Source organism: Sorex fumeus, unplaced genomic scaffold (genome assembly GCF_029834395.1).
Source record: "Sorex fumeus unplaced genomic scaffold, SorFum_2.1 ptg000264l, whole genome shotgun sequence".
In the NCBI taxonomy this organism is placed as follows: domain Eukaryota; kingdom Metazoa; phylum Chordata; class Mammalia; order Eulipotyphla; family Soricidae; genus Sorex; species Sorex fumeus.
Genome location: NW_026606321.1, coordinates 8981097 through 9051379, shown reverse-complemented (window position 1 = coordinate 9051379; position 70283 = coordinate 8981097). Strand labels below are relative to the sequence as shown.

General features: G+C 55.2%; 1 protein-coding gene across 1 annotated transcript; it reads left to right on the top strand.

Moving 5' to 3' along the window:
* The first annotated feature begins 11871 nt into the window (after positions 1-11871).
* Positions 11872-68901, top strand: ADAMTS16 (ADAM metallopeptidase with thrombospondin type 1 motif 16). The gene is made up of 23 exons (XM_056109076.1): positions 11872-11961; positions 12047-12122; positions 15310-15635; positions 36974-37235; positions 39531-39730; positions 42395-42478; positions 44748-44907; positions 45587-45692; positions 46546-46683; positions 47766-47919; positions 51624-51719; positions 54381-54529; positions 55009-55181; positions 57137-57267; positions 57696-57819; positions 58118-58362; positions 60567-60702; positions 61172-61298; positions 64942-65143; positions 65240-65437; positions 66669-66887; positions 67567-67714; positions 68786-68901. The coding sequence occupies exons 1-23, from the start codon at positions 11872-11874 to the stop codon at positions 68899-68901; spliced, it is 3660 nt and encodes a 1219-aa protein (XP_055965051.1).
* The last annotated feature ends 1382 nt before the right edge of the window (positions 68902-70283 follow it).

Here is a 70283-nt window from a genome sequence, read left to right as displayed (position 1 = left end):
GGCATGCTCCTGGGGGAGGGGCGGGGGCGGGGGCAGGGACAGGGAGAAGGGGTGCGTCGGGCTCCACTTGGCACCCAGGGGCCTTCTGTGGACAGAGGAGGGAATGGGGCTCTGCTTGGAGGCTGCCCAACTGCCCCAGATAGGCAGGGAGGGGTGAGAGGCGGGTCTGGGGTTTCTGAGGTGGGGGTGGGGGGGTGTCGTGAGAAGCTTGTATGTGGTCTGGCAGATAGGTCAACCCTCACTGCTCACAGACACACACACACACACAGTTCCTCACCACTGCTCACACACACTCATACACACACTCACACACAGTTGCTCACACACACATGCACACTCACATTCACACACAGTCCCTCATTACTGCTCACACACACACACTCACACAGTCTGTCATTATTGCCCACACACACAGAGAGTTTCTCATCATTGCTCTCTCTCTCACACACACACACTCACACACACTCACACATTCACACACAGAGTCCCTCATTACTGCTCACACACACTCACTCATACTCACACACACACACACAGTCCCTCACTACTGCTCACACTCAGCTCCCCACCACTTCCCCTTCCTTCTCGTTCTCTCCTCCTCTGTCCCTCTCCCTCTTTCTTCTCTCTCCCCCTCTCCCTCCCTCTCTCTGTCTCTATATCTCTGTCTCTCTCTCTGCCTCTCTCCCCCCGTCTCCCCGCCCCCTCCTGTAGCAGAATGCTCCCTCCAATCCCAGGGCTTCCCCTCCTCCTCTTCCTCTCCCCAGCTGCAGTTCCACTCACATGGTGCTTCGCGAGCGACATTCCTGCAGCCTTTCATGGTGCTGCTGGTGCTTGTGCTTGCTCAGAAGACACCGGCACCTGAGGGGGCGGCCTCCCCGTCCCCTGCCTCACCCACGTGGTCTACAGCTGGGGTCTGTGGGACCCATTCACACACCGTCCACATGGAGGCCCCGGGAGCCTGGGCCACACCACCCTCCATGCTGAGCGCCCTGGGGTGGGGTCCATCGCAGAAGCACACAGGCCTCCCACGGGACATAGGGTCTGAGGGACTCTGGGGGGCGGGGGACGCAGTGTGAGGCCCCCAGTTACTCAGTGACGAGGCGGTCACTGGAACACTGGAAATGGCACCAGGGGAGAAATGAGTTACAGGAACAGTGAACATTAACCTAGGGGTGGGGGCCTCCCCGCGTCTGTGCCCAGCACAAACACGCCATCTGGGGGAGCAGGAGGAGCGTGACCCCGAGCCGCCCCCGGGCTGTGCATCCCAGAGACACAGCAGCTCCTCGGGCCTGCAGGGAGACGCTGTGACGGCACACACACACACACACACACACACACACACACACACACACACGGGAGCACTCAGGCCTGCTGGGGAGGAGGGGAGGGGGGCACTCAGGCCTGCCAGTGTTGGGGGGGAGGTGGGCACAACCCAGAGCTTCACACCCCCAGAGAAATAGCTGTTATACGCTGATGCCAGGCAGGGGGTTCTAGACCTTCAAGCCAGTGACAGGGGCAGGAATCAGTAACCTGTTGGATCCCCAGCACCCCTACAGTTCCCCAAGCCCCACCAGAGCCAAGAGTAACCCTTGAGCATCACCAGGTAAGGCCCAACACCCACCCACATCCCCCCAACTCCAAAGAAAGATGAGAGAGAAGCACATAGGCCCACACAGCTTAAGGAGGTCTCAAGGCGGGCGCCAGCATATGTGACGATAGGAGCACCACTGCTGCCTCAGCCAGGCCCTGAGGGTCAAAGGTGACTGTTGGCTTCTTTCTAAACTTTTTCGAAATCCTGCTGCCCCTTTGCTTCTGAGCGATCTCCTGCCCGATTCTGTTTAGCAATGCCAGCACTGTGCTTGGAGTGGCATGCAGCGCCGTAAAGCACCACATCTGTCCCTGGAGGAAAGAGAACGGGGGTTCATGCCGACACACTGCCCCCTCATGACAGAGATGCCGTGCAGGTGGTGGAGGGTGGGAGTTCATCACTGGACTCCAGACAGTCCTGTTGTCTGCCTACAGCCATCTTACAACATAGGTCAGAGGACACAGTTCTTGCCTCCGTGCACAAGATTGCCCACTGGGGCTCCAGCCATTGCAGCCATTTTCCCAGTCGTCAAGAAGCATGCCCTGTCTTTAAGGGGCTTACCTAGGACAAGGACTTATTACTCGAACTAACTTTATCTTACCACTCTCTGCCCCCTGACCTTGCCAAGTTGCAGAGAAAACTGAGAAATTTATTTATTCGGGTCTACAGTTGTTCAAATGAGAATAAAAAGATGGAGGAGAGGAGGGTCCCCGTCTCTGGAAGCCACCAGGAGACCCTAAGGCTAGCTCAGCCTGACTCGTTCTTTTGAGGGCATTTAGAGGCGTCCCCAAATGATCAGAGGATTCCGTAACCAGCAACACAGAGGAGACCCTAGCCCACTGGGAGTGAGCCCTGAGCACAGAACCTGGAGTGACCTTGAGCACAGAGCCAGGAGCCAGCCCTCAGCACAGAGTCGGGCGTCAGCCCTGAGCACAGAGCCAGGAGTGACCCTGAGCACAGAGCCAGGAGTGAGCCCTGGGCACAGAGCCAGGAGTGAACCCTGAGCACAGAACCAGGAGTCAGCCCTGGGCGCAGAGTCGGGAGTGAACCCTGAGCACAGAGCAAGGAGTGATCCCTGAGCACAGAGCCAGAAATGAGCCATGAGAACAGAGCCAGGAGTCAACCCTGAGCACAGGGCTAGGAATGAGCCCTGAGCACAGAGCCAGGAATGAGCCCTGAGCACAGAGCTGGTAGTGACCCTGGGCATTGCCAGGAGTATCTCCAAAATAATTTTTTTAAAACGTTAATACAAATTAAACAAGCAAACATATTCTAGACTGAAGGCCGTGAAGTCATTTAGAATCAAAAGTACCGGGTGTGGGGGTCGTCAGTCACTACCAAAGTCCCATCTTGCTGACCCTCTGATGTGGGACCTCCCATGGTCCTGTGGCCAGGACAAAGTCCAGGGTAAAGGCATCATAAACCCGGGGGACCCCTGTCAGGGCCACGTTAACCCATGTTTGCATGGACTCAAATGCTGGTGCTGTGTGCAAGGCTGACACCCCAAAGTTCTAGATGCCTCCTGTGTGGGAAGTCCCCAGGTGACCCCGAGCAAGAACACGTGGGGCTCCCCTGGGCCCCCAGAGCAGGCAGGACTAGACACAGGTGCCAAAGGGTCTGCCTCATCGAGGACCCTCTCTCGGACGCAAGGCTGTGTGTCCCCCTGCAGTAAGGTCTTGGCTTCTGCCGTGGGTGCGTAGCTAAGGGCTGTAGTGTTGGGGTGACAGGCCAGAAGCCATCGTCAGTAGGGTGGCAAACCACAGAACCTCCATCAATAAAAATCTTTGAAAAATAAAGGGATTGATGTTTTAAATCCCAGGAAAAACAGAAAAATTTCTGGTTCCTGCCATCTCCAAGGGACAGATGCCATCTCCAAGGGATAGATGGAGATGCCATCTCCATCCTGACAGGGATAGAGGCATTCCGTCAGGGTCCTGACAAGGATAGAGGCATTCGGCTCTGGGATGTCGGGTCCTGACAGGGATATAGCATTCCGCTCTGGAGTATTGGATTCTAACAGGGTGCTAGAGGGCATCTGGCCGAAGCTCACTCTGGAGCCGGCTGCAGTGGGCACGAGGGAGGACAGGACCTGTGAAGCTGACAGTGGACAGGCCCATATGCCCGAGTTGAGCTCCGAGGAGAAGCCCCCAGGCACACAGTTCCCATCTGTAATGAGAGGCTGGTGCTCCCACAAACGGGTGCTAGGCAACTAGGGAGCCCTGGGCCAAGCCACAAGGCTGGGTTGCTGCTCTACACCAGACCCTCAAATGTTACTCCAAATGTATTAAAGACTTGGGTACCAGCCACACCAAAACAGTCCAGCAGAGAAAGACGTGGGTGACAGTCTCCAGAACTCAGTGCCAGTGACCTACTTGGACGCTCGCCTCCATCTGAAGGAACTGAGCCGAGAATCAGCGAAGGGAATTCCGTGGGACTTGAAAGCAGCCACAGCATAAAAGGAGCTGCCGGAAGAACCAAAAGATCGTCTGGGCCCAGGGAGGAGACACTGGTGTGCCCTCCCATTGGCAGTGAGCTGACATCTAAAGCATACAAAGAATCGCACCAACAACAAAAACAAACAACCCCTCAAAGATGAGCAAAGGGTTCGAGACACTTCTCCCAAGAACACAGACAGGGACCATGAAGCAAGGCAGAGCATCGCCCAAGCCCAGGAACGCACAGCTCCCCACCTCGCTGGGCTGTCAGCTTCCCCCAGGAGAAGGCCCATGCCAGAACAAGTGCAAAAAAGCACGGTGCGGGGACTCAGAGAAGGAGGATCCAAATGAATGGTTGGAAGATTGAATCACGGAGGCAGTCAACGCCACCTCCCAGTACCAGCAAAGCACAGAGCTCCTGTCCAGGAGGTCAGGTCACTGCCCCGCCCTGACCCTGGGCCCTGCCTGGTATCTGATGTGCATACAGGATGCGTGGGGAGCCCCTGAGACTACACCTGGCCCCTGATCTAACAGAAGGGATACAGCACTTTGGGGGTCCCTCCCCTTCCCCAGGCCACTCACGAACATACACAATGATCACACACCCAAGCTAAGGATCTTCTATAAAACACCTCATCAAAGTTTTGCAAATCATCAAGATAAATTGAATCTTGAAGAGTCAGAGTGTATAAACCACAAACCACTTCATGACTGCATGAGCTGTTGTATGATTATGTCACTACTTCCTGTTGCATGACCATTGCATGATTGCATACCACTATGTGATTTCATGACCACTACATGATTGCATGACCATCGCATGACTGCGTGATCACTATGTGATTTTTGTGACCACTGTGTGACTGTATGACCACTACTTGACTGCATGACCATTGCATAATTTTATGACCACTACGTGATGTCATGACCACTGCTTGATTGTGTGACCACTGCGGGAGTGCATGAACCGCTGCATGTTAACAAGCCCACTACATGATCGGATGAATAACTATGGAAGAGACTTTTACTTCAGTGGAAATCTGAAAGGTGAATTTTACCAACATAAACTCAGGATCTGCTCAAAACAACTTGAATGTGTTGCAGATATGGAAAGTTGATTGAGATCGAGAGACCAAAGAAAACCCACTTCCCACTGCTGCCAACACGTAGACAACGGTCCAACTTCACAGCTTCACAGCTGTCTCAGAAGAGATGTAGCCAGCAGATGGAACTCACAGGTACATCAGTCTCCCGGCTGAAAGTGCTGGGACCCCCTGGGTTGGGGTGAGCCAGGCCTCCACCCTTCTGAAGCCCAGCAGCCACAACCCACCCCACAGCCACTGCCATACAAGCAGCCCCTGTCACACCTCATGACCAATCTCTGGAGAGACTCCAGATGAAACTCCCAGATACACCGTCTTGGGGGCTGAAAACTCTGGGGTCTTCTCAGAGTGAGGCGGGCATCCCCTCCCCACCGCTCCTTACAGCCACAGCCCCATCTCACAAGCTCTGCCATGTAAGTAGCGTCACAACTAATCTCAGAAAAGGTGCCATGCCGATGAAACTCCCAGGTACACCAGTCTTCATCTAAAAACCCTCGGGTACCCTCAGGAAGGGGCAGGCCAAAAATCGTTCCAGATGCTGGAGTTTTTGGAGAACGTGGCTGCATGTGAGGCCAGGTGACACTTCCAAATTCTACAGTACTGACAGCCCAATAGGAGCACGCAAGTTAGATGGGAAAATGGCATAAAAATCATCTAAGCTCAACAAGGGGGGAAAAAAAAACAGAAAGTCAACTAGCAACAAAAAGCTCAGTAAATTTTCAGACAATGACTTTTAAAAACCCACTGTGAGATATAACAATTTTCACAAACTTTCTTTCACTCCACTACTTTTTTGATAATTCCACTTACTATTTTGCTATAACAAGCACTATAAAATGAATTGATTTTGGTGGTTGGAGGGATTGCTCTGGATGGGACATGTGTGCTGAAAGTGGCTGAAGGACCAAACACGGCGGCCTCTCAGCATCTATATTGCAAACCATAATGTATAGGAGAGAGAGAAAGAAGAAAAATACCTGCCATAGAGTCAGGCAGGTGGGGGTGGGTGGCGGGGGGGGGGGGGGAAACTGGGGACATTGTTGGTGGGAACTGTGCACTGGTGGAGGGACGGGTGTTGGACGGGTGTATGACTGAAACCCAATCATGAACTGCTTTGTAACTGTGTATCTTATGGTGATTCCATTTTTAAAAATTAAATAATAATAATAATAATAATTTTTAAAAGAATTTTAAAAACTTGTTTTGTGCCTCTTAAGGGGCAGACTTGAGGGGAAGGGATATTTTGGAGACTCTTGTCACACACGGGTAGGGCGTTTGCCTTGCACACGGCCAACATGGCCGACCCGAGTTCGATTCCTCCGCCCCTCTCAGCGAGCCCGGCAAGCTACCGAGAGTATTCGATATGCCAGACACAGTAACAACAAAGTCTCCAATGGAGACGTTACTGGGCCAGCTCGAGCAAATCGATGATCAACGGGAGGGCCTTTACCTTTACCTTGTCACACACGCATTCGCGGCCGCATGACATCTTATTATCTAGTTCTACTCTGGAGAACCTGGCAGGCTACCAAAAGTATCCTGCCCACACGGCAGAGTCTGGCAAACTCCCCGTGGTGTATTCAAAATGCCAAGAACTAGTAATAATGATGGGTCTCATTCTCCTGACCCAGAAAGAGCCTCGAATGTGGCACTTTCTAAAATCTTAGGGCTAGGACGAAGGAGACGTTACTGGTGCCTGCTCAAGGAAATCGATGAACAACAGGATGACAGTGACACAGTGATACTCATCACACTGGAGGTGGGATTGGTGTTGGAACACTGGAGGCCCCAAACAACTGTATTATGAACAAACGTTGTAAACAATCGTGTTTAAATATAGTTTAAAAAAAAAAAGCCAAAGACATACTTTTTTTTTCCTTGTTTCCTAAACACAAATCAACTCTTCTTTGACTACGTGGTAGATTTGTGAAAACAAATGCAGCCTCACATAAAGTCTGGTTTTGATTCTATACCTGGGAAGTAGGTAAAGTGAAGTAAAGTAAAGGCCCTCCCGTTGATCATCGATTTGCTCGAGCGGGCCCAGTAACGTCTCCATTGAAGACTTTGCTGTTACTGTGTCTGGCATATCGAGTACGTCACGGGTGGCTTGCCAGGCTCTGCCGTGCGGGCGAGATACTCTCGGTAGCTTGCCGGGAAGTATGTCGAGTGTTTCAATTACTGAACACTTGGTTTTGTGATTCAGCTGGGTTGTGAGCACTGTTGTGTTTGGGATAAAAATTCTACACTCTGTGTGTTGAAGCTCTCCGCTGAGTGTGTCCGTTACTGCTGTTGTTTCTAGACCCACCCACCCCCGCCCCTCCACCCCCCACACATCTCAGACAGATGCCGTGGGAGTGAGCCCAGGGATGAGGAGGACAACTGTGCTCCTCCCAGCGGACCGAGGGGGACCTGGCTTTCCTTCACGAGGGAAGGAGAGAGCCTGGGATACCAAGGTGGTTTGAATTCTCAGTGTCGGACCCCCAGCCCCGCCCCCCGCCCCGCCAGCCTCTGTTCCCCAGCGCCGCAGCAGCGAGAGCACTGTCCACAGTGAGTCCGAGGCATATCCGTGATGCCAGGGGGCGTCTCCCACACAACCTCTGGATCAGGAGGGGTTCCCGGGCTGGTGCTGTGCTGGCATGAGCAGCTGGCATTGGGAAAGATGCCTGAAGGAGCTGGGGCAGCAGAGGGGAGGGAGGGGGGCCGAGCAGAGACGAGGGGTGCCCACCACCACCTGGAGAAGACCATGAGCCCCTGTGGGCCTGGGGCTGGGCTGTGGAATCCCGGGTTGGAGCTGAGGTTCCCAGCTCAGGCAGACAGAAGGAGGCAGCTGAGCGGAAACAGCCTCCCCAGGGAGTGAGCTGTGCAGGGCGCAGCCTCCACTGGACCCTGTCCTAGGCTGGCATTTCCTCTGGACTCCATCCTGGGCCAGTGGCACGGCCGCCAGGACTTCTCAGCTTCAAGGAGAGGGTCCATCTGAGCTGTGCAGCTTCACTTGCAACGCCGGCACAGAGGAACCCGGCTCTCCCCAAAGTTCTCGGGCCTCTGGGAAGCTTCTCCTGCTCCCCAAGGCAATGGTGAAGGAGCTGGGCGGTGGGGACGAGTCTGACCTGGGCCAGCTCTGGGCTCGGGCCGGGAGCAAGACAGGGTACGGTGGCCTCTGGCCACGGAGGACTGGGCAGCTATTCCCATGGCCATCAGCCGGGTTGGGGTAGAAGGGAGAGCAAAGGGAAGGCTTTGGTGCTGAGTTTGGCTTTCTGGGCGAATATTGCAGCCACTTCTTTTACATCTGTTGCCGTTTTTAAAGCCATCGGTCTAATATTTCATTGACATCTATTCCATTTTATTGAAATCTTGCCTTTTCCAGAACTTATACGGTGAATTTTACATTCTGTGCAAAGCCATTTATGCCATGGCCTGGTTCCAAGGTCTTGGTAACCAGTGGCTGGCTCCACCCTGGCCCAACTCTCTGGGGTCAGTTCTGGTTTGAGTTTGTTTTATTGGGGGTGGGCAGGCAGTGCTCAGGGAGTGTTCCTGGCATGGTACTGTGAGGTCACTCCTGGCCATAGTACTGGACAAAGAAAGATTCTGGGGTTCACATACACGGAGCATGTGCTCCAACCCTTTGAAGCAACTCCCAGACCCCAAATTCTATTTTCTTCCCTAGTTTCTTGGCAAGGGTCAAGAGCAAACACAACAGGAGAAGGGAGGTGAGTGTTCCCTGGAAAGGGGGTGAGTGCTTCCTGGGAAGGGGTGAATGCTCCCTGAGAAGGGGGTGAGCGCTCCCTGGGAAGGGGGTGAGTGCTTTCTGGGAAGGGGGTAAGTGCTTTCTGGGAAGGGAGGTAAGTGCTCCCTATGAAGGGAGGTGAGTGCTCCCTGGGAAGGGGGTGAGTGCTCCCTGGGAAGGGGTGAATGCTCCCTGAGAAGGGGGTGAGTGCTCCTTGGGAAGGGGGCGAGTGCTTTCTGGGAAGGGAGGTAAGTGCTCCCTATGAAGGGAGGTGAGTGCTCCCTGGGAAGGGGGTAAGAGCATCTATCTTTGATCCCAGCTGGGGTTCATGGAGCTTTGCAAAGGGCACAGGTAAGAGTGTGAAGCCTGGTGCCAGGGGCACCAGCCAGGCTGTGAGGTGGGCTCTGCCTTGGTAGGGGCCCTGGTCCAGCAGACGGGCTGGCGGCATGAGCAGGCAGGGGACCAGACACCTGACCCTGTTGGCAGCTCTGGAATCTGCTCCTGATGTGACAGAACGGCACGCCGCTGCCCGCCCCTCACTGGGCCCTCGATGTCAGTCATGGCAGACGCCAGGCTGGCTGAGATCCCCGGTGGGGTCTGGGGTGACATATTTAGAACAACTCCAGGCACAAAACCGGGTCTCCCTCTTTCCTCCAAACAGCCAGAGCACCCCACTGCCCAGGGTAGCCCCCAGCTCCGGGCAGGGTCCCGGGCACCCCTCCCTGACCAGCCCTCTCCAGGGTGTCCCCAGGGAAGGGGCTCGAAGGACCAAGGCACTTTCTGGGATGCCTTGGTCCGGCTCTCTGCACCTACTGGGGATGACGGGAGTAGGGATCCTGCCGCTCTCCCCAACCCGGCACCTAGCCTCACCTCCAGAGCTGATAGGTGCCCGGTGAAGGCTCAGCCTCCAGCTGCCTCCCAGAGCAGAGTCTAGGCACGAGCCTGCAACTTCCCCCATGGCACGGAGTTGGCGTCACCTCTGGCAGCAACGCCGGGCAGGATGGCTGCCCCTGGGAAAGCTGTGACTGCAGGGGTGTGTCAGGAGACAGCAGGGTAGTGCCCACAGGGAGGGCGAGCTGACCGCATAGCCCAGGCCACTGGCTGTGGGCCACTCAGAAGGTTGGGGAGAGGCCAGGAGCTCAGCCTCGCACCCAGGGCCAGGCCCCTGGCACCAGCCTCCAGCTGAGGTGTCAGCTCGCCCCTAGCCAGCCGCCTGAGGAAATCCCTGGAAGTCTAAGCACCCGGCACCAGCACAGGGAGATCAGATGAGCGTGCTTGACTCTCACTGCCATCAGGGTGAGTCCCCACCCTCCCCATACCATACTCGCCAGCCTCCGTCCCTGTGCCCACCTGGCTGGGCTGCCTTTGCTTCCCAGGGGGCTCTCAGCAGACTGGAGGCCAGAGGCAACTCACACTGTGAGGGTCCCTCTCTCCTCAGAGGAAAGACGCTCCCGTGTCCATCTAAGAAACGCCGCAGACAGCCTCTCTCCACCGGGCACCTACTCTCATGCATCTGGGCCCATGCAGGGCCCAGGGGCATCCAGGCGACCCAGCCTGAGCCAGAGAAGCCTCCTCGCCCAGTCCGCACAGCAGTGAGAGAGAGTGAGAGTCCCCAGCTGTTAAGCGGCAGCACCCACACTCCGGGCAGGGGAGGACCACTCCTGCAGAACCTCAGTGGACAGGAAGCTCTGCCAACCTCCACCTGGGGGGCTCTGAGGAAACCCTGAGCTGCTCCAGGCAGAAACAGAAGCAGAAGGGCAGCAGCCCAGTGCTCCTCCACTCAGAGGCCCAGAGCGCACGTTCTGCAGCTGGGCTGCCCCCGAGAGACCATGGGACAGACCTACGGTTGTCTGATCTGTCCTCTGTACCCAGCCCTGGAGTGGGTGCCCACAGCCTCCGCCAGCCCCAGGGCGACAGCAGCGGGGTGGGGGGGGGGCACAGGGACCCTGGAGTGTGCAGCAGGGGCTTGGTCACTTGCTCTGGGCTACTCCCTCTTGTTCCTCCCCAGCCTCATGGTCTCTGCCAGAGCCTCTGTTTCCAAACCCACCTCTCCACTTCTGTGAAGAAGGAAGCCTCAGTTTCCCCTTGCCAGCTGCCGTGAGCAGCTCCATTTCCAATGTCCCCATCCTACATTTGGAACATTCCTGAAAATTCCTGGCTTCTCTCTGAGATGGGAATCCAACAATTTCCCAGGATCATAGATTCTGCCTCAGATCTTGGCCTATAGGAAACTAAGAGATACTAGAAACTAATCGATATCTGGGCAGATGCTCCAATGGGGACCCCAGAAGTCTCTAAACTCACCAGAGCCCCAGAGTGCTCTGGAAAATCCTCGCTTTCTCTAGAACATTCTTGTCACTTGATAGGTAACATTAAGACCCAGTTTTCTTACATTTCAAAAAAAATGAGTCATATTGAACTTAGTTCTAGAGTTACATTCTGCGAAGTTTATTCCTGCTTTTCAATAAACTTTCCTGTTTCCATCTCTGGGTCAGAGCGTCTTTATAACTCAATAATTCAATATTCTCATTCCTGAAAATATTGAAGGACCTGAAAACCGTAGACGGACACTGAGCCCCCGGGGACTGTGGATGAACAGGGAGATTCTCCGCCACAGTGGACAGGTTCAAAATCTCGCTATCACCGTGGACAGACTCAGAGACAGGCTCTCACTTGGATGGACACATAGACCCTGTCACCTCCTGCATCTCGCAGGTCCCGGGCCCAGACTGCCCAGCACCTGTTCTCGTGGGAAGGACAGGGCAGATGGGTCCAGTCTATCTCCGCGCGAGAGACCGCACCTGCGCCGCGCCCTGTGCGCCCGCCCTAGCAGCCTCTGTCCAGGGGACTCCGACTGAGGACTAGCCCAGGGAGAGCTGGGGGACCCCTTGGCGCAGCCTCTGCCCTCGCGTCGGCCCCTCCTCGCTCCCGCCCCGGCCAGCCCAGGCCTCCCCGCCTCCCTCCGCCCTGGCCGCGGGCGGACGGCGGCTCAGTGCGCCCGGGCCGGGTCCTGGCAGCCCCATGGAGCCGCGCGCGCTGCGCTCGGGGGCACGGGGATGGGGCTCGGGGCCCCGGAGGCTGCTGCTGCCGCTGCTGCTGCTGCTGGCGCAGGTGGGTCCCTCGAGCCGGGCCCGAAACCCCCGCAGCCCCGGCCGTCACAGTCCCGTCTCACCCGCGTCCCGCCGTGTCCCCTCAGGCACCTGCGTGCACTGCGCCCCGGAGCCCCGGCGCCGAGCGTTCTTCCCTGCCGGCCGGCTGGGTGGAAGAGGGAGGTAAGTCCGCTCGTGGGGGCCTGGGGGACCTGGGGGGCGTCGAAGAGCTCGGTCCCGGCCAGAGGACCCCACAGCGCCCCACCCGCCGCCTGCGAGTTGGTGACGCGCCGGAACGCTCCTATCCACCGGGGCGCGCCTGCGGGAGTGCGTCCCGGACCCTGGCCTCTGAGCAGCGCCTCCTGTGAAGCAGCGACGGCTTCTGCCTACTGCGCGTCTCCTTCCACACACTGAAGACCCCAGACTGGGCATCGCCTGGCCTCGGGACCGCGCCGTCCTGTCCCTCCCGCGGGGGCGCACCCCGCTCCCTTGGCGTTCAGACCCGGGTGAGGGGCGGTGAGATGCCCAGGGCTGCGCCAGGAGCCCGGCTGGGTGCCCGCATCCTGTGATTTCACACGCCCCGCAGCTATCCGCTCTCCGGGGTCGGTTGCCCATGCTTGGCACTGGGGACCCTCCCATCCCTGGGGATAAGCCCTTGAGAAGCCGGTGAGGGACACAGGCTGCCCCCGTCTCTGGCGGAGGCAGTGAGTGGAGCCCACGGAGCCCCGCGCAGAGCTCATTTCTAGCGTACGGTGCCATCCTAAGCGAGGATAACGCGCCTCAGAGGAAGAATTCGGTTTTGTTGTTGGGTCTATGTTGGCTGCGCTGAGACTCACACCCAGGCTTCACCCCCGAGCCACATCCCTGGCCAATTCCAGCACCGCTGAAGAAAAATAGAGATAAGACGTTATAACTCACATATACACTTCATCTTGATAAAATGACATTGAAACAAGAATTTAAGACGCGTCCTAAAATAGTAAGCCTCCCCCATTGGCAAATTAAATCAAGAAAGTGGCCGTCTGAGCTCTGACCAGCCACCAGAGGGAGCCAGACGTAAACCTTCCAAAAGGAAGGACAGCACTGTTGGAGAGAGTAGCTAGAGGTCACTCACTATTCTTCCTCCATGTGTTTTGCAATCTGATCACCCATGTTAGATGTGAAAGCCCCATTCAATTTTCCAAGAAGGTAAAGGTAAAGGTAAAGGCCCTCCCGTTGATCGTCGATTTGCTCGAGCGGGCCCAGTAACGTCTCCATTGGAGACTTTGTTGTTACTGTGTCTGGCATATCGAATACTCTCGGTAGCTTGCCGGGCTCTCCGAGAGGGGCGGAGGAATCGAACTCGGGTTGGCCATGTTGGCCGCTTGTAAGGCGAACGCCCTACCCGCTGTGCTATCGCTCCAGCCCTTTCCAAGAAGAGTTTTCAAAAAAAAAAAATCTAGTTCTCTAGAAGAAATCGTATAGCAATTAAGGCACTTGCCCCAGGTTGGAATCTCCAGCACCGTATGTAGGTCCCCCAAGAACCTCCAGGGAATGGGGTCATCCCTGAGCACCTCTGGGTGTGACCCAAGACCCAAAGAAAACTAAATTTTTTTAAACAAAAATCCTAGTTCTCTAAAATCACTGACATTCTGATAAGCCTTAGAGATTGGCAGCATATTCCACGGCACGGGTGGAGATTTCTGTGGGCTGGAGCCATTTGTCCAGGAGGGCCGAGGCTGCTGGTCACCTGTTTATTCTCCCTAGAGGCCATCTCGGCAGCTAAACTCCCTGAGGCTGGACAGCCATGCGGTCACCTATAGCTCAGCCTGCGGCACAAAGGTGTTGCTACGACAACCTTATTGCTCAGATCCTAGGGGTGGGGGTGTCTAGGACCCAGTGTCCTCCTCTCAGCTGACTGTGTGGCAGGACTGTGCTCGCAGGGTCCAGAACAGCCTCCGCCCAGCAGCACCAGGTAGACCCCACAGACTCCCACCAATTCCTGGGACAGGGGCTTCATTTACTCTGGGTATCTGTGTCTCCATCACACGGACAGTCTTTGGAATTACTCCTTGGACCCTAAGCTTTGTTTTACACATCATTCCTATGATTGCAAGTTCATGATTAAATTGCATGGTGCATGCAAATTCTCAACACGTGGTCGGATGGTGCTTTTCATCAGTCACGTCACCGAGTACTGTGCAGTTGTCTGGAATGAAGCATTACGAAGACTCTCATCTATTCCTGGGACATTGGGGATCATGAGATTGTGATAAAAGTGACTTCAGTGCACCATTGTCACTGGGATTGAGTCACGTGGCCTTTCCTTGTGGGAGTTTTGAAGACTTTCCCTGTTGTGGACCAGGGGCCCCGGGCAGGGCAGCAACCTGGCCCAGCTTTGTCCCTTGGATTCTGGAGCGAGCTGGAGAGGTGTGGTGCTTGGTTTCATGGGCACGGTGGGCCTGTGTTCCCTGGGCGCTCCTTTGGATGGATTTGGGTTCCCGCATCCACACAGCATGGACAGTGCAGCCTTCTGTGAGGCAGGTACTGCCCAGGCTCTGGGGAGCACGGCTGGGCCTTTGGGGGACCCTGACACTGCATAGCCCCACCCCAGTGGACGTGGCGTCCGGGTTGGGGACATGGTGGGACTTGGTGCAGAATCAGTTCTGCTTTGCCAGAACTGATTCCAGCCCCAGCCACCTTGCCATACTGCCCCCCTGCTCCAGGCACTGCCCTCCTGAGAAGCACCCCGGGAGGAGCACTGCTCAGATGTCCAAGGTCCCGGGTGTGGTCCTGGCCCCTGAGCCCCCTCAGGTGGTCTCTGAGAGCACATGCCGGCAGGTGGTCCTTCAAAGAGCGATAGTGATCAGGTGTGCCATTTGCAGGATTCTGCACTTAGGACTCAAGGCCCAGTGCTCAGGGCTCAGGGCTTAGAGCTCAGGGCTCAGGACTCACGAATCAGGGCTCAGGACTCAGTGCTCAGGTGCTCCATAAGCCTGGTCCTTAGATCCAGGCCCGTCTGTCCATCTGCCACTTTCCCTGATGCTTACCTGGATGAGATCTCCTCTGACTTCTGACTTCATTCATTTCATCAGGTGGTTTCCGGGAAACCATCTGTTTCTGGGTGCCCATTTCTTTGAGAAAAAGGCTGCCCATGGGAGACACCAGGGCTGAGCAGCCAACACTGGTGTTCTGTGGGTCTGGGGCACCGTTTAACGGAGTCGAGGTCTTTGCCTGATTGACTCTGACCCCCGCCTAGGCCCCCCTAATGGTGTGCCCTGACCGGCCCTGGGCACAGGGACCCCTGCTAGTGGATGACGGTGCAGTCCTGGGGGCGTAAAAGCTGCCCCCACCCCATCCCCGCTGACCCTGCCCCCCGTCTCACCCACAGAGTATGAGTTGGTGAGCCCCTACGAGGTGGACCCCGCAGGGGCCTATGTGTCCCACGAGGTGGCCCACCCTCAGCGGAGGAGGAGGATGCTGGCTCCGTACGGACCGGACGCACTCCACCTGCGACTCTCGGGCTTCCAGCGGGACTTCCACCTGGACCTGAGGGCGGCCAGCGGCCTGGTGGCCCCAGGGCTACGGGTGCAGACGCTGGGCCCCGGGGGCCGACGCTCCGTCCGGGCCTTCCCGCCTGACCAGCTCTGCTTCTACCAGGGCTCCCTGCGGGCCCACAGCAACTCCACTGTGGCCCTGTCCACCTGCACCGGGCTGGTGAGTCCGGCACCCAGGGCGGGTGGCTGGGAATTCTGCCCTGGGTCTGCGCCGCCTCGGGCAGCCACGGGGCCTTGGTGCATGGGAGCTGGGGACAGGGATGAAACAGGGGCGGCACTGTGCAGAGGACAAGGCCATGAGCACCCTTGGTATGAGCAGAAGCACTTCCATCCCAGGGGGCTGTGACCCAGATCACATCTGTGCCGTGCCTCCCGGTTACTAGTGGGATGTCCCACTGTGGACAGGACATCAAAGAACTGTCCCTATTTAGGCAAAACAATGGAAACTGTCCCTTTTGTAGACAGAACCATAGAGAACTGTCCCCTTTGTGGACAGAACCACGGAGAACTGTCCCATATATGAACACCTCCATGGAGAACTATCCCACATATGGACAGATCCACAGAGAACTGTCCCTTCTGTGGACAGAAGCACCCTCCCTGACCAACGTTGTGGTTCCCAAGGTCTGACACTTGGAAGCCTGGTGGTCTCTCTGCCCATCTGGGGCTCGGCGGCTCTGACGGCCTCACAGAGGGAGCCTGGTCACTCCCACCCTAACTGACGCAAACATTAGGTGCGCTGAGAGACAGCTGGGCATCCCATTCATTGTGTGTGCAAGTGAGTCCCTGGCTACCCTGAGAATAACTCAGCTTTCACACTAACCTGGACTGAAATCTTAGTAGCTGTGGTTTGCTTTTAGTTTTCTTTAAAAAAAAAAATGTCTGGGCCACACCCAGCGGTGCTCAGGGCGTTGTCCCACTGTGTGCTCATGACCAACCCTGGTGGTCCTCTCTTACACCATGCTGTGTCCCTGAGGGGCACTCAGCTCTGTACCAGGGGTTTTTCCTGGCTCTGTGCTCAGGAATCACTCTTGACAGTGCTCAGAGGACAATATGTAGTGCTGGAGATTAAACCAGGTGTGACCCCACCCAAAGCAAGCACTGTCTCTCTGACCTTTTAACACATTTTTTAAAAAGGCAAAATTAACCTGTGTGGGTCCCTGGAAAATAGTGCAGGAGCTCTGGGAGGGGGCCCAGAGGGGCTAGGGCTGGGCAACTCCATGAAAGAGATGAAACCAGCACAGATATGGGCTGCTGGGAACTCTGGGTCCCTAATCCTACATGGGAGGAGGGTGGCAGGAGATCCTGGCTTTTGGCTGAATTACTGTCCACCAGCATCTTTACTAGACAACCCAGGGGTGATACCCCAAAGTACAGAGCAGCTCGGGACTCGTTCATGGAATTCTTGATTGCATCAACTGTGAAGGGATGAATAATCAAATAATAAACCCAAGTCTAGGGGCCAGAGAATGGGAGATATAATGCTAGCCTCACATGTGGTGAACCCGGATTCAATCCCTGGCACTGTGTGAGATCCCCCAAGCCCTGCTGGGAGTGATCCCTGAACGCAGAGCCAGGAGCAAGCCTTGAGCAAGGAGCAAGCAAGTGTGGTCCCAACCTCATGGGAAGGGGGGCTTTGTGGGCCGTCCCCCACGCCCCACCGAGGTCGCCAGCTGCCCCCCACGAGCGGCTCTCCGGCACGGCCACGACTCCAGGGCACACAAACCAATCTCTTAACTAGCTAACTTTTAATAGAAATTCTTCCAGGGTCAATAAGTAAAATAGCAGAAATTCAAAACCGCGCGGCCGCGATAGCGGCCGCGCGACATCATTTTATTCTTAAACCAAGTTGTAGAAAGCAAATCATTTCACAACGCTGTTTCAGCATGTCTGATTGTGGGGGGTGGGTCGTAAACTCTAAACAATAATTGTGCATCTTCTATCGAAATAATCTATCTAGTCAAAGTAGATAGAGTATTAACTAGAACTCATCTGCCTCACAAGAATTGGGAGGGGTGGGAGGTGGGGGTCTATTGGGGTTCGGGGTTAAAAATGAGTATTGGTAAAGGGAAATATGTTTGGTATCTACATGACTGAGACCTAAACCCGAAAGCTCTGTAACTTTTCCCACAGTGATCCAATAAATAAATAAATTATAAAAAAAAAAAGTGTGGTCCCAAATAAAAGTAAACAAGAAAGAAAGCCAGTTCTGTCACTGTCACTGTCCTTCCGTTGTTCATCGATTTGCTCGAGCAGGCCCAGAAACGTCTCTACTGTGAGACTTTGTTGTTACTGTGTTTGGCATATCGAATACCTCACAGGTAGCTTGCCAGGCTTTGCTGTGGGGTGAGGTACTCTCAGTAGCTTGCCGGGCTCTCCCAGAGGGGCGGAGGAATCGAACTCAGGTCAGCCATGCTGGCCGCTTGCAAGGCAAACGCCCTACCCGCTGTGCTATCGCTCCAGCCCAAAGCCAGTTCTAATCAACTAAATTAGTGCTGCAGGCTCTAAAGTGACGTCGAAAGCCGTTCTGATATTGCCACTAAGTGCTGTGACTGAGGATATCTCGGATTTTGCTACGGCTATTTAAGATGGTGCTGCTTTATGCTTTTGTGTCACCAGATTGGTGTCATCAGTCTGCTGGGATCATCCCCCAATCCCATCCATGCTCCCACGCATTGGGTGCTCCCAAGGCTCAGTCCAGACCAGGTAGAATGATTGACAGGGAGACTGATGAGTGAAGGAAAAATGACCCCAATGACAACAGCAGAAGAAACAGTGTGACAGGCCCTGGGAATGGAGGGTGGAGGGGGGCACTCTTGGTCTTCTCTGCTTTTACTTCTTGGTTTGAAACATCTACCTTACAAATGAACAGCGGGGGATATTCAGGGTTCCATCATTCTCAGCCACTGAGTCTTGAGTAGAGCTTTCACCCCCAAAGCAGGGGATGCTTCAAGAAAGGCAAGAATTTCCCATGTTTCTGCTTTCCTGGATTAAGTCTCCTGCAAAATAAAGCTAAGTTCATGAGAAATGCTGGTTTCTTGTGCCATCCCATGTAGAAATTCAGTCTCTGACAGGAGTTGGTGGGCTGGTGACCCCATGTCTTCTTGGCTGTAAAGGCCCAGGAGCTCTGTAAGGATGACAGGGCCAGCATAAGTTATGACGTCATGGCTCAAACGGCACCAGATTGCAACATTCTTTCTGGGCTTTATCAAAATCTATTCAATTGATATGTTTCTACTTTTAAGAATCTCATCACAAGTCATAGAGACTTTAAATGGTTTGGACATCTAGTACTTGTGTGTGTTGGGAAGGGTGGGGGGTCCTTTCTAGCAGTCGAATGGTGGCTTCCTTGAAGAGGGGCTGACTCCTCACTCCTCCATGCTGAAGTCTGTCTTTGCCAGGGCTGTTGTTTGCACATTTCACTGGATGTTGGCCAGGCTCACAAATGATTTCCCAGATGATTTCCAAAAGGATTAGACCTTAACAGCATTAACCCGGGTGAGAGAGAGTATGGGGTATTAAGACACCAGCTGGCAAGCCCCCGTCCGGAGTCAGTTCCTGGCCCCAAAGCTCTCCTAAGAGTGACTGATGCAGCCCCGGACGCATCCGCATTGCCAGGGTGGCCGTGTCATCCCAGCACCAGAGGACCCTAGAAAGTCCCACCCAAGGGCCGTGACACAGAACCACAAATCTGGCCTCCAAGAAGCCCCTCCGGAGAGTCATGAAGTGTGGGTGTCTGGTCCCCCCAAACTCAGCTGTCGTCAGTGAATTGGGCTGAGGCCAGACCATTAGAACATAAGCAGTTGAGCTTCAAGACCAGCAACTGCAACCACAGTGCCTGGACCGTGAGACTGGGAAGGTCACTGTGTCACCAGTCCTCCTTGTAACACCATTCTGTTTCTAGTGCAAGGCTGAGTGCTTGTAACACTGTCCTTGTAACATTGTCCTTGTCACATTGTCCTTTAACACTGTCCTTGTAACATTGACTTTGTAACACTATTCTTGTAACACTGTCCTTGTCATGTTGTTCTTGTAACACTGTCTTTGTCACATTGTCCTTGTAACACTGTCCTTGTAACATTTTTCTTGTAACACTGTCCTTGTAACATTGTCCTTGTAACACTATACTTGTAACATTGTCCTTGTAACACTATCCTTCTGTTTCCAGTGTGAGGCCAACTCCTGGCAGGGAGTGCTCTGCAGGCAAAGTCTTCCCACTCAGACTGTACCAGGGCTTCAGTCAGAAGCACCTTGATCCAGGGCTGGGGACACGGGCCCTGGGGCCGGGGGAGGGGGGAGGGCACCCTTGAGGTCAGCTTTTCTTGTCTGCTCTCTTACGCCTCCTGCTGGCCCGGGCGCTCCCGAGCACCACAACATCTGAGCATCCCACTAGCCTGGCCACCAAGAATTGCCAGGAAGGGCCCAGGACCTTCTAAATATGTTCCTGTGTATTGGTTCTTTCCATTATGATCTTTCATTGGTTGGTCTCTATACCAGGCTGTGAGCACACTGAAAGACTTTTGTTTTATTTGAACCCCCAGATCACTATTAACACTAGGGAAACCTTTTTTCTTACAATGAGTAGTTGTATTTCAGATTTATAAACAAAAATACTGTTAATTCTCAACCTACGCTTTGAAGTTGAATAAACATACATTTTATTTTATAATTCATACCATCTAATTTTATGCTATATTTTCTGTGAAGTGAATAGCTTATTTAGGGTTCCTGATGGTTATCTTTTTAATTCCCTTTAGTCAATACTTTTATTTTGGGGGGCGGAGGGAGGTTGGGTGACACCCTGCATTGCTAAGAGCTCAACTTCTGACTCTGTGCTCAGAGATCACTCCTGGTGATCACTCCTGGTGGGGTCAGGAACCATTTGAGGAGCTCAGGGGACCGAATCCAGTTCTACATTATATAAGGCAAATATTCTCTCTACTGTACTATCCCTCCAACTACTAGCCTGGACTTTAAATGAGGTTCCCTTAAACATGTTTTCTATTGCATATAAAAGATTTTATTTTCCTAAAGAATTGTGTGTAAGTTATATGCTTGAATTAGCCCTTTGTCCAGAGACGGAGAGAGATGGAGAGAGACAGGGAGCAGGAAAGAGTGAACAAAACTATAAATGAACTTTAGCTTCTGGCATATAAAATGTTGATTTAGTAAGTTCGTTAAGGCATAAAGTGTGTATCATTTTTCTGAACATCGAATTATTCTCATGTTTTCAATAATTTTGGAATACTTATAAATTATACTCTTTTCTTTTTCGTGTAAGACTTCATTTAAGTTGGATGCTTAATTCTGACCCTGGTTTGAATTGATTAGGCACTCCTTTCACCCAAAACTCTAGAAATTCTCTGGCAACTCAAGCCATTGAGAGTTCTTTCCAAAGCACCCAACAAATCCCAGGAAACTGCAAAGTTGCCAAGGTTTCAGATGACCTTGGAAAATGTCCTTGATCCAGAAAGCTAAAACAAAAGTATAAAGGAAAAATTCACATAGGAGAAAGTCAGAAGAGGGCATAAACATATTAAAACAAAGATTGGAGAAAGCCAACGAGGACATGACTGGTTGAATAAGGAGGTCTTGGGGAAAATCACTGGGAAAGGAAGGTTTTGAGATTAAGGATGGCCAGAGCTGGGGTTATCAGGAAACATAAAACATGGGTGCTAATGACTAAAGCAGAACATACAGGGTAGTCGCATTAAATTCTGTTAACCATGTGAATCCCTAGTTATAACATTTTACATTTGAAATGCCACAGTACACTTCCTATCAATTTGCTATTAGTTGTGAACAAATACTAGATTGTTAGAGAAATTTCATTATAAGACCAGTGGTTTTGTTCTTATTCTCTTATTTATCAGCCAATGGGACTGCTTTGTAAAGGTGGAATGTCTTGATCAAAATTTAAACCGAGTAGAGCTCAAACTAATCAAGAGGGCCTGTGTTCAGACTATGCAGTTATGGAAACGCAATGCTTTTTATATGAAAAGAAGCCAGTGGGAGGCACTGAATGTTGGACCACGTGCCAGAAACGTGAGAAGATCAGGAGATGAGAATCAGATGGCCGTGGGGAGGAGGTACTGGTGGGCCACTCTTGCTGAGACCCTGCTCTTCCTTGGCAAGGGGAGACACGTCCCCTCCCCATCGGGACATGCGCGCGGACAGCTGAACATCCTCTGGAAGACTCTAGCATCATATTCGAATCTAGTTTCTAATGTGGATTTATTATAATGTGGACAAGATTCTAATCTTAATAATTTAATCCACATTCTAATCTAGAATTGTTTTGGTTTGGGGGTCACACCCAGCTGTGCTCAGGGCTTACACCTCGTTCTGTTCTCAGGGACAGTCCTGGCCAGCTCAGGAGACCACATAGGTGCCGGGTTTTGAACCAGGCTCTGTCGTGTGCAAACAAATGCTCTATCCACTGTACTATCACGCCAGGCCCTAATCTAGATTTTCTTCATGATCAAGACCAGACCGAGAATAAGCAAGAGGAAACCTGGGAGGAGCAGAGAGGCGTGTCCCTACGCCCCTCCCTCTGATCCAAATCTGGAAGTCTCTGGAGAATGGGCATGGCTACAATTTGTGTTCCAAAGAAGTACTAATCTCTGGAGTGACCACGCTGGAGCCAGGCCTTGGCCAGGCCCCGGCTTGTCCCTGCTCAGCTCACAGCTGCTGTTTTTATAGGCTAATGCCTTTCTATGGTTTTGCCCGGGATCCCATGTGGCCCACTCTCGCCTACTCAAACAAGCTCCCCATTTCCTCTGCTTTACTTTTTCCAGTCACAGTACAGTAGAGAGTCAGAAACAACACAAACCAACAGGAGAGATTAACAGGTGTTAAAGGACAGAGGAGGAGGAGGAGGAGGAGGAGGAGGAGGAGGAGGAGGAGGAGGAGGAGGAGGAGGAGGAGGAGGAGGAGGAGGAGGAGGAGGAGGAGGAGGAGGAGGTAGGTTCCATGCAGGAAGCTCACATGAGCAGACAGGAAGATAGGAAGTATGCAGGGGCCACACAGGAAGTTCACATGAGCAGACAGCAAGACAGGAAGTATGCAGGGGGCATACAGAAAGCTCACATGGGCAGACAGGAGACACACAGGAAGTACACAAGGAACAGACAGGATGTGAATCAAGAATAGAGTGGAAATCCATGTGAATCAGCCAGCAAGTCCATAGGGAGCTAACAGGAAGCAGGAAGTAAACAGAGAATGTGCCTAAGGATCAGACAGGAAGTGCACAGAGATCAGACAGGAAGTACATGGGAAACAGACAGGAAGTCCATAGGAAACAGACAGGCAGTATACAGGGAGCAGGAAGGAAGGATAAGTTTTGCCTTTCAGCATCTGAGCAGTGCAATCTTGCATGAGAGTAACCCACATTCTCAGCACTGCTAATAATAACGCTCCCCTAACTGCAGCTCCCGCCCCACGTGGGAAACTCTCAGGATTTGAATGAAACTCTTTTATTTCTTTTTTCAAAGTAAAGCTGACCCTTTCCTTTGTAAGCTGACCCTCTTATTAGCACAGCGGTAGGGCGTTCGCCTTACAAGCGGCCAACATGGCCGATTCCTCCGCCCCTCTCGGAGAGCCCGGCAAGCTACCGAGAGTATTCGATATGCCAGACACAGTAACAACAAAGTCTCCAATGGAGACGTTACTGGGCCTGCTCGAGCAAATCGACGATCAACGGGAGGGCCTTTACCTTTACCTTACCTTTATTCATAGTTAACCTTCAGTTCATACACAACCGAATGGACCTGACTGGGGGACTCCCCAGGTGTCATTTCTGCCCGACTTGATGTCAGAGCCTTGAATATAATCTAAAGAGCCTTGAATATAATCTCAGGGCTAGGATGAAAGAGACATTACTGGGGCCTGCTCGAGGCAATCAATGAATAACAGGATGATGAAATGAAAAATGAAATTGATGTCAGAGTCAGCGCCAGCCAATGCCCCATCTCTCTAGCTCAGTCCTTTCACCTCCCTTTGACACAGGAGTGGCCCCAGACTCCGTCAGAGGTTTTTCATGTCAGTCTTTTCAAGCCCACATTTCTTACTCTGGCCCCAACAGTACCCTCTGGCAGCATCTTTCTTGTACCATGGGGAATGGTCACTCTTGCCCAGATGGTAGGCTCAGGTAGTTTCTTTCTTGAATCATAGGAAACGCAAAGACAGTCTTAGTCCTCTTCGTCTTTGGCCGTCATCAAAAATGATGATTCATTTGTTCCTTGAGGCAGGGGGAGGTCTGTGACTGTCTCGTGAAAAGATCGTTCGCATCACTTTCTTCCTCTTTCTACCTACCCACTGTTTCTCTCCAACTCCCAAGCCAGCATCCTGGAGAAGGGCGGTAGAATCTGTGCCGACAGTCCAGCAAGCTTGTGGATGCCAGCCCAAAGTGTAGCATTTTGAGATGTGTTTGTCATCCTTGTCCATGCTTGGTTGCTATGGAGCAAACATACGGTGACTTCTGCATGTTAGAGTAAATGTCCATGATGCAATCAAACGGTTTCAAATAAAAAACACACCCATTAAATAGGGCGAGGATGGATGCACAGATCAGGCGCTTTGGTCAGCAGTCACCACGCATATTGCTGGGCATGCATTGTTACAGGAGAGCTCCTAGTCCTAAGACTCACACAGATTATGCAACTGGCCCATTGGGAAATAGATCCCCCTTTCCATGCTGTAGGATGTCTGGGCCATAGTGACTCTTCTCCCAAATGGGTCCTCCTCCCCCCACAGACTTGGGATGTCACTGGCTGGGCAGCGCTGGACCCCTGCAGGGAGAAAGAACACACATGTACAGGCCCAGCTGTTGCTCGTCCTTTGGTGACCCCAAGCAGGACCACTGTAGCTCTGCACCCCCCGGGCTCAGAGAGCCCCAGAGCAGCCACCCCTCCAGGAAGCTGCTGCTGTCCCGTACCTACGGTGCCCGTGAGCAGGCTTGCACGATTTTGGATGGAAGACCAAGAAATATTTAAGGAGAACTTAGTTTAAAGCATTTTTTTTTTTTGCTTTTTGGGTCACACCTGTTGATGCACAGGGCACTGCATTCCTGGCTCTGCACTCAGGAGTTACTCCTGGCGGTGCTCAGGGGACCATATGGGATGCTGGGAATCAAACCAGGGTCAGCCGCGTGCAAGGCAAATGCCCTACCCACTGTGCTATCTCTCCAGCCCAGTTTAAAGCATTTTAAATCCAAATCCGCTCAAGGACAGAGCTAGACATTTCAAGTCAAAATATAAGTGGGAAATGTATACCGGTGAAGGAACGGGTGTTGGAATATTGTATGACTGAAACCCAATTGTGAACAGCTTTGTAACTGTGTATCTCCTGGTGATTATATACATACATACGTGTGTGTGTGTGTGTGTGTGTGTGTGTGTGTGTGCTGTTCTCCTTATCAACCCAATTCTCAGCTTTGGGCACTGTGAATAGCTTAAGGCCATGAAGCTAGCATCTCTGCATGGCATTTTCTTGAAACATGACTGAGCCCAGATGCACATGAAGTTCTCAGAAAGGCCCCTCAGGGCTTTGTGATCCTGTCACCACCCAGTGACATACACAAGCAAGAGATGTGGAAACAATGGGGAAACTGCTCCCAGGGCAATTCATACTTAGATCTATTTTTTTTGTTTCATTTTGCTTGGGGGCCACATTCAGGAGTCTCAGGGCTTACTCTTGGCACTCAGGAATCACTCCTAGCAAGCTCAGGAGACCGTATGGCTGCTGGAGATCAAATCCAGGTTGGCTGTGTGCCAGGCAAGTGCCCTGCCCTCTGTACTATCACTCCGGTCTCACTTTGTGAGATTAAAAAAAATAATCACTTGTCAGGGACCATCCATGCTGGTGCAGTGCACAAATATGCACTCTCCTATCCCCAGCTCATGTCCCCATCTCTCCTCTTGAAACTTCCCCTCAGCTGGGCTGTTCGGGCCAAGGCAGAGTGAATGAAGGACGTGACTCTTCACCAGGCACTGGTGCCCTTGGCTGGCAGCCATCTGCAAGTCAGGCTTGTGTTTCCATCACCCCATGTCACCAGAACCTCTGTGCCAGCTTGCCTCTTCTGCAGAACGTGTGGAGGGGAGCGTGTCCAAGGGCAGCTGCAGGTTGGAGGTCACCTGTCGCGCATGAGGGTCCTGACCCCACAGCTGTCGTCTAGAGGGTGTGAGTTATGAAAAAGTTACAGGGGCCAATGTGTAGAGTAGTGGCAGGGTCAGAGCAGAGGAAGTCGAGGCAATGGGCTGCTTCCGTCTTCCTCGGCTGAGACCCAGGGCCTGGACCAATGTTGCAGTATGGGAGAGTCCATCCGAGAGCTCTCTGAGTGAGACATGATCTAAACACTGCACAAGGCACTCCTGAGCCTGGAGTGTGCAGGGCAGCTGGCCCCAGGTTCTCCCAGGTGACACAGACTCCCAGTTCTCACAGGGAAGCAGTGGTGCGGAAGAGACGGGGCGGCGACCTCATCTTCCCAAGGCACCTTGGGCAGCAGAGACATAAAATTAGCAGGCAGAGGGGAGGCCGTGGCAGCAACTGAATCAGCCTGTGCCGCTGGGCTGTCTGCAGGGCAGGGGTCAGCATGCACACCCCTTGGGGGAAGGGTCTGCCCCCGGAGTTGGCCAAGGTCATGCCGACTGTGCGTAGGGCTGAGAACCCGGCTGTGGCAGTGTCGGGAGCCTGAGGCCCACTGTGTTGCTCATTCTCTGCTTCTGGCTGCTTCGTTCCATGCTTTCCTCTGCTCAGGAGGACGTGGAGCTGCCCCGATTCCAGCAGAGCACTGTCCCTCAGGAAGTAGCTTCACAGCCTGGCCTCTCCTCCTGAGGCAGCCGCTCATTCTACAGAAGAGAGATGCATTTGCCTGTTAGCTGCGTGCCCAGGGAAAGCCCTTTGGAAACCACAGTGCACTTTCCATTCTTCTTCCGGAACCAGCTCAGGTACCCCAGTAGCCCCTGTGGGTATCTGAGGCCGGATACCCCGATACTGGTTTTCATCGTAATGGGCATCCTGGGGCTCCCCTAGCATCCTGCAGTGGGGCCGCAATCAGCCCCGGGATTGCCCATCTCTTGCATGAGCTTGCTGGCGGCTGGCCCGGGGAGAGGGAGCTGGGATCCCATGCGGCTCTGGCTTTCTCTATTGGCTCAGAAAATGCCTTGGGATTTTCCATGGCAGCTGGTTGGACACAAAGGAACCGAGTCCCCACACGCTCGGGCTGGGCACCGCTGTGTCCCAGCCAGCAGCATCGCCCCTGCCCCAGGTGCAGTCACGCTTGTGCCTTGGTGACTCGCGCGCCCAGGACCTGGTGACAGGCTGATCCGGAGGGGATGGGGCTGAGGTCAGTGCAGGCAATCTTTTTTGTTTGTTTGTTTGTTTTTGTTTTATTAGTGAAACACCATGAGGTACAGTTGTAGACTTACAAGTTGTTGAGTGCAGGCAATCTTGCTGGACAGGCAGAGGGAGCAAAATCACCAACCGTCCCTGCCCCTGTCGGGCCTTCTGGAAGTTTCCAAGGAGAGGCTGGTGGGACTCCATGTGCCTTGGCTGTAGGTCACCCAGTTTCCAGGAAGAACCTGGAGGAGGCCTCGACCTCCAGCTCCAGGACCTTTGCGGTGAGCCTCGGGCAGGGACAGGCGGCCCTGAGCCTCTGTGGGGACAGCTGGGGGCTCTAGGCACCTCCCCCAGAGCAGCTCCCTGGGGCCACAGCCCAAGGCTCTCTCCCCCGCCTGAATCTCACCCCCAAGAGCTCCCGGCTTTCCTCGTGGCCACAGGGCACCTTAGCTCCTGTTTTCCCTGTAGTTTGGCTGTGCCCGTCAGTGTCCAGGCTGAGACGCTACCTGCCCACCTGCTGCTACCCTCGTCTGCCTGAGGCCAGGACACACCTGCTCCCATTCCCCCTCACGGGCCAGTCCTGGGTGTCACACAGACAAGAAACTGCCACAGAGGTGCCTGGTTTTCTTGTTTAAATTTTTCAAAATATTTTTAAGACATTTTTACTGACTGAGGCACTGTGATCTCTAGGGCTGTGGGTGAGAAACAGTCTGACTCGTGGCGGCCACAGTGCTTTTCTGTGGGAACATGCACTGCTGACACAGCTCCTGGGAGGACATGTCATTCATAACAGCCCCAGCCCCTAGATGACTGTGGGCATGATGGTGACAGGCCCCCATCACAGTCTGTCATGGAACAGTCCAGGGCCTACAAGAGGACAGTGGCGGCGGAGTCCCACCACCCCTCACCCCCAGACAGTGAGCCAGTTCCCAAGGCAACTCTGGGGGCAAACAGCTGACTTGTGAGCTAAGTGTCTGCTGGGTGAGCTCAGAACCGTGGGCGGGGACGTGGGTGGGGTCGGGAACCAGGATGATTTCCCGCCTGTCCATCCAGGGAGATCGCCCAGGGCCTGGGGCTTCCTATGAAAGCACAGTTAGGCTGGGCGCCGCTCAGAACAGAGGCTTGGAGTAGGATGTTGGTGCCCTGGGTTCAATCCCCAGCACCTCCAAAAGTGGGGGGGGAGGGAGAGGGGGAGAGAAAGGGAGAGAGAGAGAGAAAGGGAAAGAGAGAGGGAGAGAGAGATGGAGAGAGAGGGAGCAAGAGAGGGAGAGAGAAAGAGAGAGAGGGAGGGAGAGGGGGAGAGAAAGGGAGAGAGAGGGAGAGATAGGGAGCATGAGAAGGAGAGATAAAGGAAGAAAGGGAGGGAGAGGGAGAAAGAGAGGGAGGGAGAAAAGGAGAGAGAGGGTGGAGAGAGAAAGAGAAAGAGGAGAGAGGGAGAGAGAGGAGAGAGCGGGAAGGAGGGAGAAAGAGAAAGAGGGAGAAAGAAAGAGATAGATAGGGGATAGAGAGAGAATTATGTGTATACACACTCAACTTCCTCCCCCTTGACCTGTGACGACTTCTCTGGAGAGGACAGCAGGGACAGTCCCCTCTGGGCCTGGGCCCTTGCTGCATGTACCTACAGGGGGCTGCATTCCTTAACATTAGAGCTGCAGGTCTCACCCCCACATTTCATCTTTTTGACCGTCTTTGAGGTTAGCCCCATGGCCAGGCTGGGAGGTGATGGCTGGTGGGCACAGAAATGGGGTCCCTGGCCCAGACACACACGAGGCAAGGCTGGGACCAGAATCCCGTCTCTGGCCTCTGATGCGCTTGGCCCATGCATCTGCCACCACCGAGCAGGATGTGACTTCTGCTCTGCCGTGAAGGACAGTGATGTGAGGGTGGGGCTGAAGAGGTAGCAGAGAGGTGGTAGAGAGGTGGCTCGCACTTTGCATGGGGCTGACACTGGTTTGAAGCCAGCGCTGCGTAGTATCCCCTGAGCACCTCTAGGAGGTCCCTGGAGTTCAGAGCCAGGAGTGGCCCTGGGCACTGGCACACTCCCCTGTGAAACAGGAGCAGGAGGTGCCAGCCTGCCCCATCCCTCCCTTAATCACTCACAGTGCAAGTGGAGAAAGGTGAGGCTATGGGCCTGAGTGGTGCCTGGCACCAGACTCCGGGCAAAGGGAGCGCTGTGCTGGCCGGAGGGGTGCTGAGCCCCCGGGGTCAGCAGACCCTGGGAAGCCCATCACGAGGCCTGGATCGTGCTCTGGGTCGGGGACCTCCCCACACTGTCTGGGCAGAGTTCTGGCTAATGATTGTCAGCAGGACCGAGAATCCGAGAATCGGGTCTGTTTGCCTCTGGCCATTTGCATTTCTTCCCTGAGGAACTTCTTTGTTTATTTCTTCTCTCTATTTTTTTGATGGGATATTTTCTTTCTTGTAAAGTTCTGCCAGTGCCTTATATATCTCATATATTAACCCTTCATGCAATGGGTATTGGGTAAACAATTTTTCCCATTCTATGGGCTGTCTTGGTATCTTGGTCACTGTTTCTTCTGCGGTGCGGAAGCTTCTTAGTCTAATGCAATTCCATTTGTTTAGCTCTGCTTCCCCTTGCCTGGTTAGTGGGTTTTCATCTTTGAAGACGCCATTAGCACTCATTTGTGGGGTATAAAAAGCATTGTATGAGATTAATACTCAAGGACAGGAGAGGCAAGGGCCAGGAGAACAGGTCCATGGTCCAAGCTTGTCACAAGCCACAGTTAGGCTAGAGAAGGGACCACTGTGACAATGATAGGTGGAAAAGGTAACTCTGGACAATGCTCTGGACAAGAACTGTGTGCTGAAAGGAGGTAAAGGGACAAACATGACAACCTCTCATGTGACATTTAGCGTTCTAATTCATTTTGAGGACTTTTGATGTTGTTTAAGGTGCAAGTTCTGCCTCTAGGTTCTTTTGTGGGGTGGGGGGAGGGGGGCATAGGCTCCTTTGTTGTAGAAAAGCTACAATTCATCCGAGTCTGCTTCTGTATTCTGTCTTCTTTCACTGATTTGTTCATTTGTTCTTTCCCTAGTATCAAATCGTCTTGTTTACTGTAACTTTAGAATAAGACTTGCAGGTGAAGCTTGTCTGTCCAAAATCTTTGTTCTTTTCTTTTAATACCGAGTTAACTATTCTGATGTTTATCTCATACACTTTAGAATCAATTTTTTATAGCTATGAATTAATTTCCTAGGATTTTTTGGTTGGGGTTGCATTAACCTATACATCACATTTTTAAGAATTAACACAAATGGGGCTGGAGCGATAGAACATCAGGGAGGGTGTTTGCCTCGCACGCGGCCAACCCGGGTTCAACTCCCAGCATCCCATGTGGTCCCCTAAGCACAACCAGGAGTGATTCCTGAGTGCAGAGCCAGAAGTAGCCCCTGAGCATCGCCAGGTGTGACCCCAAAAGAAAAAAATAGAATGAACACATTGCCTTTAATTTCTCATGATTTACACGTTAGTTATTTTTTCTCTCCTTCCCTTCCCATGATAAAATTACATTAACATAAGACCACTATAACTGGGGCCTGTGGCTTGATTGCAGACTTGAGATCTCATTGAAACTGAGTTCATGTACTTAGCTTTTCATATTGCATTACTCTGTGATCCATGAGATTTGCATAACTCGGTTGCAGCAAGAAAGACCAATGCCTTGGCCAGATGACCGCTGGCTTCAGCAGTCACTGGTCTGCCTGGGATGACACAGGCTGACCCTGGGTCTGAGATCTTCGGTGGTGCATGTAATCACGCTACGAGGCTTATCAGTGTCTTGAGCACGTGACAAGTGGTGAGCTGGCCATGGACTGCATTCATCTCACTTGTGTTTGGGTTTGTTCTGTGGGCTGCAACCCAGGGTCCTAAGAGGACCCGAGGTCAGAAGGGAAGAGAAAGTGGGACTTTCTCTTGTGTTGTCCTGGGCTGCTTTTTAAATTATTCTTCTTTTTTCTTTTCTTTTTTTTAATTGAATCAGCATAAATTGCAAAGCTACAAAGATTTTTATGATTGAGTTCCAGGCATGTATTCGTCCAACACCAGTGCCTTCATGGGTGCACGTTACCCTCCACCCATGTGCCCAGTTTCCCCTCTGCTTCTGTGGCGGGCACTTTCCCCTCCCCCTGTCCTAGTGGTCCTTTCCCTGGCTCATCCCCACCTGCCCCAGTGCCACGCTTCCTACCCAGTACCAGCAATCCTGCTCTTCCTTTCTCATGCCACTGAGCACTGATATTCCCACAAGGTTTCTTTATACCCCACATCTGAGGGATCATCCTGAGCCTGTTCCTCTCCTTCAGGCCAATTTCACTCCACAGGAACCGCTCCAGGTCCATCTGTGTTGCAGCAAATCATGACTATCCTTTCTTAGGGCTGTGTAGTATTCCATCATGTTTATGTCCCACATTCTCTTGTAGTCATCTATTCACAGAAATTTGGGATGTTTTTATATGTTGGCTATGGTGTATAGTGCTGTAATGAACATATAAATACAGTTGACTTTTCTGTGTTGTACTTTTGGGCCCCTGAGGTATATTCTCAAGTGAAATTGCTGGGTCATAAGGAAGCTCAGTTGCTAGGTTTTTGAGTAAGGTCCATATTGTCTCCAAAAAGGTTGGACCAGTGGTGGGCAAATAATTTCTCCTCATCTATGGGCAGTTTTTGTATTCTGGCCATCATTTCCTTTGAGATGCAGAAGATACTTAGTGGAGCAGCGTTGGGAAAACTCGTCAGCCACATGCACAAAAAATAAATGAACTCAGACCTCTTTCTAATGCCATGTCAAATCAAAATGGATGAAAGACCTGAATCTAGAAGGTGCCTAGAGAAAGTATAGGCAGAGCTCTCCATGACATCGACGCTAGAGGAAACTTCAAGGATGAAACGCCACTGACCAAGCAAGTGGAAGCAGAGATAAATAGATATACATTAATAGGAATCTGCCGGCTTGAAGTGTGAAGAACAGATATAGGAACTGCTGGAGCTTCCCCACTTACTGATTTTGCTTTGAAACACCATTTTTTTTTCTTTTTTCTTTTTTTTTTTTAAATTTATTTATTGAATCACTGTGGGAAAGGTTACAAAGCTTTCAGGTTTATGTCTCAGTCATGCAAATATCAAACACATTTCCCTTTACCAATACTTATTTTTTACCATGAAGAACCCCAATAAAACCCCACCCCCCACCCCTCCCCGTCCCTGTGAAGCAGATGAATTCTAGTTAACACTCTATCTGCTTTGATTAGATTCATTGTTTCAATAAAAGATTCACCACTATTATTTAGAGTTTACCCCCCCCCCCCCAAATCAGACATGCTGAAAAAGCATTGTGAAGTGATTTGCTTTCTACGGCTGGGTTCAAGAATTAAATGTTGGTTTTGGATTTCTGCTCTTTTACCTATTGACCCTGGAAGTATTTCTACTGAAAGTCAGATAGTTAAGAAATTGGTTTCTGTGTTCCGGAGTCCTGGCCGTGCTGGAGAGCCGCTCGCGGGGGGCAACCGGTGGCCTCGGTAGGGCGTGAAGGGCGGACCGAAACGCCCCCCTTCCCATGAGGTTTTAGTCGCCCCCACACTCCCGGCTCATACCTGCTGTCCACAAGGCTCCCATGTGGCCGCCATCTTTCTTTCCAGAGAGGAGAGGGCGAATGGGGCAACACCCTTTCCCCTCCGGCAGACTTGATGGCCTGGATCAATGCAGAGTCCGTTCACTTTTCTGCTCCAAGCTGCTGGGTTCTGCATTAAGTCCTTGTGCTTCTGGGGCCGTGGCCGTGAAACACCATTTTAACTGACCCAGATTCTTCTCCTCCAAGTGCTTGTTAGTTCCAGGCTTCCCGGGGTGAAAGACGGACAAACTGGCCCTTGGAGGCACAAACCCCCTGGAAGCTCCTTTGCAAAGCCCAGGGACCCCGCCTTGGCTGCCGCTGGTTAATAATCACCTCGTGGCTTTCCCCAGAGCTGCTGGGCGGCGCGGAGGGGGTGACCAGCAGACACTTTATGAGTTTTCAGGAAACATTCTTGGCTCAGTAGAGAAAAACTTTGATAAGATGAAAAAGCAAACCTTTCATAGTTAAGCCAAGCTTGGAAATAAGCTTGCAAGTGAATAATGCAGAAAGATAATCAAGTGAGGTTTTTTTCCTATTTTTTAATACAATTGACTATCGAGGGCAATCAAAATACCAGTCTTATCAGTTACCAAGGCCCGTGTGTTTTGAAATCAGGGGTTATTTAAATACGGAATGCTATAGCCACTAGGAAGGAAAGGGCAATGCTGGACTCGTTTGCTGATGAGACTGCAGAGATCTTCCTGTGACACTAGGGTCCTGTTTTCCAGGAGTCCGTTCTTAGGCTGGATTGCCCAGAAGGGCCTTTGAAGCTGGGGGGAGCAGGAGATGGACGAGAATCAGGGGCAGCGATGGCAGAAGACTCGTGAGCGGGATGAGACTGCAGTGCTGCAGGGGGTGTCTGAGGGGACTTCAGAGAGTTCTTGCTCCACAGAGGGAATTAACAGGACCCGCAGATTATCAGGAGTCAGAGCTCTTGGGGAACAGCCTAATGTTTCTGTTCTGAGGTTCTCTTGCATGTTTACTTAAAGCCAGTTTCGCAACACGCTGCTAAGTCATACCAAGGCGGGGCTGGTCGTGCTTCTGTGCCCTGCCTGGGGACACAGCACAGAGACTCTCACACAGCCCCGAGTCACTCAGAGGTCTGGGGCAGGTGAGCGTCCTCATCCTCACAGCACTGAGGCTTCCACCATGCACACTGGTGTGACGGAGTCCTTCAGTCACTCTGAATAGCAGTTCTCTGACAATCAGTGAGGATGAGCACTTTTTCTACGCGACTCTTGGTCGTTGTTGTGTCTTCTTTGGAGCTCTTCTCCCCATTTTCAGTGGGGTTGCATCATATCCTGTTGTTGAGTATTGTGACCGCTTTACAGGACCACCTTAGGGTCCATCCATGCTGCTCACGGTATCTCTCCAGTGGTAAGGAAACTCAGTTCCTGATTTTTGAGTAATGTCCATATTGTCTCCCCACATGTTAGACTAGTGGCGATCAACTAATTTCTCCCCGTCTGTGGGCTGTTTTTGTATTCTGGTCATTATTCCTATGAGATGCAGAAGATTCTTAATGGAGCAGAATCTGAGTTCATTGCAGTCCTGGTTAGAACAGCTCAGAGTTGGGATCAGTGCAAGCGCACAGTGGCCGCTGAATGGATCAAGAGACGGTGGTGCACTCAGCAGGGGGTGGAAGGGAAGGGAAGGGGCCCGGGATGGTGAGTCAGCCGGGGGAGTGAAGGGAAGGGCCCCGTAGTGCTGGCGGGGTGTTGGTGCTTCGTGCAGAGTCAGTGTGGTGCTTACACTGATGCTCTTGCAGGCCAATCTTATTTTACAAAGATACATTTGTGGGTGTCTGACTGACCTGTCTTTCCTCCCACCGAATCCCTGGGACTGGGAGAAGAGATATTTGCTCTGAACCAGGGCAGCTGAAGGTCCTGAGAGGGATTCGGAGAGCAAGGAGGCCCGTTTCCTACCCTGACGGGAGGTTTTCAGCAAATACATAAATCTTTCTGGTTTTCATTTAAGTTAATGCTTAAGCTGGTTCCTCTCCCCAGCACGGAGCAGCTCCCTGTGGGGTGTCACCAGCCCAGGTGCAACACAGTCCAGTGCCCAGGTACTCCTGGTCAGCTGCCAGGCAAGAAGGGTTTTGCCTTTAGCCTCTGCTCAGTGCCCACTTAGTGTCCCGCTAGGCTGGGGGGCAGGGGGACAGGCTGTGGGGGGCCAGAGCAGCTCAAAGCAGCTGCACCCCCACCTCCACGTATTCCCAGGATTCATCTGGGCCCCAGGAGGTGCCCCCCACCCACATAGCTGATCTCTTTGTTAATAACTGACCAAGTCCCCTCTCCCCTCTGCCTCCCGTCGTGACCACTGGGCTGTGCGTGATCTCAGAGAAGCCGACTCTGCCCACAGCACCTCCTGGGCCCAGGGACGCTGACTTTTCCCTAAGACCATGGAGATGCCACTCCACCCCCCAGCCACAGCAGGAAGACCATCCTGCCCGTCCCAAAATGGGAAGCCCTACCCTAGCCTGGAGTGCTGGCCCTCACGCTCTGGGCACAGGAAGTCCCAGTGTGCCAGTAAGCCAGAGGCCCAGACAGGAAGGGCCCGGCCGCCCAGGGACCCACAGGAACAAGGCAGCTGCCCCTTTCACTGGAGTCCTGTCGTTGGTTAGGTCAGATGATGATTTCCACGGCAACAGCTTTCATGGCTTTGCTGGATAAAGTCACTGCACCAGCTGCAGGGACCCGGAGCCCCTCACCACTGTCCTCACTTCACCCCAGTTCAGGCTCCATCCCTCTGGCCTCCAACCCAAGACCTAGAGGGAGGAGGGAGAGCACGCCCTCACTCAGCTGCTCCTCCTGCCTCCAGAAGACCAGAGCTGGCGCTCTCCAGGACGTGTCCTCCCCCACCGAGCCCTCTAGCATGACCCAGGCTAGGCGCTGACGTGGGCCAATGCCAGCTGGGCACCCCTTCTCTGCCAGCCACTGGGCCTGGTCATGTCCTGGGCACTCGAGGCTCTGGGAAGGAGCAGAGGAGTTGGACGGCGCCACCAGCTCTCAGCGGGGTCCGGGCCTCTGCGCGGGGACCCTTTCGAGGGTGGCTCTCATGTACGACGGGGCTGAAAGCCAGCCCGACGCCCGCAGTGGGCAGGACACTGGCACTTGGCATTCCTGCGGGAGACACACACCCACTCACATATACCTGCTCACACACACCTACTCACACACACCTACTCACGCACACACTAACACACACCAGCTCACACACCAACTCACACACACCCGTTCACATACCAGCTCACACACACCCATTCAGACACATCCACTCACACACACACCCCCTCACACATACCCACTCACACACACCAGCTTACACACCAGCTCACACACCCGCTCACACGCACCCACTCACACATACCTGTTCACACACACCCACTCACACACACCAGCTCACACACCAACTTACACACACCAACTCACACACACCCACTCACACACACTAACTCACACACATCTACTCACACAAACCAGCTCACACACCAGCTCACACACACCAACTCACATATACCTGCTCACACACACCAGCTCACACACACCAGCTCATACACCTGCTCACACACTAGCTCACACACACCTGTTCACACACACCGGCTCACACACACCCACTCACACCAGCTCACACATACCAACTCACACACACCCCGCTCACACACACCAGCTCACACACACTAGCTCACACACCAACTTACACACACCAACTCACACACACCCACTCACACACACTAACTCACACACATCTACTCACACAAACCAGCTCACACACCAGCTCACACACACCTGTTCACACACACCCGCTCACACACACCAGCTCACACACACCAACTCACACACACCCGCTCACACACACCAGCTCACACACACCAACTCACATACACCTGCTCACACACCAGCTCACACACACCTGTTCACACACACCCGCTCACACACACCAGCTCACGCATACCAGCTCACACACACCCGCTCACTGGGGCTGCTGCGAAGCTGCTGGCGTGGTGCCACTCTCAGGGGCTTGTTCCTGGCGCTGTCCTACAGCTGAGGAGGGTAACCCGGCCATGGGCTGCGGGATCCATCCTGACAGCCCAGCAGGCACAGATGTGGATTCCTGGTCGCAGCTTCTAGAAGCAGACCCTAGACAGGGCCAGGGACTTGGGCGCAGAGCACACCTGGGTGCGGGAGGCCCCAGCCCCATCCCAGCTCCTCAGCCGCCCCAGCCAGGGCATGGCCCTGCCACAGGTAAGCAGAGTCGCCACTCGAAGACCTGAGTCTGAGCTGGACGTGGCAGACACTGAGCCCATGGGACGAAACCCCGCATTCTGGGTCTCAGTGGGCAGCCCAGGAAGGCTGCCCCCGGCTCCACCTCCCAGAGAGGGGGCCTTAACTGTCACATCATAGCTCCTGCCTCAACCACAAAAGTGGGTGCCAGCAGTAACGGGAAGGCGGGGGCAGGGATGGGGGCACCCAGGAAGGCAGGGCCAGGCTGGGTGGGCGGCCCCGCTCGCGGCCTAACCACCTCTCCTGTCTCCCAGTCAGGCCTGATCCGGACCCCCGAAGCCGACTACTTCCTGACGCCCCTCCCCACACACCTGGCAGCGGGGGGCCTCGGCTCCTCAGGGGGGCCTGGGTCCCCCTCCCATGTCCTGTACAAGCGATCCACAGCCTCACAGGCCCCGGGGACGAGGACCAGGATGGCGGCAGCCCGGACCCACAGGCCCCCCAAGGATCCGCAGCTGCAAGGGGACTTCAGCCTCCGGCCCCCCAGGCCGCACTTCTGTGGACAGAGCAGGAAGTGTATGTTAGGGCATCTTGGGCCTTCCCAGGGTGGGGGGCAGAGATGGAGGGGTTGCCCGGTTCGCCCGGGGTGGGGGTCTCTGAGGACAGGGCGGGTGCAGAGAGCTGCTGGCTCTGCTGGAGGGTCTGAAGCCGGGAGCCAGGTGGGGGCCGCCTTCCCTCCTGAGCTCGTCCTTTCCTCCACCCTCCTCTGCCAATGGCAGCCCAGGGCTCACGGGGCTGTACGACCCAGCCGTCTGTGTTGTCGAAGGCACCCGAGTGGGAGCCGCTGACAAGTCAGGGCTTTCTGGAAGATTCCCTCACTCTTTTCTTCTTCTCCAGCAGCGTGAGCCCCCAGGAAGCTTGCCCTGCACTGCACTCTCTGTCTCTGTATCTCTGTCTCTGAGTCTCTGTCTCTATCTGTCTTTGCCTCTCTCTGTGTCTTTGTCTCTGTCTCTCTCTGTCTCTATCTCTGTCCCTGTCTTTCTGTGTCTCTGTGTCTCTGTCTCTATCTGTCACTGTCTCTGTCTCTCTCTGTCTCTGTATTTCTCTGTGTCTCTTTCTCTGTGTCTCTGTCTTTCTGTGTCTCTGTCTCTCTCTGTGTCTCTGTGTCTCTGTCTCTCTCTGTCTCTATCTCTGTCCCTGTCTTTCTGTGTCTCTGTGTCTCTGTCTCTCTCTGTGTCTCTGTCTCTCTGTGTCTCTATCTCTGTCTCTCTCTGTGTCTCTGTCTCTATCTGTCTCTGTCTCTCTCTCTGTATCTCTATCTCTGTCTCTGTCTCTGTCTCTCTCTCTCTCTGGTCCCCTGTTATTGGCCCACGGCATATGTGGTCATGGAGCTTCCTGGACATTTCTGGGTGGGTGAAGGGCCGCATCGCCTGCCACCGTACCAAGACCCCCCCCCCCCCCCCAGGAAAGAACCCGCCTAGCATGCCTGGACCTGGTGTGCCCTAGAAAGTGTCCCCGTGTCTCTGAAATCTTACCCCCCAGACCCCAGGGGCAGCAGGCAGAGGAAGCGGGGGCAGCGGTGTCCAAGGAGGCTGAAGGACGAGCAGGTGGGATGAGAAGGGCCCCACCAGCAGGAGGCACTGAGGAGGAGGAGGGCTATTCTGGGTGAGGCAGGGCCAGGTAGGCAGTGTGCCCAGCACAGCTGGGACCTCACTGGGTCCTTGGCGGGGAGCTCAGGGCTGCAGGGAACCTTGGCCAGGCCCCAGGATTGGCAGGTACAGCCCAGGGAGCCAGGCCTGAAGCCCACAGGGTGGAGGAGAAGCCCCGGCAGCAGGGCCAAGCCACTAGCACCCACGAGGATGCCACAGGGCTCTGCAGGACTCAGGGTCCAGGCCAGAGCCATGAGCTGCAGCTGTGCACCTGTGTGTGTACCCGTGTATGTGTAGGCCCAGCGTGCCCTGTGTGAGTGCTGTGTGGTGTATGTGCATGTGTGTACCCTTGTGTGCGTACTGGTATGTATGCAGACCCATAGTGCCCTGTGTGAGTGCTGTGTGGTGTATGTGTATGTGTGTGTACCCTTGTGTGTGTACCAGTGTGGTGCAGGCCCATAGTGCCCTGTGTGAGCACTGTGTGGTGTGTGTGCATGTGCGTGTACCCGTGTGTGTGTACCAGTATGTGTGCAGATCCAGAGTGCCCTGTGTGAGCGCTGTGTCGTGTATGTGCATGTGTGTGTACCCATGTGTGTACAGGTCCATAGTGCCCTGTGTGAATGTTGTGAGGTGTATGTGGATGTGTACAAGTGTGTGTGTGTGCACAGGTCCATGTGTGTCCATGTGTTTGCTCTGTGGCATGTGCACATGCTTGTGCGTGTGTGCAGGGAGGCCCATGCATGCTCACATGTGAGTGTGTGCATGTGTGTGTGCTGTGCACACCGTGTGAGTATGTGACATGCCCCCCGTGAGGACAGTGTCCCAGGCTGTCCCTTGAAGCGGGCAGAGCCGTGTGTCTTGAGGAAACTCCCATCTCTTGGGAACAGACAAACCCACCAACAGACCTAGGGGTTGGTGGGTGAGCGCGTCCACGCTGGCCCGCAGAGCAGGTGCTGACGCTCAGCCTGGCTGTGCTCTTCGCTGCCGCGTGTCCGGCACCCTTGAGCCTCAAGCTGAGATGGGGGATCACAGCAGCACAGCCTTTCTGCTCAGAAGGCGGCAGCGGTCTCTACGCCCAGACAGAGCGACTCTGTTCCCGCGCCGTCCTCTGCGCTCACACAGCTCACGGCATGGACACCCACCCCTAAACTCTGCGCCCACACAGCACATGCTGGGACAGACTGGGCACGACCTGCCCTCATTCTCCCCACGATCTCCACAGACATGCCCCAGCCTCCCCCCAAGGACGCCTTCATCCTGCCTGACGAGTATGCGCCCCACTCCCGGCCCAGGCGCTCACTCCAGCGGACACGCACCAACGAAGAACACAATGTGGAGATGCTGGTTGTGGTTGACAAGGAGATGGTACAGAACCACGGCCAGGAGAACGTCACCACCTACGTGCTGACCATTCTCAACATGGTAGGAGTGTGTGTGTGTGTGTGTGTATGTGTGCGTGTGTGTGTATACATGTGTGTGCGTGTGTGAGTGTGTGCGTGTGCATGTGTGTGTGCGTGCGCATGTGTGTGACATTCTGGTGCTGACCATTCTTAACATGGTAGGAGTGTGTGTGGGTATGTGTGCGTGTGTGTGTATACATGTGTGTGCTTGTGTGAGTGTGTGCGTGTGCATGTGTGTGTGTGCGTATGTGTGTGACATGCTGGTGCTGACCATTCTTAACATGGTAGGAGTGTGTGTGTATGTGTGCGTGTGTGTGTATACGTGTGTGCATGTGTGAGTGTGTGCGTGTGCATGTGTGTGTGCGTGCACATGTGTGTGACATTCTGGTGCTGACGTGTCTGTGTGCACGTGTCTGTGTGCATGTGTGTGTGACATTCTGGTGCTAGCCATTCTCAACATGGTAGGAATGTGCACATGTGCTGCACCTGTTTTGTGTGTGTGTGTGTGTGTGTGTTACAGTCTACTTTTTGTTTATGGATTTTATGTCTTGTGTACAAGAAAAGCTCCACCCTGAAAACCCCTTTCTTTTATTATGGACACACCAAAAATCACCTTTCCCAAGGCTGCCAGGGTAAAATTGGAGGAATTGTAGTGTGTGTGTGTGTTTGTGTGTGTTAGGGGGTAATTGCAGGTGTGGAATTGTAGATGTGGGATGTATTATAGTTGTAGGAGGTATAGCAGATGTGGGAGGAATTTTCGTGGTGGGAGGTACTGTAGACATGGGAATTATTGTGTATGTGAGAGGTATTGTAGATATGGGAATTATTGTAGATATGAGAGAAACTGTAGATGTGGAAGGTATTGTGCATCTACATGTGGGAGGCATTGTAGACGTGGGAATTGTAGATGTGGGAGACATTGTGGTGGTGGGAGGTATGAGCTTGGGTGAGGTGTTGTGGTAGTGGGAGTATTGCAGATGTGGGGCTGTACTCATCAGGAGGTGTAGTCTTTGTGGGAGAAATGGTCATTAGTGGGAGCATATTTTGTGGGCAGTGTAGTCGTGGGAAGTGCCACAGCTGTGAGAGCTGTTGTTGGAACAGCAGCTGCTGTGGGAGATGTTATGGCTGTGAGTGGTGCGTGGTTATGGGATGCATGCAGCCGTGAGAGGAGTATGGCAGTAGGAATGCGTAGTTGTGAGTTTTCATGAATATTGGGGGGTATAGTAGTGGGAATCACGTAATTTGGGAGCTGTTATGAGTATAGAAGATGTGTAGTTGTGGGATGTGTGTAGTCGGGGAGGTGTGTAGTTGGGGGAGTTGTGTAGTTGGGGAGATATGTCACTTGGGGAGGTGTATAGTTGGAGAGGTGTGTACTTGGGGGAGGTGTATAGTTGGAGAGGTGTGTACTTGGGGGAGGTGTGTAGTTGGGGAGGGTGTAGCTGTGGGGTGTGTAGCTATGGGTGTGTAGCTGTGGGTGTGTAGTTGGAGAGGTGTGTAGCTGTGGGTGTGTAATGGGGGAGGTGTGTAGCTGTGGGTGTGTAGCTGTGGGTGTGTAACTGTGGGTGTGTAGTTGCGAAGGTGTGTAGTTGTGGAGGTGTGTAGCTTTGAATGTGTAGCTGTGTGGTGTGTAGCTGTGGGTGTGTAGTTGGGGAGGTGTGTAGCTGTGGGGTGTGTATCTGTGGGTGTGTAATTGTGAGTGTGTAGTTGGGGAGGTGTGTAGCTGTGGGTGTGTAGTTGGGGAGGTGTGTAGCTGTGGGGTGTGTATCTGTGGGTGTGTAATTGTGAGTGTGTAGTTGGGGAGGTGTGTAGCTGTGGGTGTGTAGTTGGGGAGGTGTGTAGCTGTGGGGTGTGTAGCTGTGGGTGTGTAATTGTGGGTGTGTAGTTGTGGAGGTGTGTAGCTTCGAATGTGTAGCTGTGGGTGTGTAGCTGTGGGTGTGTAGCTGGGGAGGAGTCTGGCTGTGGAATGAGGCCCTGTGGAACTGTCCAAGCCCCTGTGACGTGGGTGAAGGTCAGGGTCCATCTTGGTCAGGGTCAGTCAGGGTTTGTCCTGGTCTCCCACGTATGCTGGCCGCGCGGGGCTGCTGTCCCGAGGGCCCTTAGTGTCCACTCTCCACCGTGCTGCCTGTCACTGAAACTCATGGCCTTTGGAGGGACGCGGCCCCCAGGGTCAGGACCTCCAGACCCCACCCAGAGCCGTGTGGCCTGAGGTTGAAGGTGCCCCCAAAGGCGCTTCAGTCTGCTGTGGTCTCAGCCCTGAGGGGCTCTCGGCACCGTGGGGTCCCTCACCCAGACCCACCCCAGGGTCCTGGCTCTGCACGGCCCCTACCAGCCCTCTCAGCCCTGACGTTTGCACTCGTGCCTTTTTCTTCCCTCCGTGCCTCTTCTTGGCCTCTCTCACGGCTTCTGGAGCCCTTGCCGGGGGGTGTGGGGCCTGCACCCCTGTGCCCAGCCCAGCAGTGACCCCCCTCCCACCCGCCCACACCTCCCCCTGCCCAACCTGTGCCCATATACTGTGCCGGGTGCCAGGGAAGGGCATAGGTCCCGGGCTGCAGGTCCATCCAGGCCGAGACATGGCTGTCCTGGGTCAGTTGGTGAGTCTGTGTGCCAGAGCATCCAGGACCCTCACTGGAGCCCGAGTCAGGCAGTATGGCCACATGGGCCACTGACCTCTCCTCTGTGCTCTCAGGTGTCGGCTCTGTTCAAAGACGGGACGATCGGCGGGAACATCAACATCGCCGTCGTCGGGCTGATTCTTCTAGAAGAAGAACAGGTATGCGACCGGAAACCAGGCGGCTGGGCCTGTCAGGCTCTGGATCTTGCTCTTCGTGTGTGTGTGTGTTGTGTGTCTGTGTGTGTCTGTGTGTGTGTGTGTGTGTGAGAGAGAGAGAGAGAGTTTTTTTTTACATAAAGCATGATTTATTTTTTATTTTTTTATTTTTTTTAATTTTTTTTATTAGTGAAACACCATGAGGTACATTTGTAGATTTACAATTTTTTGTGCTTGGGTTTGATTATACAATGATCAAATACCCATCCCTCCACCAGTGCCCATTTTCCACCACCATGGATAATATCCCCCCCACCCCCATCCCCCCATCCCCCCTCTGCCTCTGTGGCAGGGCAATCCCCTGTGTTCTCGAGAGAGAGAGTTTTAACACTTGGTCTCTGCTGCAGTCCAGTTATTTTAATCATCTCTGGACATTGTCTGTGTGCTGGTCATAAGGAGTATCTGGAACTGCGTATGAGAACATGAATCGGAAGAAATTCCTTACGGGGGGATCAGGGCAGGACCATGAGGTGCACGAGGACAGTGCCTGAGATTTGGTTCATGAAACCTCATTTCCCTTTCTCGGCCCCTCATAGGCTGGTTATACTCCCCTTCAGGGCGTACGGCCTCAGTTTCCCTTCGCTGAGACTGAAGCAGGCCACGCCCACTCCCCTAGCTGCAAACAAGCCCCCTAGATGCAGCATACCCCTCCGTGAGACGGGTGCCCACCCAGGGCCCAGGAGGACCGGGAGCATCTAGGGCCCAGCTAGTAGGAGCGGCTTCTTGAGCTCCCCAGTCTGCAATGCCCAGCGCCCGTGCTGGAGTTGGGTGGGTGAGATCAGTTCCACCCTCTCTGGTGTCTTGCCAGAGTGTGCCGTGATCCCTGGGAGCTACTGCCCCATAACACATAAGGTCCAAGCCCGCTGCAGGCAGCCCATGTGGGGGCATTTGCGGCCGCGCGACATCTTATTATGACATCTTATTATCTCATTCCTACTTTGGACAAACTTGCAGGCTACCGAATGTAGCCTGCCCACACGGCAGAGTCTGGCAAACTCCCCATGGCGTACCCAATATGCCAAATACCAGTAACAATGATGGGTCTCATTCTCCTAAAGAGCCTTGAATATAATCTCAGGGCTAGGATGAAAGAGACGTTACTGGGGCCTGCTCGAGGCAATCGACGAATAACAGGATGATTTGTGATTTGTGATTGTGTGATTAAAAAAAAAATTTCAGACTCCGCGCCAGGCTGTTTTCACCCAGGGCGCCCCAGGGTGAGTGGGGTGGGTGAGAGCCCTTCCCGCCCAAAGGGACCCAGCCCTGGCAGCCGAACTCCACTACCCAACTGCCACCATGCTCCAGGCCACTATCCGGAATGCGCGACATACTTCCTACCCATTTTTCATAATTACCACACCATATTTGATGGAGTTCAGATAGTAGGCAACAGATCATAGAGAGAAATACATATATAAATATATATTTATATGTATATATAATTATATATATATATTCCTCTCAGAGAGCCCAGCAAGCTACCAAGAGTATCCCACCTGCACAAGCAGAGACTGTCAAGCTCCCTGTGGCATATTCGATATGCCAAAACCAGTAACGACAACAGATCTCATTCCCCTGACCCTGAACGAGCCTCCAATCGTTGGGAAAAGATGAGTGAGGAGAAGCTGCTAAAATCTCAGGGCTGGGAGGAATAGAGACCTTACCGGTGCCCGCCCGCTCGAGTCAATCGACGAACAATGGGATGACAGTGATACAGTGATACAGTGATTACAAAAAAAAAGTCGAAAACAATTTGGCATAGATCAAGGCAAATGATTCCAATTCACGGTGGGGCCAAGAGGTGACACACGGGTCCTGGGCACCCCCAGTTGTGTCTCAGCACTGCTGCCATCACCGGCCCAGCTGCATGGCATCCCTGGCCCTGAGTGGAACTGCCTGCCTGGCGGATCGAGCTTAGCTGGTGGAGTCCCCCACGCCTGTAGAGCACATTGGGCAGTGCCCAGCCCCCCCAAACACTGTCACTAACGGACAGATGTCATCTTCTCGGCCACTGAGCACACTGCCAGGGCCAGCTGGGAATGTGCCAAGGGCAGAGACAGACAAACAGAGAGACAGGGGCCCCGTGCCCACCTGACAGCTCCTGGGCTGCTCAGACCCATGGGGTGCATGGCGCCATGCAGGGACAGGTGACTGCGGAGGGCGTGTGGCTGCGGAGGGCGTGTGGCCCAGCCTCCCTCTCTGCCTCCCTCAGCCGGGGCTGGTCATCAGCCACCACGCAGACCACACTCTGAGCAGCTTCTGTCAGTGGCAGGCGAGCCTGCAGGGACAAGACGGCCGCCGGCACGACCACGCCATCCTGCTCACGGGCCTGGACATCTGCTCCTGGAAGAATGGCCCCTGCGACACGCTGGGTGAGAGCGGGGGTCCCCGGCCCTCCCCGGGCCTGCCGAAGTGACCGCCGGGAGCTCGGGCCTTCAAGAGAGGACACCCGTCCTCCTTGGACCTGTGTAATCACCACCTGTCCTCCCGAAGGCTGGGGCAGGGGGCCGCAGGCTCTGTGCCCCTCCAGCTCCGACACTTCCCAGTGCGAGCTTCAGCAGCCCTGCGTGGCCCTGGGCACACCGGGGTCAGGCCGTTGTCCAGCAGCCTGCATGGTGGTCCTAGAGGCCTGTGGGGGTGGGGAGGACTGGGTGGACCCCAGGAGCTTGGGGTGGGGTGGCGTCTGCAGGCTGGTCGGGGCTCGGGACTCAGCACCCAGCCAGACCCTTAGTGCTGCTTCCTGCGCTGTCCCCGGGCTGGGGTCCCTGTGTCAACCCCGAATGAAGGCAAGGACCCACTTCACGCAGGGCGGAGCAGGCCAGGAGCCTGCTTGGACTCTGTGCCCACAACGCTTCATGCTGCCTGCCTCTGTGCCCGCACGGCGCCATGCTCCCTGGCTGTGCCCACACCATGCTGTGCTCCCGGCAGTGCCCACACAGCTCTGTGTTCCCGGCTGTGCCTACACGGCTCTGTGTTCCCAGCTGTGCCCGCACGGCACTGCACTCCCTGGCTCCTGTGCCCACACTGTGCTGTGTCCGGCTGTGCCCGCAGGCTTCGCGCCCATCAGTGGGATGTGCAGTAAGTACCGCAGCTGCACCGTGAATGAGGACTCCGGCCTCGGACTGGCTCTCACGGTGGCGCACGAGTCTGGACACAAGTGAGTGTCTCCAGGAGGGGGGTCTGCCCTCCTGGGGTGCCGGGCGGGGTGGGGGTGGGCACTGCAGGGCCCAGCCATGACCTGCTCACAAGACCGTGCTTGTCCTCCCCCGCCCACATGGGCACAGACGGTCAGTGGACGTCACGCTGCTGTCCCGTGTGTCCTCCTATGCGAAGCCCACAGAGCGAGGGTGGGCAGCGAGGGCGCTCCCCGCTGCTGGGTGTCTTCTGTGGCCTCTTGGCTCCCCAGGCATCTCAGAATGCAGCTGAGCAGAGGCTAGAGCTGGTGCAGGATGCGAGACCCGGTCAGCGGTGCCTTGGGTAGACCCAGGCTCGCCAGCACAGGGGCCCTGTTTCGTGTCTGTGGGGTCCCAGGCGCCCCCTCTGGTCTGAGGAGCAGGGGTGGCACGGCGCCTGGGTGTGTCTGACCCCACCCTGAGAGGGCCTCTCTCTCCCTCTCTCTCTCACTTTCTCTCCCTCTCTCACTTTTTCTCCCTTCCTCTCCTTCTCTCCCTCCCTCTCTCACTTTCTCTCTCCCTCTCTCTTTCTCTCCCTTCCTCTCTCTCCCTCCCTCTCACTTTCTCTCTCCCTCTCTCTCTCTTTCTCTCCCTCCCTCTCTCTCCTCCCTCTCTCCCTCCCTCTTTCTTCCTCTCTCTTTCCTTCTCTCCCTCCCTCTCTCTCCCTCTCTCTCCCTCCCTCTGTCCTTCTCTTCCCCCCTCTCTCCCTCTCTCTCCCTCTCTCTCCCTTTCTCTCCCTCTCTCTCACTCTCTCTCACTTTCTCTCTCCCTCTCCCTCTCTCTCCCTCCCTCTCTCTCCCTCTCCCTCACTTTCTCTATCCCCCCCCCTTCTCTCAGCTTCGGCATGGTCCACGATGGGGAGGGCAACGTGTGCAGGAAGTCCGAGGGCAGCATCATGTCCCCCACCCTGGCTGGCCGCAACGGGGTCTTCTCCTGGTCACCCTGCAGCCGCCGGGACCTGCACCGGTTCCTGAGGTAGGACCCAGGTTGCAGCTGCGAGCGGAATTGAGGCATTTGCTCAGTCTAACACCAGCCAGGGCAGGTGGACCACAGCCTCCCCCGTGCTCTGGGCCCTCACCTGGAGGACAGCTGTGTGGGGTGGGCCAGAGGCCCAGTGCTCCATGGGCTGCTGCTCCCGAGTCCAGCTAGACCAACTCAGGTCAGGAGGTCTGATAGGTCGCAGACACGGGGGATGCACAGAAGCCTCTCACGCCCGTCCGCCCTTCCTTCCTTCCTTCCTTCCTTCCTTCCTTCCTTCCTTCCTTCCTTCCTTCCTTCCTGCCTCCCTGCCTCCCTGCCTCCCTGCCTCCCTCCTCCCTCCCTTCCTTCCTTCCTTCCTCCCTCCTTCCCCCTCCCTCCCTTCCTTCCTTCCTCCCTCCCTCCCCCTCCCTCCCTCCCTCCCTCCCTTCCTCCCTCCCTCCCTCCTTCCTTCCTTCCTTCCTTCCTTCCTTCCTTCCTTCCTTCCTTTGTTCCTCCCTTTCTTCCTCCCTTTCTCCCTCCCTCCTTCCCTTCCTTCCTCCATTCCTCCCTTCCTCCCTCCCTCCCTCCCTCCCTTCCTTCCTTCCTCCCTCCCTTCCTTCCTTCCTTCCTCCCTCCCTCCCTCCTTCCCACCCTCCCTTCCTTCCTTCCTTCCTCCCTTCCTTCCTTCCTCCCTCCCTCCTTCCCTCCCTCCCTTCCTCCCTTCCTCTCTTCCTCCCTCCCTCCCTTCCTCCCTCCCTTCCTCCCTTTCTTCCCACTTTTCTTCCTCCTTTCCTTCCTCCCTTCCTCCCTCCCTTCCTTTCTTCCTTCTTTCCTTCCTTCCTCCCTCCCTCCCTCCCTCCGTCCTTCCCTCCCTCCCTTCCTCCCTTCCTCCCTTCCTCCCTTCCTTCCTCCCTTCCTCCCTTTCTCCCTTCCTTCCTTCCTCCCCTCCCTCCCTCCATCCCTCCTTCCCTTTTTTCCTTCCTTCCCTCCTCACCTTCCCTCTTTCTATTCTCCCCTCCTTCTTCCCTCCTTTCTCCCCTCTCTCTCTCCTTTCCCTCCTTCTCTCCTTCCCTTCTTCTCTTTCCTCCCCATTCCAGCTCAGCCCAGGCCCTGTGTCTCACCGACCAGCCACAGCCTGTGAAGGAGTACAAGTACCCGGAGAAGTTGCCGGGTGAGCTGTACGATGCCGACACACAGTGCAAGTGGCAGTTCGGGGAGAAGGCCAAAGTCTGCCTGCCGGGTTTCAAAAAGGCAAGTGTGAGCGAGGCCGCACCTACCCCAACAGTGGTGTCTCTGCCATGTCAGGTGCCCACGTAATGGAAGCGACTTATTGAGGCAGCTCTTCCCATGGGGCTGAGGGGTTGTGAGCGCTTCCTCTCAGAACTGTATGTTAGAGAGAGAGAGAGAGAGCTGAGGGATGTGGTGAGTGAGTGAGCTGAGACACCCTGAGGGATGCAGTGAATGAGTGAGCTGAGGTGCCCTGAGGGATGCAGTGAATGAGTGAGCTGAGACACCCTGAGGTATGCAGGGGGTGAGAGTGAGCTGAGGCACCCTGAGGGCTGTGGTGAGTGAGAGCTGAGGTGCCCTGAGGGCCGGAGTGAGTGAGAGCTGAGGTGCGGCTTTTTCTCCTGTGGTAAGAAGTAGACACTGACCCCATCTCCCTCTGCTGGAAATTCCTGGGGGCCAGTAGCCGGCCTAGGGCTGCTGAGTGCTGAAGTTCACAGAGGCACAGAGGAATCCGAGTTCCACAGGGACAGTTGCAGGGCCCAGGTGTCCACCCATCACAAAGGCTGGAGGGGCTCTCCTGCGGAGAGGAAATGGAGTTAGGGCCTTGCTCTGGCTGACCAAGGAAAAGACCCACCAACTATTTCTGAGGTTCCTTGTGTTCTAGTTTCTCATAAAATCAAGAGGGAAAATGTGTAAAATCCATCTTCCAGGAGCTAAGAGCTAGTGCCGTGTGAACACTGTGGTTCTCCTGCCTTGGTCAACCTAGGCTCCACCCCAGCACCCGGTGGTCCCTGAGCCCTGCCAGGAGTCCTGAGCATGGAGCCGGGAGCATGCCCTGAGCACTGCCAGGTAGAACCACCCATTTCTGAGGCCCCAGGAATACCCCTCCCACGGCTGATGGCCTCTCCTCTAGCTGTGTGTCAGCTCTGGCCTCACCAGCATTGGGGACAGGCCAGAGCCTCCCATAGCCCCACACTGGTCCCTTCCCTAGGCAGGACCTGTGCCCTCGGCTCCAGGAGAGTGTGTCAAGTGGGACGTGTCCTCCTTCAAGGCACCATCTAGCTCATCCCTGCCTCCTCTTATTGCTCCCCTGGGGCTGGGCTGTGTCCTCCATGGTGCCTGCAGGAGGCTGAGGGCACTGCTCTGACTGTCGGCAGCGTGAAGCGTTCATGCCCACCAGGCGGGAGGACCTTTGATTGGAACAAGAGCCACTTGACATTCATGACTTCACTTGCAGGCGTCCAGCAGAGGTGAACAGGCCCAGGGGGCTGATGAGGAGCGATCCAATGTCCCAGAACACACAGTGTCACGGGCCTTACAGGGCCCCAGGCCAGATAGTCCTAGAGTCCTATCCAAGGGCACAGGAGGATGGCCCACAGGCTGGTTATTATGGGGGGGGGGGGACTCGTCACAGGGGTGCATGCATTCACGAGGGACCTGTAGAATGCTGGCAGGGTCTGGACCCGTGTGGCCATCACTGTCCCACTCATCATGGCATTTTCCTTAATATTGGGAGTCCCCTGCCCTACCCTCTTCTCTATTTTCACTTTAGGCACTGTGATTTACAGATCTGTTATCACATTGTGTTATTGTATAATTTTGTGCATAAAACACTCCAGCCCACACTCTCACCCGAGTGTCTGCTCCCCGCTAGCCCTGCCTCGGGGTCCACCCCACCCCTCCCCTGCACTCTGCTCCCTACTGAGAACCAGTCCTCAGGCTCTGTGTCCTGTGGCATTCGTTATCCCCCTGCCATGTTTATCCCCTTACCTCCCACATACCTAGCACAGCGGTAGGGCGTTTGCCTTGCACACAGCCAACATGGCCAACCCGAGTTCGATTCCTCCGCCCCTCTCGGAGAGCCCGGCAAGCTACCGAGAGTATCTCGCCCGCATGGCAGAGCCTGGCAAGCTCCCCGTGACGTATTCGATATGCCAGACACAGTAACAACAAAGTCTCCAATGGAGACGTTACTGGGCCCGCTCGAGCAAATCGATGATCAATGGGAGGGCCTTTACCTTTTACCTTTACCTTTACCTCCCACATACATGAGAAACCATCCTGTGTCTGTCCCTCTCCTCTGGAATAACTTGACTCTGCACAATGCTCTCCAGATCCATCCGTGAAACAGCACAGGGAAAGGTGACGTCACCTTTCCTTACAGTGAGTGTATTCCATCCTGCACTTGCGCCATGGTTTCTTTACCTGGTCACCTGTTTCTGGATGCTTGCGTTGTTCCCAGTCTTGGGCTCCTGTGAAGGGCCACAATGGGCACAGGTGTGTCCCCTCCTGTCCTCTCCCTTCCCTGGCCATCGTGGAGCTCTCTGTCCCCACGAAATGCCCTCCCTCGTTCTGCGGCTTTCAAGAGTCATATCCTGGGTAGAGCTGCTCACCACCTATGTGCCATGAGCTGTTTGTTTCCTTGGGGACCCTTTTGCTCTCTCGGACCCTGGTCTAGGAGGCTCGGATGAGAGAGGACAAGCAGAGGGGTCAGCAGGTGCCCACACGGACACCAGCCGTGAGTGCCACATGTGTGTATGAGCACGACCCTCTTCAGGTGCTTCATGCACAGACAGCTGTTTCCTGAAAATAATGCAGCTCTTATTCAAAACCTCAGGAATCATGCAGGCTGTTCAGGACAGAGTTTCATGATGTGCACTTAAAGCTGAAACCAACATCCAAGAAGGTCCCATCACTCAGCTTCTTTGGGCTCAGGCTGTGAAGTACATTATAGCGTGCCCTGGACCCTGTTAGAGTTGACCCCGACCCACCTCAGGTGAACAAGTTCCTCTTCACTTCTTCTGTGGCTCCTCTCTGGGTCTGTGAGGAAAAGCCTTTCTCCTCTGGTGGGCTCACCATGCTCTCTGGCCTTTCCTACTCAGAGCACCTCTTCCTGTGGGCACCATAAAGTGATTCAATGCAATGTTTCTCCTCAGAGACCATCATTGACAGGGCAGGGCTGAGTCATGGTTTCTGTGAAACTTCCTGTCCAGCAATATACCTGCGTATTCAGTTTCACTGACAAAGGATTGAGGATCATGCATGGATAGATGGACAGATGGATGGATGGATGGACGGATGGATGGATGGATGGATGGATGACTAGGACCATATATGGTTGGGGAGATATAAGCATGCATGTATAGATGTGTCAGTATATGAATGGGTTGGGTGGATAGGTGTGTGTGTGGATATATTAGTGGGTGAATGGGTGAGCATATGTATGGACAGATGCTGGTGGTATAAATACAAAGATGGTTTGGAGTGGGAGTGTGTGTGTGTGTGTGTGTGTGTGTGTGTGTGTGTGTACGGACAGATGGGCACATGAACATGGACACAAACCATGAATTTTCAGAATTATCTTTAATTGAAAAATGAAGATTCAGGCTAGAACAGGTTATAAAGGAAAGGTAAGACTAGCTTATTCAATGTGAAGTTTCGCTATTGGCCTTTTTAACGTTACATCGGTTTTGTAACATTTACACTGAGCAAACTCTACTCTTCCATTTAGCAAAATGTAATCTTGTTGGGTTTATGATGAACAAATCATGAGTATGTATACAAAGCAAGCTGGTGGCAAAGCCAGAGTTGGGGCTCCCGGGGGCTCTCCCCACGCCATGGGTGGGGGCCTTGATTCCAGCAGGCGTCTATCTGCTCCCCGTCTCAGGGGTGTTTACCATAGATGACGGGGACTGACAGCCTGAGTACTGTTTCTTATTCTCCCTTAGGATATCTGTAAGGCCTTGTGGTGCCATCGGATTGGAAGGAAATGTGAGACCAAGTTCATGCCAGCCGCAGAGGGCACCAGCTGTGGGCATGAGATGGTAAGAGGCTGCTCAGTGTGGCCAGACTCCTGGCTCCTTCATCCTCCTTCTGGCCGCTGAAACTTCTCTTTGTATTGGGGCCTCACCTGGCAGTGCTCAGGGATGACGCTTGGCCCTGCACTCAGGGACCACTCCTGGTGGTGCTCTCAGGGACCATATGTGGTGTCAGGGGTCGAACCCAGTCAGCTGCATGCAACACCATCTCAGCACTATCTGTCCTGTCCCATGAGCATTTTTTAATCATTTTTAATCATAATCTTTCATAAACAGGAGCACGTGCCCCCCCCCACCAGGCCCAGAGCTCGGTCCTTCACACTAGCACTCAGAGGCGAGCCCCTTTCTATCTGATGTTGTACATCTGTCTGATGTATGGAGCGGTAGCACAGCGGGTAGGGTGTTTGCCTTGCACGTGGCTGACCCAGGTTCGATTCCTCCTTCCCTCTCAGAGAGCCCAGCAAGCTATCGAGAGTACCCCGCCTGCACGGCAGAGCCTCGCAAGCTCCTCTTGGTGTATTCGATATGCCAAACACAGTAACAAGTCTCACAATGGAGACGTTACTGGTGCCCACTCGAGCAAATCGATGAACAATGGGAGGACAGTGCTACAGTACTACAGTTGTAACCGATGCATCAGCTGGAATCAGGGGACAGGCAACCAGTGGCTACTGAGTCTGTTTCCCAGTGGGGACGTGAAACCCTCAGTCACTCCTGAGACTCACTCAGAGGCTACCTCACACTCTTCTCTTAACCGAGCGATCACTGTCACTAACGCTGCTGGGGCAGAGACAGACACTCAAGGTGCTGGTGGTGAGCAAGTCGAGGACTGAAGTGATTGGCGGGTCCTCAGCAGTGCTCATGCCCCACCCAGTGGTGCTCCGGGATCACTCTTGGCAGTGCTCAGGACCATATCAGTCGGCCACATGCAGGGCAAGTGCCTTCCCTGCTGTGATGTCTCTCCCGTCTCACTTAGGCTTTTAGATACAGTTCCTCTCCTGAGCAGTTCAACCATGTGCCAGGGTCATTCCCGTGTCAGCCACAGTCATTTGTCAGCTGTTTGATCCACTGTATCAAGTAGGTTGATTAAGAATGGAAGCATCAGCGGTGCTGGCGCGGATGTGGCGAGAAAGGGACCCTCCTTCACTGCTGGTGGGAATGCCGACTGGTTCTGCCCTTTTGGAAAATAGTGTGGACGATTCTCAAAAAATTAGAAATTGAGCTCCCATTTGACCCAGCAATACTACTCCTGGGAACATATCCCAGAGAAGCAAAAAAGTGTAGTCAGTGTGACATCTGCACTTGTTTGTTCATTGCAGCACTCTTTACAATAGCCAGAAACTGGAAGAAACCTGAGTGCCTGAGAACAGATGACTGGTTAAAGAAACTTTGGTACATCTACACAATGGAGTACTATGTAGCTGTTAGAAAAGATGAAGTCATGAAATTTACATACAAGTGGTACTACATGGAAAGTATCATGCTAAGCGAAATGAGTCAGAAAGAGAGGGATAGGCATAGAAAGATTGCATTCATCTGGGGGATATAAAGTAACAAAATATGAGATTAATACCCAAGAATAGCTGAGATCAGCACCAGGGGGATTACTCCATAGCTTAGAGGCCAGCTGGGCATTCTAGGGGAAAGGGCAGCTCAGATAGAGAAGGGAGCACCAAATAAAGGGTGTTGGGAAGATCCTCCCAGGATGGGAGAAGCATGCTGAAAGTAGACTGACTATAGATCAAATGTGATTGCCACTCAATGCCTCTTTTGCAAACCACAACACCCAAAAGGAGAGAGAGAACAGAAGGGAATGCCCTGCCACAGAGGCAGGGTGGGATGGGGAAATGGGGGGTAGGAGGGATACTGGGACCCATGGTGGTGGAAAATGGGCACTGGTGGAGGGATGGGTGTTCGATCATTGTATAATTGAAACCCAAGCCCCAAAAATTGTAAATCTACAACTGTACCTCATGGTGTTTCACTAATAAAAATTTTTTAAAAAAAAAAAGAAAAACCAAATGACAAAAAAAAGAGAATGGAAGCATCACCTGGTACCCCACTTATGAGACAGCGTGTTCTGGCACGTGCAGCTGGTCCTGCTTCCTGGGGCTCAGGCCCCCACCCTGCAGCGTGAGAGTCACATGACTCCCCAGCCGGAGGACCAAGTGCTCAGCACCTCCCCTTTGGCCGTGGGGGAGGGGCAGTGGGGCCGGCCGCACAGACACTAGACGTGTCATTTCTCACCCTCCTGTGTGTGCTGTATGGGACAGGGCGGACAGGGCAGGTGATAAGGAAAGGCAGCAACTGCTCAGTGTATATTTGCACCACCTGCTGCTGCAGTCCTGGGATTGTGCGTGTGTGTGCGTGTACGTGTAAGCACGCATGTGCTTCTCTCTGTATCTGCGTGTGTGGGTACCTGTATGCCCAGGCATGTGTGTGTGATGCCTGTCTGTTCCCACCGTCACCCTAGGATGGCGCCTAGGGTTTCAGACTCTCCTTTCAGACTCTCAAAGTGGATTTTCTTAGAGTTTTGTGAGTAGGGCTTGCTCCCAGGCTCTCAGGCAGGCGCAGCCAGCGCTGCCCTGGCCAGACCCTGGGTGTGCGGCTGTTTGCCGAGAGCCTGGCTCTGTGCTGTAACTCCAGCTGTGTCATTTCCCTCCGCAGTGGTGCCGTGGGGGGCAGTGTGTGAAGCATGGGGATGAAGGCCCCCAGGCTACCCACGGCCATTGGTCCGACTGGTCTCCCTGGTCCCCCTGCTCCAGGACCTGTGGAGGAGGGGTGTCTCACAGAGACCGCCTCTGCTCGAACCCCAGGTAGGTACCCCTCAACCTGCCCCGGGCCCCTGCTGCATCCCGATCTTCTCTGGGACTGTAGGATACCCCACCCAGCCTATCCCATAGTGGTGGCTGCGACCACCTGCCCTGTGCGACAGGCAGCCCCTACAGCATCATCAGTGTGTGGGTTTCTGTGGCTTTCCGGTGGCTTGTAGGGATTCCTCAGGGAAGGAGGAGAGGGCAGGCTGGAGACTAAGAACTGCCATGGGGGAAACAAGGACAAGTTCCCCACGGGTGCCAGGCTCCTGCCAATGTGTGGTGTGCACCCAGCCCCGCCTGCTGGGAGCCTGGGGGTGGGTGCCATCAGCCCGGGGTGGGCAGAAGGGCCTTTCCACTCCTGCATCTGATTCAGAGGCAGCCAGGTCACAGCTGCCTCATCACACGTGGGGCCTGGGGAGTGGGCAGGCCCCCACAGGTCCTCCCAGGGGCCTCAAACTCACACCCACCCCTTGTTGCAGACCATCACCCAGAGGGAAGTTCTGTGAGGGTGCGTCCCGGGTCCTGGTGCTCTGCAACCGTCAGCCGTGTCCCCCAGGTAGTGCTGACTTCCGGGCCCTGCAGTGTGCAGAGCACGACAGGAAGCAGTTCCGAGGGCGGCACTACAAGTGGAAGCCATACACGCAGGTGCCAGGTGAGTCTGCCAGCATGACCCCCTGGGTGCCTGGCTGAGCCGGGTGTCAGCTGACCAGATGCTGCCTGGGAAGCCACTGTCCAAAGCAGACCCCTGGGGGACTCTGGTTCTCATCACCTCCATGGTGGAATTCTCCCTGGACACAGCTGGCCGTGGGGTCAGTCTGGACCATCGAGATGGACACATCAACAAAGAAGGGACAAACATGCCCCATCAATCTCGCATTGGAAGTCACCCATTGATCACAAATTGTCATTACAAACTCTCAACCATCAGCTGAAGACTTAATATTACCCAAGAGTAAAAGAAACATCTTGGTGTCTCCTGGAAAGTTGGGTGACTTTCTAGTGAGCTCTATTCAGAAAGTTCTGGGCAGGACTATAAACCCAGGAACTGGCTTCTCCCCTAGGAAGGCTCGACTCTCCAGAGAAATGTGGATGATTCTTGGGAGTGTCATAACTGGATCTTGGTACTTCAAAAATGGCATAATTTGAAGATAAATTTGAAGACACTCAAACGTCTTACTCTGTGAGGCTGAGACTATTGTCTGAGCAGTGCTTGAGAAGTAATGTGTTGAGTAGCTAAGTTGGTCCAGTTTGACCTAAAACACATTTCATTGTCCCCCAAAATGGACTGTGTTCATGGGAGCATTCTGTGAAGTCAGTAAATTCTGGAAGGAAAATCACAAATTTCACACAAAGCATTTTTGAAGATGCTTTTACTCCTAAACTCAGTAAAATTATACCAAAGAGAAAGGGACAGGAGAAAGCCATTCATGTTGAAACCAGGGTCCAAACCGCAGGTTCTATTCCTGAGTCAGGTGGTCATTAGTGAATAAATGCATCCATTGCTGAAGCTCAGGCAAAGTTTGAGTCTTAGAATTGTGTTGTTGGTGTCGATCCCTCACAAGACAGAAAATAAGTGTGGGCAAGTGTGGTGCCAAAAAAAAATGCACTAAGGCAAATTTTTCATCATTGGAGATTTCCTGGGTCACCTTGCAAAGAACTAAAGGAAAGGAAGTTCCCACAGGAGTTTATTGAGTCCATAGATTTCTGGCAAGGATCATCTGGAAAATGAATACGATCTCTCAGTTCTTAGGTACATAAAGACACAAGTAGTCCCTGCCCCCAGCTCCATTTTTGACAATTCATAATATTTATAGAAAACTTTGACTATTTCACCTCAAACTAAAATCAGTTCCTCTATACGACTAGTTTTATCAAACATACGACTAGTTTTATCAAATATTCTTCTTATGATCAATTAAGATCATATCGAATGTAGCCTGCCCACAGGGCAGAGTCTGGCAAACTCCCCGTGGTGTACCAAATATGCCAGATACCAGTAACAATGATGGGTCTCATTCTCCTAATTAGCCTTGAATATAATCTCAGGGCTAGGATGAAAGAGACGTTACTGGGGCCTGCTCGAGGCAATCGACGAATAACAGGATGATGAAATGAAAATTCTTCTTATGAGTTTTGCAATATTATGTATTTTACCAAATTTATAAATGATTAAGAAACATGATTATTTTGGACTGATCTTTGTAATAATTTTAACCTCTCCTTACAAAATCCTCTAGACATGAGATTGCTATACAGTAAAAAAAGTTACATTTGGAATCAGGAAATACTTATTGAATATTTATGTGCCAGCCTCCATGTGGAGAGTTAAGAGCTGGAAAGGACATGATAGAGTCAAAATCCTTAGAAGAGCTTGAACATCGTTAAAATGACAAAATGACAGGCAAAGATAAAGCAGCATTAGGTGGCCTTGAAAAACGTTTTTGCAATGTCTTATTGTGTGGGGCAATGGCTGGGTAGTGGAAGTAGTGTCACTTAAGTGATTAAGTGATTAAGTGAATTTATGAGCAGAAAGGGGGAAAGTACTAAAATTTAGAGCAGAAATGACTGGCGCTGAGTATCTTTTGTATTTGTGTGTTTCTTTTTAAGATCAGGACTCATGCAAGCTCTACTGTATCGCAGAAGGATTTGATTTCTTCTTTTCTTTGTCAAATAAAGTTAAAGACGGGACCCCCTGCCGGGAGGACAGCCGTAATGTGTGTGTGGACGGGAGGTGTGAGGTAAGAAGGGCTGTTCCTTCCCTCACCAGCACCCCCAGACGATCGGCTTGGTGTAGTTCTAAGCAACTCGAGGATTCGCACACAGCCCACACTCAATGCCCCTTCCATATAGTTTCCAGCCCCCAAATCAGCTCCATGTGGCACAGGGCACATTTCTGTCCCTGCACAAGGCAATTCAGGAAGAAAGCGACATTCCCAGGGCCCGTGTGGCCCCAGCTCAGCACCCCCTACCCTGTTTCCACCCCTCAGCCCCGCCATTTCCCTGGGGCTCAGCACTGAGGGCTCCCCGCTGAGGCTGGTGGGCTGGTGGCCCTTGCTAACTCCCCAGGTCCCTTCTCACCTGGAGCAGGGAGGAGGTTTCTCCTGCGATGTGTGACCTGGCCCGTCTTGTCTTCTCTTCCATAAACACTCTGACCTCCTGGGCCCAGAGAGTGGGCTGTGACCATGTGCTGGGCTCCGGCGCTGTGGAGGACTCCTGTGGTGTGTGCAGGGGAAACAACTCAGGGTGCACGACCCACAAGGGTCTCTACGCCAAGCAGCCGCGCGAGCACGGTGAGTCTGGGTGCGAGGGGAGGGGTGGGCGTCGGGAGGGGTGGCTGGGAAGGCTTCGACTCTCCCCTCTCTCGGGAAAGCCATGCGTCTCGAGTCCTTGGCGTGAGTGGAAATGATGGCTAGGCCATGGGAATGAGCAGTCTTAGGAATCGGACACATACGGGGAACTCTGTCACTGCTGTTCCTGAAGATTTCGTGAGTCCTGTGAAGGATTCCTGTGGCTGATGACCAGGCCAGCTTCTGGGTGCGGGTGCTGGAGTCCGCCGTGCCGAGTCCTCCCTCTTCTCTTCCTCCCCAGAGTACTCCCAGATGCTGGTGATCCCCACAGGTGCCCGGAGCATCCGTGTCTACGAGCTGAATGCCTCCAACTCTTATATCGCTGTGCGCAGTGCCCGCCACCGGTACCACCTCAACGGGCACTGGGCTGTGGACTGGCCAGGACACTACAAGTTTTCAGGCACAACCTTTGACTACAGGAGGTCCGACAAGGAGCCGGAGAGCTTGAGCGCCCCCGGGCCCACCAACGAGACCCTGATAGTGGAGGTGAGTGTCTGCCGTGGTCTGGGCAGGGGCTCTCCCAGCGTCTCTGCAGCGCCGAGGGTCTGGCGTGACCTGGAGGGCACCGGGCGGGGGCTGGGGCGCTTCCTTACAGTTGGCGTATCAGAAGCCAACCTTGCTGGTGCGCAGGCTAGCAGAGTGGAGCGTGGCCTGCATCACAATCCGATTCTAAACTCACGTGAGTAGATTTGCACACGCTTTCCCACTAACACTGATTTCTGAGTCCTCCGTGGTGCCTTGTATAAGCCCCTTCCTTCTGTGAGCGCCAAGACTGTGGTGAGCCAGGTAGATCTTGGGGGCCCTGTTTGTGGCTGACTGACATGGAATTGGCGTTCCACTGGGCCTCAGGGACTGGGAGCAGGTGAGAACCCATGGCTGGCTGAGCTCCATCATGGCAGGCTGCGACCTGAAGTCAGCTCAGCACCTTGGGCCTCTCCGGCTCAGCTCAGCATTCAACAGCCCACCCCCCCCCCAACCGAAGCTACCTCCTCCAGGGCAGCCCCCATGGCTGTCCCCTCTAGAGCCCCACCCCCCGCTCCACCCCTGCCCAAGCGCTCCTCTCTTTGTTCTTTCATCCACACCTGACCTGATTTATATATTATGGGCCCCAGGAGAGTTCCTTCTCTTCGATTGGTCGAACCCTAGGAGATCACCCTGTTGGAACAACTAATTCAGGTCTACCTGCATCGCTGGTGTGGGTGACTGGGGGACGAGCGATCAGATAACACAGGCCTTGTAAAGGTTTGTGGAATGGCCTCAAATGCCCTCACGCAAATGCGTTCTGCAGGGTCTGAGTCGGGCTGTACGTGCCATGGAAGCTGGTCCGTCTGCTGCCCACCCTCCCTCCTCTTCTGTGCCCTCCTGTGGTGGGGGCATGGTGCCCATCACAAAAGACGAAGCTTGCCTCCTTTGTCCCGGGCCTTGGTGTGGACGCTCCCTGAGGTGGACAGTGAGCCTGGCCTGGGGGAGCGGCAGCGTGTCCTGGGCGAGTGCAGGGCACAGCAGCCCAGGGCAGCCTCCTGCCTGGCCCACACAGGGTGGCTGTGACCTCTTACAGAATCAGGGCTGACCCACCTGTGGGTGGGCGCTGTCCTCTGGCCAGGCCCAGGCCAGGATAGCCTCAGGAACTGCAAGGGGCACCTCAGGTCCCAGGGCAGGCTCCGGCCTCGCAGTCTACAGTGAGGGCAGGCACCAGGGAACGTACTAGAAGGGAGACAGAGCTCCAGGCTCATCTGCACACGCGGGGAAGACTGAGCAGGGACCCCGCACATGGGGAGATGGGCAGAGTCTGTCAGATGCAGAAGTCTCTAGAAGTCTCTGGAAGCCTCGAGAACCCTTTCCTGCATGCCTCACACGAGAGTCCACACCTGCACGTTGTTCTAGAATGTTCATGTCTAGTCGGGAGCTCGGGCCTGATGAGGAAGCCAGAGTCAGTGGACATCAGGAGCCCTGAGGAAACTGTAATGGACTTTGAGTGGCCGTGGTTTTTTGTGACAACTTTTTTTTATTTATATGGAAGCACAAATACAAAACCAGAAATCAACAATTGCTGCAGATATTATACAAGAAATGTACAGTATATCACTGCCAAAGATGTCAGTATATCACATTTGGAAAATTAAATATTTCTACTGAAGATACTATGTTTATGTATATTTAACTTCCAAAGTCATATTGTGTATAGTTATAATTCATTTTATTTTTTTTATCAGTGATTTATTTATCTTGGATATTAACCCTTTATTGGATGAGTGATGGGCAAATAGTGTCTCCCAGTCTGTGGGCTGTCTTTGTATTCTGATCATCCTTTTCCTTTGAGGTGCAGAGACCTCTTAATTTAATGTAGTCCCGTTTACTTATCTTTCTTTTTTTAATGAATCACTGTGAGATACAGTTACAAACTTACAAACTTGCATGATTTCGGTTTGGTCAGCACCTCAGTACCACCCCCTGCCCTCCCCCCCCCCCAACATCTCTCTTTTCCATCCTTTTATTTTTTTTCTTTTTGGGTCACATCCGGCGATGCACAGGGGTTACTCCTGGCTCTGCACTCAGGAATCACTCCTGGTGCTGTTTGGGGAACCATACAGGATACTGGGAATTGAACCCGGGTCGGCCGCGTGCGAGGCCAATGCCTTCCCCGCTGTGCTATCGCTCCTGCCCCACTCTCTCTCTTCCTCCTTCCGCAGCTGCTGTTCCAGGGCAGAAACCCAGGCATCGGCTGGGAGTACTCAGTGCCCCGGGTCAGGGGAGAAACACTCAGCACCCAGCACAACTACTCCTGGGTGCTGGTCCCATCCGCGTGCTCTGTGTCCTGTGGAGGAGGTACGCCCCGCCCCGCCCAGCTCAGGGCAGCCCAGGGGCCAGGCCTAGCCCTCAGGCCAGACGGAGCTGTGCCAACACAGTTGCTGTGCCACAGAGCCTGAGTTCCCTCGGGCGCCTGCAGGGACTCAGCCACTCCCCGAATCTGGGTTCCGGAGGGCCAGGCCTGGTGGACCACGGAGTCAGCCACTCTGGCCCCTGATGCCCGCACCTGCCCTGCTGGGACACGGTCAGATGTCCATGCCCTGCTGGTGCTTCCCATCTGCCCGTAGGGAGGAGGGGACTCAAGGGAGCAGCTGTGGTTTGCTCTGAGCTGGAGCTGTTGAGGGCGGGGATCACGCTGGACGCGGTTCTCACGTGGTGAGCACTGCTGCTTCCAGCCATGGCCGCGGGCTGGGCCCCAGGAAGCCACGAGCTGGGGCTGGGGACGTCCCATCGCATGCTGCCTCCCGACAGAGTCCCCCGCACGCAGGCCACCTGACCACACGAGAACGCTGCTACCAAGACTGGAGGGACCCGGTGGATGCGTCCTTCTGCAACCCTGCCACACGGCCAGCGGCGGGCGTGCTACCCTGCGGGAACTCCGCCTGCCCCCCCAGGTAAGGGGCCTGGGCCTGCGCTGTGTGTGGGCTCCTGGATGCTTTCAGTGTTTGCTCACCATGTCCCGGGGCCCAAGTGACCGAGAGCTGCAGATCAGAGGGGTCAGCAGAACCAGGTTCCAGCGGGGCCCCCCGGAATGTGTCTGGTCTCTTGGCTGTTAGCGTGAAAGTGGGTTTATTCCTGAGCCGGGGGGGGGGGGGGGGGTGAGAATTGTTTGAAAGGTTTGCAGACCAGCATCTTGGTCCTGTCCCTCCCCGTCTGCTGGCTGCCAGTGGACGATGGCCCAGCTTGTCCCTGCACCAAGCTCTGCCTGGTGCACACAATCCTAGTCTGAAAGCTCTCCACATGTCCCCCCTGCTTCCCGAGTCTCTCAGGGGACCCAGCCACGGCCGAGGGTGCCCGGGTGAGGACCCTGCTGTCCTGCCATCTGACGGCACAGGCGAGGGGCAGAGAAAGGGTGAGAGTCCATCTGGGGGGCTTCCTCTTCTCTGCTGCCACCCCCACCCAGCTGCCCCACATCTGCTCTCACTGGGCGAGACTGACAAGGGGCACGGAGCCGCGGGTGCCCGACAACTGGTGGGCACAAGGGAGGGCACTCTGTGGGGTGAACATGCCATGGGCGCCCCTCTGCCCAGGCATGGGTGGGCTCCCAGCTGGTGGTTTTACCTACCCAGGTCCCGTCCCCACAGGAAGGGGCCTATGGGCTCTCAGGCCAGCTCTGGTGGCAGCGCCCGGCCTTCAGCTGTCCCTTGCTCCCCTCTGTGTAGATGCCACAGGTCCCGAATCAAAGCCTCCACACCTGATGAAGCCCCTGGACGGGCCTCTGGGCTTCCCGGGACCGGACTGGCCAGGCATGCCACAAGGGGACTCTGGGGCTGAGTATGAAGCCATGCTGCCCGCATGCCCTCTGCCCCTCCACCCAGCCAACTGACACCCAGGGTGGGCAGGGCCAGGCAGGAACCACCACAGGCTGCAAATTGCCTGCGTCCATGAGACCCGGGGACAAAGACCAGGGCCAGAACTTAAGGGCAAGCACGAAGACCACAGTGTGGTGGTGGGTGTGAGTGTGTGCATGTGTGTGAGGGGTGAGGGTGTGTGGGGGTGCATGTGTGATTGTGTGTGTTGTGTGTGCGTATGAATATGTGTGTTTGAATGCGTGAGTGTGAATGTATGAGTGAGATATGTGTGAGTCTGTGTGTGTGAGGATGTGTGAGGACATGTGTGACTGTGTGAGTGTGTGATTGTGTGAGGATGCGTGTGAACGTGGCTGTGTGAGGATGTATGTGTGTGTATGAGTGTGAGTGTGTAAATGTGTATGAGGAAGTGTGTGACTGTGTGTGAATGTGAGTGTGAGGACGTGTGTGACTGTGTGAGTTTGTGAATGTGTGTGAGTGTGAGGATGTGTGTGTGACTGTGTGAATGTGTGTGAGGATGTGTGCATGTGCATATGGGGGTGGGCATAAGTCGGGGTTGGCATAAATGGGATTGTGTGTGTCCTTGTGAGTAGGGGCCCTGGAACTCAGGCTACCCGTGGATGTCACTCAGGGGTGGCTGCAGTGACCTGTGCATGCCAGAGGTCACTCCCAGGAGCCTGGGACAGGCCTGCACCCTCAGTGGGTCTCTGGGTTCCACCTGGGGGGGGGGTCCTCTGAGGTGATCCTGGAGAAAGTGCCACAGCCAGACAGTCCAGCTACCCGGTGCTCTGGCCAGGGGGCACTGAGCCTGCCCGTTCCCCTCTTCGAGCACTGACGGGCTGGTGCCCGGTCTCTTGCCCTTGCAGGAGCAGCAGGTCACCAGGCCAGCCCTCACCTGGGCTCTCCCTAGCAGCCCTGCTCTCTCAGGCAGACACAGGCTGGTGTGGCACCATCTCCAACTCACCTCTGGCCTCTGTCACTGATGCCACCTGGTGGCCCTCCAGAGATCTTGTAGAATCCATGCAGGAACCAAGGGCCCAACAGCCAAGCTGCAGACCATGTGCAGCAGGGAATGTAGCCTGACTCATCTGTGCCTCTCTCCCCCGCCGAGAGGGCACTGTACTCAGCTGTGATGCTCTGAGGACTCCCCGCCTGGGAGGACACTGCACTCAGCTGTGATACTCTGAGGACTCCCCTGCCTAAAGGCACTGCACTCAGCTGTGATGCTCCGAGGACTCCCCCTCCTGGGAGGGCACTGCACTCAGCTGTGATGCTCTGAGGACTCTCTCCCCTGGGAGGGCACTGCACTCAGCTGTGATGCTCTGAGGACTCCCCCGCCTGGGAGGGCACTGCACTCAGCTATGGTGATCCAAGGACTCGGGCCTGGCGGGCCTGCCCTATGCCCAGGGTGCTAACCCCCTCCCTGCTGCCGCCCTGCCCCTCCTCCTCCTCCTGCTACTTTTGGGCATGCCTTGCTGACTGCTGGCCCTTGCTCCCTCAGTCGCTGTCTACACCTCTGCTACTGCCTTAGGAGTCTGTCTGCCAGTGCCGCTGTGGAACCAGGCTGGCAAATGCGGACTGAGGCTGCCCACACCCACGCTTGGGTCACTGGGGTGGTCCTGCCTCTATCACACGTCTCTGACCACTTTCTCACAAGCCCAGTGGGGAGGAGGTGGGGGTCCCGCCCACAGAGCGACACCCCGGTCCAGCCCACGGTGAAGAGGAGACCACCTGAGCACACACACGCCTGGACACTGTCCGTCAAGGGCACGGGCAGGCCTTGCTGGCCCCTCTCCCCCTGACAGCTGGGCGCAGCTGCAGTTGCTTGCGTGTGTGACTTCCCTGTGTCTCCCCGGCCCCTGTCAGGCATGCTCTGACTGCTGTTCTGCTTCATGTTCTGTTGCCCCGAGTCATCCCAAAGGCTCAGCGGAGCTTCTGGAGTTTCTCCCCTCCCGTCTGCAGGGGCGCCACATTTAATCACCGCCCGTGACCCCACGCCCCAGCCAGCCAGCTGCTGTGGGGTGCTTTCCCTGCTCCGCGTTCCTGGGCCCCAGAAAAGGCTGACCACTGGCCAAGCTCAGCAAGGCATGGCAGGCAGCCAGGGGCCAAGAGAGGGGGGTGCCCGGAGCCTGAGGGAGCCTGGAGATATGAGGGTCAGCCGGCGGGCACCTGGGTGGGGGCGGGCAGAAGGACCTTTGCAACCAGTTTCCCCACTTCCCGTCCACATGCCGGCCATGGTCAGGTCCCACAGAGGGTCCCCAGACTCCCCAGGGTGCTGAGCACACCCCGGTGTCCCCCACTCCCGTGAATCCTCTCCAAGAGCTTTCTGAGGTAGCTCAGTGCCTGGAGCTGGCATGGGCGACCAGGGACACGGGCAGGACTCAGGGACTTGGTGTGAGCGAGTGTCCAGTTTCCATTTCAGACACTGTCTGGGAGTGGGAGCCCTAGGACAGAAGGGAGGGCGCTGGCCTTGCATGCACCGACCCGGATGCCATCCCCCGCATCCCTTTGGGTCCCCGAGTACTGCTGGGGTTGGTTCCTGGGTGAGAGCCAGAAGTGAGCACTGAGCATCGCCAGGAAGATGCTTGCCGTGAGAGTGACTGGCGACAAGTGTCCAGCTTCTGTTGCAAAGATGCTCTGGCGGGGAGGGCGCCTCCAGTGGACGCGGGGCTGGTCACCGCAGGGGCTGGGCGCAGGGGCCTGGCCCTCACCTCCGTGTTCCCCGCAGCTGGTCCCTGGGGAGCTGGAGCACCTGCAGCCGGACATGCGGCGGGGGCACGCAGAGCCGCGCTGTGGACTGCGTGCGCCGTGCCCGGCGCCAGCTGCAGCCGCTGCCTGCCGGCCTGTGTCCACAACCCACGCCCTCCCGGAGACGCGCCTGCCAGGTGCACAGCTGCCCGCCCGTCTGGGGCACCGGGCCCTGGGCAGAGGTGAGTGGAGGGGGCCCGGGGGTCGCCGGGGGTCGGGCCCTTCCGGTGCGCCCGGCAGCGCCTCCCTGGTGGAGCTGACCGCCCTCCTCCTTGCAGTGCTCGCGGCCCTGCGGGAAGGGCTGGCGGAAGCGGACCGTGGCCTGCAGGAGCTCAGACCCCGCCTCGCCCAAAGAGGCGCTGCTGCCCGACGCCCACTGCGCCCCGCAGCCCAGGCCCAGCGCCCATGAGCCCTGCGTGCGGAGACGCTGCCCCAGGCCCAAGAAGCTGCAGTGGCTGGTGTCCGCCTGGTCCCAGGTGGGTGGCGGGGGGCTGGACCCGGGCAGGCGATGCTGGTCCCAGGTGGAAGGTGGGATTGGTCCCAGGGGGCAGGGCTGATCCCAGGTGGATGGGGCTGGTCCTAGGTAGGAGGTGTGGCTGGTCCCAGGTGGATGGGGTGGTCCTAGGTAGAAGGTGGGGTTGTTCCCAGGTGGTTGAGGTTGGCCCCCAGGTGGGCGGGGCTGGTCCCCAGTGGGCGGCGCTGGTCAAACCCAGCGGCCACCATCAGTGCCCCGAGGCTGCCTGTCCTCCTGGGTTTCCCTGCGCCCTCTCCTTTTCCTGTATCCCTTCCTGAGTCTGCACCCCACGCTCAGCGGTCCACTGTGCTCAGGGTCTCTGCCACATCTCCTTAGGGGTCACCCGCAACTTCTCCTGGGTCACCCGGTGAGCCCAGGAGGGCAAGAAACGGGGCGGGACAAGAGGGTCCCTGCAGATGGACCGCAGATGAGGAGGGCTGGGGGGGCTCCAGACAGCGCCCAGGAGGCTGGCAGGAAGGCGGGTCCATGGCAGATGCATGGTGTTGGCAGGGGAGGGCATCCATGCCCGGCCACTGGGGGTGAGACGCCGGCTCCCCACGCAGGGCTCAGTGCTCGGGTGATGGGGCTGGTCCCAGGTAGAAGGTGGGGCTAGTCCCAGGTGGGCGGGGCTTATCGCAGGTGGACGGGGGCTGGTCGCAGGTGGGCGGGGCTGGTTCCAGGTGGATGGGGTTGGTCGCAGGTAGGCTGGGTTAGTCCCCGGATGGGCGGGACTAGTCCCACAAGGGCCCTCCTCCTGGAGAACCCCCTCCCCCCCCAGTCCCTCTGCCTCTGCAGCTGGAGTGGAGGGAGGGTGAACATGAGCCAGGAGATGGGGTGTGACAGCCCATGGAGGAGGGAGCCCTGCTGCGGTGTGCACCAGCGGGTGCAGGCCGTGACCCCCACTCCCACCCCTGGACCCCCCCCCGCTGGAGTGGGGATTCCTTGGCAGGATGGACAGGCAGAGGCAGTGCAGGGCTGAGACAAGCAGTAGGAAGCGTCATCCGCCTGAGCCCACCGGCCCAGCCAGGCCCTCGCACATACCACAAGCTCACCGACACGCACAAACCCGCACCCAGGGGGTCACGCAGGGCACACACTCACATGGGCACACACCCAAACGCTCACCCCTGTAACTCCCAATGCGGCACCTGCCAGCCCAGGCCCCACGCCTGCTCCCGCCTCTCCCCTCCCAGTGCTCCGCCTCCTGTGGCTCGGGGACCCAGAGGCGCGTCCGCAGGTGTGCCGAGAAGTATGTTTCTGGGAAGTACCGTGAGCTGCCCACTGAGAGCTGCGGGCCCCTGAGGCCCCCCACCCTGGAGCTGGAGCAGGCCTGCAGCGAGGGTCCCTGCTCCCCACCTGCCCAGGGTGGGGGGCCCCTGCAGGCCACCTGGCTCGCCACCCCCTGGTCTCAGGTAAGGCCTCTGGGCTCCAGGGACAGGGTTGGCCGTGCTCCGGGCAGGGAGGTGCCAAGGGTTGTCCAAGGTCCCCATGTCCCTCCCTTTGTCCAGAGAGTGGCCATGCCTCCTCATGCTCCACCAAACCAGGGGTCCTGCTCTGCCCTGTCCCCCTTCCTGGCTGCCCCTGGACGGTCCCTTGCAGCCCCTGGCCCCGCTTCCTCCCATAGCTGGTCTCAGAGACCACCGTGCCTGCTGTGTGGGTGACCCATGCGACTGACAGGGAGTTGCCCTCCCTTCCTCCCTGGCCCTGGTACCCCAGTGGGGGCAACAGGAAGAGGCCTTGGGGTGGCTCAGCTCAGAGGCTAATGGGGGCCCCCCTCCCTGTGAGATTCCACGGTGTCCAGAAGGAAACTTGGTGACCTGGGACCCCCAAGGGGGGCTTGGTGGACCACCAGCAGCCCAGGATCGCTCCGTGGTGGTGTCCCGCTGGCACGGGTCCTCCTGCCTCTTGCACCCCACTTACCCCCATGCGTGCCCCACATTCCCGCGTCCCTCAGACCACCTGTGACTCCAGAACCTTCCAGAGCCATCCCCCCATCCGGCCTCAGTGCCTCTTGGCTCTGCAGCTGTGTGGGGGCCATGCCTGAGGGTCACAGGGTGGCCCAGGTAACCGGCGACCCTCCCCTCCCTGCAGTGCTCAGCCAGCTGTGGGGGTGGTGTGCAGAGGCGGTCAGTGCAGTGTCTGCGGGGCGGCCGGCCGGCCCCCGACTGCCCCCTGCCCCAGAAGCCCGCGGCCTCCCTGGCCTGCAATACATACTTCTGCCCAGTGCCCAGGATGAAGGGTGAGTACTGGACGTGCTGCCCTCACCCACCTGGCGCCCCCACGGGCACCCAGGTCCCTGGGGTCTCCCAGAGGAGCAAGAAGCGGGTGGCCCTGGCCAGGGAGCCCAGCTGGACTCTGTGCTCCCCCCTTCCTCCTGCTGTCTTCCCACAGGGCGGCCCTCAGGGCAGAGCCCCCTCCCCCCGGCTCTCCCCAAGCCCACTCACAGGCCCTTCTGGCTTAGAAACCTAGAGAGCTCGATTTCTTTCCTAGCTCAGTATGTGATGTTGTGTCCAAAGGAGCACTTTAAAGCCAAGTCAGGGGCTGGAGAGACAGCATAGCAGGGAGGGCGTTTGCCTTGCATGCGGCCGACCCGGGTTCAATTCCCAGCATCCCATATGGTCCCCCGAGCACCACCAGGAGTAATTCCTGTGTGCAGAGCCAGGAGGAACCGCTGAGCATCACTGGGTGTGACCCCCAAAAGCACTGTAGCACTGTCCTCCCATTGTTCATCGATTTGTTCAAGTGGGCCCAGTAACGTCTCCATTGTAAGACTTGTTATTGTGCTTGGCATATCGAATACGTCACGGGGAGCTTGCCAGGCTCTGCCGTGCGAGCAAGATACTCTCGGTAGCTTGCCGGGCTCTCCGAGAGGGGTGGAGGAATCGAACCCGGCTCGCCGGGGCTGGCCGCACACAAAGCAGACGCCCTAACACTGTGCTATTGCTCCAGCCCCCCAAAGCAAAAAAAATAAAGCCAAGTCAAACACAGCCCCCCATGCCTGGAGGCACCTCAGACCCTCAACCAACACCACAGCCCGTGGAGGGGCAGGGCAGCTTCCTGGCAGGAAAGAGGGGAAGAGAGGAGGGTCAGCTCTGCTGGGGGCTGGACTCTGGAGACCCCTGAGCAAAGGCCTCTTGGGTCAGCAGGCTACCACTAAAGGGGAATCTGAGCTCTGCAAGGGCCTCCCAGAGGGGTCTGGGCAACAGCAGGTTCCCGTGGCCCCTTGGACACTTAGGGCCCCCAAGACAGAGCATGCAGAGCTAGATGCAGTGCCCAGAGATACTGACTAACTTAGAGCTGGCTCTTCCAGACGCCCTCTGCAGAGACTTCTTCCCCTGGTGCCCACTGGTGCCCCGCCATGGCATGTGTGCCCACCGGTTCTATGGGCAGCAGTGCTGCTGGACCTGCTCCAGGTCCAATGTGTGAGCAGGGATGGTGCTGCCTGCAGACAGGAGACGCCTCTTCAGCACAAAGGAACTGCATCGTCCCTACCCTCAGTGCACAGCTCCCGAAGGGGCCTGCCAGGCTCCCGACACCTCTGGGGTCAGGCATCCTGTGTCTGAGCCGGGGGCTGCTCTGGAGAAGAGACACAGTGTCTGTGGGTCTGCTACTGCTCTCACCACTGAGCGCCACCATGCTTTGTAGGAAGAAGGAAGGGCCCAGAATACAGAATCTGGGTGAAATCTTGGTGCAGTCCAGACCCCCTAACCCGCACCCCACTCAGGCTCTCAGACAGCTGGTCGACCAGATATCACAGCCAGCTCCTGGGTCAGCTCCGGGGCCTCACCTGCCCTCAGGAGTACTTCTCTTTGCAGCGACCCGGGGCTGCCTCTTCAGGGAGGAGCTGGATTGTGGCCAAGTGGGGGAGGGCGGGAGCAGCCCCTCACTAAGGTGCTCCTTGCCGTGCTCCGTCTCAGGTGCTGGGTAACCCCCACCTGCCCCCATCTCTTCCCGTGCCCCTGGTGCGTGTCCTACGGGGCCCGAGAGATCCTTCTAGAAACACCGCCTATTCAAAAGGTGTAGGTGCCTGCCTGAGCTGCCCCTCCCCACCCCCACCTCCTGCTGCAGCCCCCCCCCCCCGCCCCCCGCAGTGGCGTGCTGGGTATTTATAGTTGCTGGAGTTTTGTAATACATTTTTCTACTGTTCCAACACTTCTCTTGCCTGCTTCTGATTCTTCATGTGTGGAGTCTGGGGAAATGGTCTCCAATGGAGGAATGGAGGCTCTAGAGTCCACTAGAAAGTTCCAGAGCCAAGGGAAGGAGCATGTGACCAGGCAAGGCGGCTACAGGGAAGCTGGCTGCTGGGTGACTGGGTGGGGGGGGGGGTGCTTGGGTGCGGGTTTTCTGCAGCTTTCACAGCACCCCGGGGAGCACAATGGTCAGTTGAGGGAGAAGGAGCCGGACTCTGGGTGCTGTGATCTTTCCTAACTCTAGGGTGTTGGGTGTCCTGCGGGCACGTGCCCTAAGGCTCAGCATCAGCCTCGAGAAAGCCCACCTGCTCTACAGAGCCCAGCACAGATCTCTGTCTCAGAGCTCCGCCCAACTCCTGTGGTCACAATTCACCCTGGGAAGTGTCGAATTCCCTGGGCTGTTTCTTCACAAAGCCGTAGAACCTCACACTCCTTTCTTCCAGAACATTCCTGCCAACTCCAAGGGAATGCTAGGAGTGGAGGTGTTGCAAGTCCCGCTCTGTCCTTCTGCCTTGTGTGTTCCCTATGTGTCGTGTGGCAGAATCAGCCCTGTGGTCCCGCAGCGTTCCTGACTTTGCAGGACAGTCCCAGGGTCCATTGCTGCAGAGGACAGAAGGG

What these genes read in the sequence shown, in the direction of transcription:
- ADAMTS16 (XM_056109076.1), top strand. Translation starts at nt 11,872, where the DNA reads ATGGAGCCGCGCGCGCTGCGCTCGGGGGCACGGGGATGGGGCTCGGGG. An exon ending in ACGAGACCCTGATAGTGGAG is followed by an intron (nt 58,363 to 60,566) that starts GTGAGTGTCTGC and finishes CTCCTTCCGCAG; the next exon opens with CTGCTGTTCCAGGGCAGAAA. An exon ending in CCCAGTGCCCAGGATGAAGG is followed by an intron (nt 67,715 to 68,785) that starts GTGAGTACTGGA and finishes TGGCTCTTCCAG; the next exon opens with ACGCCCTCTGCAGAGACTTC.